The sequence below is a fragment of the Vigna umbellata genome, chromosome 4 (genome assembly GCF_029865625.1).
Source record: "Vigna umbellata cultivar VRB3 chromosome 4, Vumbellata_1.0, whole genome shotgun sequence".
NCBI classification, from domain to species: Eukaryota; Viridiplantae; Streptophyta; class Magnoliopsida; order Fabales; family Fabaceae; genus Vigna; species Vigna umbellata.
The window spans coordinates 19,999,188-20,069,020 of NC_142168.1; the positions used below are offsets into that span (position 1 = coordinate 19,999,188).

Sequence of the window (69,833 nt, forward strand, 5' to 3'; positions counted from 1 at the left end):
AAGAGTTGTTAATGAAGAGAGAGAAGACAGCCATTTTGCACCATTAACTGTTAGATCAAAATTGCCACCGAGTCTAAGAGAATGCAAGAGAGGAAGATTTCCAACCTTGAAAGGGATTGCTCCAGACAGTAATGTAAACCCAAAATTAAGATACTTCAACTGTGAGAGTTTTCCTAGCTGATAAGGAATTTCTCCTTGAAGATAATAATTGTCACTTAGATCTAAATATTGTAAACTTGCAAGTTTCCCTAGTTGAGAAGGGATTGCTCCAGCGAGAGAATTTCCTTTCAGATCAAGATACTGCAACTTTGACAGATTTCCCAGTTCATAAGGAATCCTCCCATAAAAATAAACATTTGATAGATTGAGATATCTTAATTTTTTGAAGGAGCCCATGTGCTGAGGAAGATGCGTTCTACTATAATCAAAATTATTGCTAAGATCCAAATATTCCATGTTTGTTAAGTCAATCAATGAAGTAAGACTGATTGAACCTGTCAAAAAATGAATTTTGGAACCACGAAGATCGAGAATTCGTACGTCACCTGTTTCATTGTGGCATTGAATGCCGCTCCATTTGCAGCAGTCTCTGTTACTGTCATCATCCCTCCATGTGGACAGCATGCCAGAACGATCTGTGAGACCTTGTTTGAAGTTGAGAAGTGACTCTCTCTCCCTCTCTATGCACTTCACATGTGATGACGACATGAATGCATGAATGCGCACTTGAGTATGTAAAACGAGCATTGATAATGCAAACAATACTTTTAGTAAGAAAGACGCCATTACAGTTTTCCAGATATGAACTTTCTTCTACGCTGTGAACTTTGATAAGTGAAAGAACAAAAGCACTATAAATGATGATTTGTAATGTGATGACTATCCAGCAATTTAACAGTCTGTACACAATTGTTCGTAAGACTTCATTTCCGTCTTTGTTGACTACTCCAAGTCAAATAAGGAAGAATGTTTCGAAACGTAAAACTAGCTAAATGGAAATAAAATGAAAGGAAACTATAACTTTTATATATATAAACTTGATATGTTTGATTAATTCTGATACATGTGATATTTATACTGATATTAATCCTACATTAATATATTATTGATTTGACATGATAATTTTTATTAATGATTTAAACACAATTACAAAAAATATTAAATTATTAAAAATTGACAAATTAAAATAAACATAAAAAAATCAAAATAAAATAGACAAAAATAAAAACTAAAATTATATATATATATATATATATATATATATATATATTATATTTAGAAAGTCTAGGTGAGTTATAATATCAAGATTCAACATAAACAGGTCCAGTTTCAAGGCTAAAATAATTTATAGAAGTATTTAGATATTGATGGATATATATTTGATCTGAATTATTTGATATTCACGAATACTCCGTTTTATTAAAATATTTTAAATGTTTTAAGTGACCATTTTAATGCATTGAAAAAGCAAAGCATAAACAAAAAAGCACCTAAACTCCTTTTAAATTATTATGATTAGAGACGAGAACTAACAGATTGTATGCTAGAACTAGTATTCCACGGCAGATATTTTTTGTAAAGGTTTAATACCTTTTTTGTCCCTCGAAAGGGGCCAATGTTCAATTCGGTCCTATCTTTTTTTAGAAGTTCAATGTGGTCCCAATTTTTGTAAAAAGTGTGCAATTAAGTCCTTTTTGGAAACGGCGTTGAGTTTTTAACGGAGCAGCTGACAGGGTGGACTGAAGTTAGCTACGTGGCTGTGTGTGGGTAATACGTGGCTGTGAGAGGGTGATACGTGGCTGTGAGAGGGTAAATGTGATAATATTACTAAGGTTAAGAAATCAGAAGTTAGGGTTTGAGGAGTTGCAGAGAAATTGGTGTTTGAGATACGAATGGCTTCTTCTGAAGGGTGTTCGTCGTGTTCGAGAAGTTGGGGCAAAGGATCTTCTCGGTGGTCCCATGGTTGTGGTGTGAGAGGAGGTGGGATAATCCCTACTTGTTACTGTGGTGAGGTGTTTGCAGTGTCTAATAATTCATCTTCTACCTTGTCTTGTTCAACTTCGAAATTCAATGGTTGTGCATCGAGCTTCTTGAACAAAACGCCAGCGAATAATACACAGACGAAAAGTCTGGTGTTTCTATCGCCGTCGTCTTTGCCGTTTTCTACCCCCAAAAGTGCATCTGCGTCTGCATCTGCATCTCCGGCTGATAATAGCGACACCACCAATTAAATAATTGGTGATTTTTCTATGACCAACTACTGTATTTTATTCTTGGATTATTGATGTAATTAATTAAGATATGCTAAGTAAAATTCAGCACAAAACACGTAAATAAATTATGAACATATTTACTCCTTTTTTGTTTTATATTTTTTGGATGAAATATACTTTATGAAACTAAACCAGAAGCTACTGCATTTGATATTGACTTGTATGAATAAGTCAGTAACTGTGGGTTCCCGATTGGATGCATGCTTTTGCTTTTCAATTGGGGAAAATTAACGTTCTATTTGGAATTTATTATTTAAGTTGTTTTGATTCATGTTTTGATGGGGATGCATAAGTTTAGAAGTTATTGTAGTGTAACTTCTTTATCAAACATAAACCCTAACCTGATTTGTGGTTTCCAATTTCAGTTTCAGATTTGCAGTATCCAATTCGCGCTTCAGATTTCAACACACTTCCTCCACGATGATAAATCCCAAATTACCAATTTCTCTGTAACTCCTCAAACCCTAACTTCTGATTTCTTAACCTCAGTAATATTATCACATTTACCCTCTCACAACCACGTATCACCCTCTCACAGCCACGTATTACCCACACACAGCCACGTAGCTAATTTCAGTCCACCCTGTCAGCTGCTCCGTTAAAAACTCAACGCCGTTTCCAAAAAGGACTTGATTGCACACTTTTTACAAAAGTTGGGACCACATTGAACTTCTAAAAAAAGGTAGGACCGATTTGAACATTGACCCCCTTTCGAGGGACCAAAAGAGGTATTAAACCTTTTGTAAATGTTATTTTTACGTTTTCCAAATTTTATTTTTGTACGCAATGGTTATTTTTATTTCTTTACAGTCACAAACTTAATTAGTTTGTGGCGTTTTCCTTTGCAAAACCCTATTTGAAAGTTTGGATAAAGAGAATACTTACACAATCAGAAATAAAGAGCTTCGTGGACAACTTCGTATACTAATGGGATATTAATCAAGGCTGACAATAGAAGTTTTATTCACTTGTAAATCTGGTTATTTCTACGCTTAATTACTAATTTAATTTTTATTTTGGTTGAAAATTTTCAACTCGATGTTCTTAATTTTTTGTTTGAATTGGGTTTCAATTTTTAAAAAAGTATTGTATCTCAATTTTTGAAAGAGTGTTTTATTTAAGGGTGATTTTCCCCAACCTTCTTCACCACCATCTTGTCACGATAAATGAAAGTTAGTCCGTTTACAATCATCAGACTCCTACCCACCCTTCTGACACTGCAAAGAGCTATTAGAAAGAATGGTAAGATATCATTTTTCTTATAATGTTAATATTGTCATTATACATATTAGATGTTATTTTAAATAATAATGTTTTTTTCTTATGTTACAGGTTATCCTTGGTTGAGTAGAAGCCAATTCACTCCAAAAAGTCGTTAGGATATCCTTGCTACAACAATTGGACGACCAGAGCATCCTGGAAGAGTGCATATTGTTGGAATCGGCGTTGGCATTCGACATTATTTTGGGGGCTCCTCGAATGCGAGGACTTTACCACTCCCACATTGTTTGATGAAGAAAGGCTGACGTAGGTCACTAAGAAGGTTAGGGAGTATATATATGATGAAGTCACTTCTAAGTGACTGAAAGGGTATACGTCAGTTCCAACAACAATTTGATAGTTATAGCATCCGTCTGCAAGCATCTCCTCATATTGTGCTTCCCACAAGTAAAATTAATAATAATTTTATGCAAACTTATGAAATTCATTATGTTTTCTTTATATAAGCTAACATTGGGTGTAACATGTAGAAACGGTAAAGGTAGTTGTTCAACTTCAGTCGTCCCAAGGGACGCATGGACTACACTCGTCCATTCAGCTATATGTTTTGGAAGGTACCGAGAAGACACTAGTGGCTCGTGGAAAAGTGTTTGAGGCAGTCATTATTATACATGGTATGGAGATATCGGATGATGAGTCAAGGTCACGGTAGTTTCTTGTGCCTATAAAGGAGATATTTACTATGGCACAGGGATTTCAATTTTTTGTCGCTTGACTTAGACTATTGGTGGGTTCTATTTCTGACCCCCCCCCCCCCCCCCCCCTCCCCAAGTATGGACTCCCATTAAACACTTCTCAATTTTGAGCTTTACATGTTATTGATGTTTAGACTTAAATATTTTTCCATGTTACAAGAGACGCTTGAAAAGGAAATTCCTACACACAAGAAGGTTTATTTATCTGAGGACGACCCTTTTGGTGCATTACACCAGCTTATTAACATCATTGCAGATGAGTCAATGACGGCTACGAGGGATCTACTGTATTTGATAGAGACTCTGACATCCCACTGTATTTGCATTGAGGAAATACAAATTGAACATTACCCTTATTTAGTTGTGGATGATGTAAGTTTAGGAACCATTCTTTATATAAAATTGATTTATGTAGGTACTTATATGAAATAATATTTTTGTTTTTAGGAATATGTTTGGTGTCAGTAACAATTTGGGGTTCAATGATGTTTGTGGGTTCATTGACCCCCAACTCACTCATGAAGGCAATAAATTTGGTGACATCCAACAATACGTCACCAACTGCTTTGGACGGGGCAAGAAGATATATTTTGTCCTTTATTTTGTTGGGTAAGTGTAGTTTGTTAACTTGAAAGTTTCATTTGTGATTTTAAGACTTAACAATTTAGTTATTATCTATTTCCAGTGACATTGGCAGCTACTTGCGGTTTCTCTACCGGATAACGTTGTTGCGTGGTTTTGCTCATTACATAAGTCTCCTTTCAAAATCTCAATTAAGTAGTAGATTAGTAAGAACCTTAATGTTATGAACTTTATTTGTTATATAAGTGTTTCTTTTTTTCATAATTCATTTGCAGTGCATATGATGTTAGGGAAATCAAGTGCTAATGTTAAACAGCTTGGACAGTTGGCCCTCAAGGTTCGATATTTTGGTCCATACTTTCTTATAATTTTTTATTCCAACTATGTTTACTAATTAATTATTATTGTCATGATATATTGTAGTTTAATAGACAAACTGACTCATATGAGCGCGATTATTATGTAATGAATTGGATGACGACAACTATTTGTTCCTATATTACAAGTGGCTGAGAAACGATAATATTTTCATTTAGTAAAAAAAACTTGTCCATCGTTTGAAAATCATATATATTAATTGAATTCACTGTGTTATATGAAAAGATTCAAGACTCTTGTTCCACTTTCCAACATGTCCATTAATTTCATAAGGAAGACCCTTGCAAAATATATCATATATTTGTACAATAGTATGTAGTTGTTAGGTTATAATATTATATATATTAGAATATGGGAAAATTGACTTTCTATATATATGGTTATAACTCTTTACTTTATTGAAAAATATATTTTAGTATGTATTTGTGATGTACGTATTTTATATATTATGCAGGTGTTTATGTGATTTTTGTGATGTAGGATGTCACAGAAACAAAACCACATCTAAAAAAGAGAATAGATCTTAGACAACGATTATAGTAAAAATCGATGCAGAAAATGGTATATGGCATCGATTTTAGCTTAAACCAAGGTCATAAACCTTTACATTAAACAAATATTTTAAATAAAATTGGACATATGGCAGCGCATCTAGGAACCAAAGTAGAATAGGGTCTATGGTAGTAGTTGTTGTTGAAATCGCTAGCATAAACCCAAAATTATTTCATTCTTTTTAAGTTTTTTCTCTTTACTGCTTCGATTTTCTTATAACCGAAGCAAAATCTTCAACTTTTGGCTTTGATTTTGAACCAAGGCTAAAAGCCTTCTTTTTTTACTTCGCCTTAATATGCTTCGGTTTTAAAATCGCTGCCATAAGTCCAAAATAATCATTGTCGTATCATTTCGCTACACTAGTGCTCGTGTTTGCTTACCTTATCGGGATGGGAACGTGGCTCACTGTTTGCTACCGAGCTATCTTGCCGACCTTGGGATACAATACATATGTCTTAAACAAATTCGAGACATGACTCACTGTTTGTCACATTAGGAAAAAATCAATGGCAATGACCAATGAGGATTAAATACGTGACCTTCTAAAAGAAGAGAAACGAAAATTAATCAAATTTTGAAAAAGAGATGAAAACTAAAAAGAGGTGATAATTTAAGGACCAACAGCATATTTAAGCCAAATTAAAATCATTCCAAATTTCAAAAATTATGAAAGCATATCTAAATTTATTTTGCAAGTTTGGCCGAAGTAAATATAATTTATGACATCAATAAAAAATTTTATTTTCAAATAAACTTAGTCATAGTTATGAATTTTATATCCAAAATTCATCAATTTATTTATTATTACATGAATAATTATTAAACTAAAAATAACACTGAAAATATGCAAAACATATCTATTTAGAAAAAATCTAAACAAACACATGTAAAACAGTAAATTAGTTATATTAGTTTTTAATAATAAAAGTTAAATTTTCTGAGTATAACAATTTTCTTAAGAAAAACACTGGAAAACATATAAGAGACTTTAAACTATATGTATACAAAATATGAAGACCTAGAAAATGACATTTTAGAACGAATGGTGGTGTAAAAATAGGAAAACTCGATTATTTTAATATTAAATGATTTTATTGTAAATAGTTTTGTTATAAACGAGTTTCATTATTTTAAAACACACCATCTCTCTAGAAATCCCTTTTCTAGAGTCTTCTATCTTCTCTCCAGGGTTCTTGTACCCTATTCATCTGTTTGAAGATTAGAGATTGCTTATGTAATCTTTGCAGTGAGATCTTCAAGTCTATCTAATCAGTATCTTAAATAGAGTAAGTTAATTTTCTACTCTTTCTCTACTTTCACATTCTTTAGTGCATGTGAGGTTTCTCTCTATTGAATGTATAATATGAGCCTTCCCTTCAGTGCTCTACTGCTCAATGGTTTTAATGGTATACCTTGATCATGTTTTCGTTGTTTGTAGGTGTTTTTTGGTCTCTTTGAGCTGAGAGAGTATAGTAGAGTTCTCTAGAGCTGGATTGAGCTCCTAAAAGATTAGGGAAGCTAATGTTTCTTACTAATTGTTAATTTCTATGTATGATTTATGATTATTTGGATGATAATATGATTTAATTGAAATTGTGATATATGTTATAGTATTTATAGTGTTTGCATGATGTTAGTTGATGGTATGTTGATGTAATGTTTGACCTAATGTGATTTTGATGATTATTGAATGTATGAATTGTATGTGATTAATAGGAAAATTTCTGAGATAGGGTTTTGATTTAGAAACCTGATATTTTAGGTCTGAATATATGTTATTTGAGACTTGTTAGAAGTATGAATTAGTTGAAATCTGATCTAGCACTAATGGACAATCCTTGTTAGTGTTTTGGATAGTTTTAAGTGCAAAATTTGAGGTTTGGAGTATTGAGATTTTGAATTAGTAGGTTTGTGCTAAAGGTGATGGTTTTTAATCTGTGTTTGAATATATTAGGACTTTTTCAAGTTGTTACGTTGTAGAAACTAGGTGTAGAAGGTCTAAATCCGAGTTTAGGCACTTTTCGTGTTGTCAAATGGTTGAGTGCACATAGTTTTGAGTCTAATAATTAAAGGAGTACTTTGCTTTAATTCTATGTGTGATTTTCCATCAATTATAGGGTGTAAGGAATCCATTTGATCATTAGAACAAAGCTCAAGTACATCAAAGGCTAGTTTCGAAGTTTATTGTTTGTTGTCACAGGGTTTGAGCACCCCCCTAATCCCCTTTTTTGCACTAGCTTTAAGCTTGAGCGCCCCTGGGCTCCCTTTTTCATTAAGAACTCGCTCGAGGACCCCTGAGCGCCCTCTAGACACCCCATTCCAGTGAGTTTGGAGCCTAGGCGCCCCTTTTTGGGGGTTTGAACGTCCCCTAGCCAATTTTTGCGTTTTAAGTCTTGGTGTGTCATGTGCTTTCTGATGCACTGTTTTTGTTTTCTTGATGAATGTGAAATGGTTTTATATGAGTTTTTATATGTTTAATGATATATATATATATATATATATATATATATATATATATATATATATATGATTATGTAGGATATTTAATGATGATGAATAAGTGATTGATAATCTATTTGATGAGAGTGAATCTCAATTTTTCTCAAGAAGACATCTTGGTTAAACAAGCCCACTTTGGGGTCTTGTAGACTTTAATATAGAGACTGAATATTGCAGATTCTCATTCATACTACCAAACAAATTAAGCAATCAACCTAAAATTTGCTAAAATCAAAACATCTAAACACTATAGCTAAGTATGATTATTATCTACTTAATAGGAACCTAACTCTAACACATAAAAGGAAAGAGACAACTTTAACACAATATCAAATTCAGAATCACCATGTTAAAAACAATGTTTAGAAACTTAAATGTAATAAAATGCTAAAAACTTAAAATCAATGTTTAGAAATCATAACAAGAAACAAAGATATGAACTCGTAATGTAAAATAAGCAAAATGAAAGTGCTAGAATAGTAAACGCAAATGCAGGAAATGTAAATGGAACTAATGAAAAAATAAGGTTGTAAACTAAATCAAAATTGGAATTCTCATTGCAAGAACATGAAAATGGAAATACAAGATACCAGAGTTTCTCAGAATCCCACTACCTGTCACCCAATGGAAATGATCCAAGAACTCCAATGAAGCAAAGATTATATCTACTTCTACGAAAGCTTAAAGTCTAAACGAAAGCATGAAACTGAGAAATAGAAAACCTAGTCTATGTAGCGTCTGTCACCCACTACCCGTATTTACACTTTACAAGACTTCCCCTTATATAGGGAAAGTCAGAAACCGAAAAAGAAAGAAAGGGGAAAAGAGGGAGGAATCACAAACTAACTTTGGAAGCTTCTCGAGTTCCTCTTCTCTAACTAACTCTAAATTGCTTTGCTTCCAACTCAGCACGCTTCATCGGACCGATCATTATCCTAGCCGATTAGTTCTTGGGTCTGCTTCCTTTGGGCCTTGGAGCTTCCGGTTTGACCCATGGAGCTTGCGTCAAAGCTTCTCTTCTTTTGCTCTTGATGAACCCTAAGTCGAGGGTTGAGAGAATTTGGGGAAAGAAGCCCTCTCTATTGCATGAATGAAGCATGAAGTAGCAAACCCCTATCTGCTTTGCCTCAATGCAGTATGAAACTACGTTTCATTAAACCACCAAAAGGGCTTCAGTCCATGCCTAAACATTGCCCCAATATCAGGGGTGTTGCTCCCTCCACCACCACCCTATACTTCCTCCATCTCCCCACATTATTTTAAATACAATTATATCCTTAAGTTAAAAAGATTTTTACTTTTACCCTATTTTAAATAATTTGAAACCCTAATTTTACTTTCCCAGCACCCACCCACGAAACTCTCTTCCCCTTTCCCCATTTTCGTTTCACCTCCCCACCTCCCGCACTTCCATTCCTTTTTCTTCCCAGTTTTTTTTTTGGTTTGAAAGCTTCCATTGCCACCGTGGTGTGAAGGAGTGTCGCCGCCGTGGTGTGGAGGAACATCGAGGAACGTCCAAAGCATCAACCAGCGTGAGGAAGTATACATCAATGGAGGTGACATCCTTCAACGGATGTCCCCTAATAAAACAAACTCTAAAGTAAAAAACGTAACGGGGGGTGACATCTTCAACGGATGTCAACATCCGTTTAAGGTAAAACGGATGTCGACATCCGTTTTTCCTTAAACGGATGTTAACATCCGTTGAAGGATGTTGATATCCGTTGAAGGATGTTGACATCCGTTGAAGGATGTCACCTCCGTTTAAAGGTTTTATTTCAAGGTTTATTCGACTACGAGGAAGCACTCCACGCACTGCACCACTCCACGCACTGCACCACGAGAGGGAGACTGCTTGATAATTCTTTCCACCACCACCAACCTTTGCAACTTTTAGTATCTCACAACGACGAGAGAAAGAGAGGAAGAAATATAATGTTAAAATGAAAGAAAAGTATTTTACTCATGTACGGGACTAGAATAGGTTATTAATGAAATAGGTTGTGAATGGGTAAAATTAAAAAATAATAACCCTAAAAATAAAATTTTACTGAGGGACAAAATAGTAAAGGGGAGGTGGAGGGAGAAAGGTGTGGTGGTGGAGGGAGCAACACCCCAATATCAGTCTTATAGAGTTTCCTTTCCTCTCTACTCAAAACGCGCAGCGTCATTAAGCTTCAGCCCAAAACGTTGCACTTCCAGCTCCATAGTGGACCATCTCAATTCAGCCTAGATATCATTAGCCATTACCAGCCCAAGTCTTATTTTGACCAAATTAAAAGCCTATAAAAGAAAAAAGAAGTTTTTATTTATTTTTCTTAATATTTTTACTAAAAGGGAAAATACTTATTTATGTAACTAAAAAGGAAAAATTAACATTATTTCTATCAAAAACCTATTTTTATCCTATTTATACTATTCTATCTTAATTCTAGAAAATTAAAAGCTAATGAGGGTGCCCACTCATGCTCATCTTGTTAAAGCCTTTATTTAGAATTCGTTAAAGCCTTTAAGAAAAATTCCTTCCTCGAAGATAAGGTGTTTGAAGACTAGGACTTTTGAGTTCAAAGGATGGATTAAAATGTTGGAGTTCATAAGTAATGTTTTCTATATGGGAGTTTTCAAGAACAAAGTCAAGAAAATCAGATATAATAAAAAGAACTGAGTTTAAAGGTCAGAATAAAAGGAGTTTTTTTGTAAGCATTAGTATGGTAAGGTTTGAGAAATCAACTTAGTTTTGGATACCAATAATGTCAGAGGTTAAAAGAAGTGGAGGTGTTGGTGTGCACTGGCATGGCAATGTTTGAGGAGGCAACATGGTTCGATACATCAGCGATTTTGAGATTTGAAGAAGATGAGTAGTGAAAAGTTTAAGGTTAAATCTAAGAAATAAATAAGAATTTTGAAGTGGGCCAAGGGGAAACAATCTTTATAAAAAAAAGAATAAGGTTAAGAAGAGGTTAAGAAGTAGTTGTGTAGGGCCGAGTTTCTAATTTTAAAGAAAATAAAGTCTTTGAGAAAAATGAAGTATTGTAAGGGTCTTAAGTTAAGTATCTAATCATAAAGAGATGGTTATCAACAAGTAGATATTGTAGACTCAAGTTTAGAATGATGTTCTAAGAATAATGGTTCTTATAGAAGAAAGGTTTGACCATGGGCTAAGATAAAAAATTTCAAGTAACAAAGGAAGAAGCACATCAAAGTGTTAATTTTGTAAGTAAAGGTAAGTCTAGAGAATTAAGAGCATTGTGAATGAGAAAAGGAGAAGAAAGGTCTTGAAATAGATAAAAAGGGGGTGTCTACAATATAAGTTACTGAAGTGGTTATCTAGAATGGTCAAGGAGTTTAGGTTGGTAGAGATGTTCAGAGATATGAAGTTGCAGGTTGTCTTAGAGTAAATTTTCATCGGGTGTAGTTATGTGGTGGTGTTGAGTGATCAGTTGAGTTTAATCAAAAGAGAAGTAGTTGTTGGATGTTGTGTTACAGAATACAGTGAGTTTGTGGGTTCGGATCAGGTTAGAGAAATAGTGTTGCGGGTTAATGGTACTCTATGGTTCAAAGGTTCATATGAAGGGTTTGTGTTCTTGAGGTTAAGAGTTGAAAAGGTAAATTCTTGAAGAAAGTTTGAGGGTAAGTTGATAAGGTTTGTTGTGGTAGTGGTTCCATGAAGATTTCTAAGTTATGTGGCATTTGACGAGGTGATCAAAGTGCTTAAATTGGAGGTTTATGTGGAGTAAATTCTTAGCAGGTTGAAGCTTAACCTTATGAGATAATAGGTCGTCTATATGTCTTGTTCTAATGGATTTTGATCTTTCAAAAGTATTTCTACTTTTAAGGGAAAGAAAACAATGGTGGTACATTAAGTGGGGATTAAACAAAAGATGAGAATTGGTGTTATGGGAATCTAGGATGTCTGATAAACACTAGTGAAGAAGAGACGATGTTGTTCTTTCATAAGTTTGGGGTGTGATCACAAGGGAGGTTTGGTTGTTTTCAAATCGTTCTCTAGTGGTTTATGGTCTTCTAGAGAAGTTTCATGTTTCAAGAAGGAAGGTCAGTGGTTATACATCAATTGTGGATCAAGTTAGAAAGTGAAGAAAAAGGGTTGTGAGAACCAAAAGAGTTTAACATGGATATGTGAAGAAGAGAAGATCAGGTTTTGTGTGGTGTAAGGATTTTTGGTGCTGTTGAAACTGAGATAGTGGTAACAATTTCATTTTTTTTTATAATTCCTGTGGAAGGTGTGGAGTACAAGAGGCGGGTGATGGGTTGGTTGAAGAAGTAGCGGTTTGAACTCAGTGTAATCGTAAGAAAAACTACAAGTTTGATATTTCTCAAAAGAAAAGTATAGGACAGATTGAAACCGTTTAGTATAAGTCTGGGCTACTAGGAGTGGCTTTTAGCATGTCCATTTTCTAGGAATAGAAACAGTTTTAAGAAAACAGAATGACAAGGTTATCATAGAAGAGAATAATTCTCAGAGTTTTTGTAAGATCATAGAAGTTTTTAAGAAGGTTTTTCAAAGGTGTTAGTTATCAGGTTATAGTTGTTATGAAGAAAATGTCCTTCTCAATAAAAACGATTCATAAAGAAGTATGAGAATCAGAGTAGCGCAACAGATGATAGTGGGCACGTTCTTATCAATAAGTGGCATGTGTGAAGAGCTTTCATAATCATGGATTGGTGGTTTGTGAAGAGTGAACTTCTTTAAGAAGGTAGTGATGTTGTTCTTTGAGGATAGATTGGGAGTGTTCAATGCCTTCAAAAGTTAGAAATGAGATTATTAATGGGAAAATAGGTATGAGATAGAGAGGATAAAGTGAGTCTACAGTTTCAAGCTGTAGTGTCATATTTGAAGTGATAAAGAGTTATAGGACGCTGAATAGGGAAAGTGGGTCAAGGAGACAAAGAAAATTAACTGAGTTTTGGTTTCAAGTGAGGTTAGAATCTTGAGGTGAGGAAGTGTTAACTGTGATTAGAAACAAAATGAAGATTCAAGTTCTTGGTTTGGTATGGATTGAGTAAGAGTTGGTTTAAGACTAGGAAGAGTAGGGTCTGAGGTAAAGTTGTAAAAAGATTTCATTAGTATAGTTGAAAAACTATAACTAGTGACTTTCTCAAAATAGTAGAGAAAAGGCAGTTTGGACAATCTTAATTTGAAATGTATCATAAAATGGCCAGGTATTGATCAAGCTAGAGATTTCAAGTAGTGAAGGATATATATTTATGCGTGTTTACGAGCTAATGGGTCAAGAAATGAAAATGGATCCAATTGGTGGGTTAAAGAAGTGAAGATGGAGAGTTATACCTTAATAATGGGATAACCTAGTTGGAAACTATGTTACTCAATGAAGATAAGTAAAGCAATGTGGAATCATTAGAATGGGTGTGTTTAAAGGGATCAAGAGCATAACAATTGGTAGTTAAGTTTGAAGTCATGAGTAATCAAGTCAATTGTAGGGTGTTTCTTAGAGGAATCAAAAGAAGATCAAGGGAGATCAGTCAAAGGTTGATCTGAAGTCAAGGCTAGTGGAAGTTTTAGAAGAAATTCACAAGAGGCAGTGGAAGCACTAGTGCAGAAAGGGGTTTTAACGTCTCCCAATAGACGTCCGTCCACAAAAGCCCCAACGTATATAATTGACCGGTGGCATATTAGTAAATAAGTGGAACTGTAGACGTCCGTCCTGGGGCTAGCCGGACGTCTATAATGTTATGAACGTCCGTCCTTGGAGACGGACGTTTATAGGCTGAACAAAGTGAACACGTGTCAGCCCTTTGGACGTCCGTCCTTGGTCGCGACGGACGTTTATAATGTTCTGGACGTCCGTCCTGGGGGACGGACGTTTAATAGGCTGAACTAGTAAACACCTATCAGCTCTTTGAACGTCCGTCCTTGCCCGAGACGGACGTTTAAACTTGAGTGAACGTCCGTCCTAGGTGACGGACGTTTATTAGGCTGAACAGTGAAAATCCATGTGCAGGCTTTGAACGTCCGTCCCTGGCCGAGACGGACGTTTATACTTGAGTGAACGTCCGTCCTAAGTGACGGACGTTCATTTGGCTGAAAAGTGAAAATCCATGTGCAGGCTTTGAACGTCCGTCCCTGGCCGAGACGGACGTTTATACTTGAGTGAACGTCCGTCCTAAGTGACGGACGTTCATTTGGCTGAACAGTGAAAACCATTTGCAGGCTTTGAACGTCCGTCCCTGGCCGAGACGGACGTTTATACTCTAGCGAACGTCCGTCCTCGGAGACGGACGTTAAAAGGCTGAACGTTTATACCCATTGCAGCCCTTAGACGTCCGTCTCAGGGGGACGGACGTCTACGAGGCTGAACGTTTCAATTTCCCAAGTAGGGACCTTACACGCACGTTTTGGGAGGGCTCGGACGTCTATAATAAACACAGACGTCCGTGCCCCAATAACGGACGTTTAAGGTACTGACAGGGTGGTTGGATATTTAATTCTCTTCAGGCCCTCAACGTCAGTCCTAAGAGGGCACGGACGTCTATAATATTATAGACGTCCGAGCCCGTATAACGGACGTTTAATGTACTGACAGGGTGGTTGGATATTTAATTCTCTTCAGGTCCAGAGACGTCCCATATGCGGGGCCAGACGTTTATACTATTATAGACGTCCGGGCCCTCGTAGGACGGACGTTGAGGGCCTGCCATGGGGAGTTGAAACGTTCAATTTGTTCAATATAATAGACGTCAGCCCCCCAAAACGGACGTTTATCATATTAGAGACGTCGACGCAACCAAGCACTGACGTTTAAACCCACCCGCGAATATCATTTTTAAATCCTCAAAGACGTCACATTAGTGACGAACCGGACGTTTATACTATTATAGACGTCCGTCCACATCAGTGACCAGTTAACGTTTGGAAACGCACTGTTCATCGTCTTCCTCCGCAAAACGCTGCTGCGCCATTGATTTCCAGGTGAGTTTTCTCGTTTTTGGACCGTTTAAATTCATTTTCAATCCGATTACATTGCTCTGTGATGAAATACCTTTGATTTGAACCGATTAAAAATCGTTTTCGGTCCGTTTTTTTGCAGACTCTTGCGTGTTCTTGGAGGCTTCTTTGACTGTTTTTGGACTGCGTTTTAGGCCGTTCACTCCTCCGTTTTCATCATTTTCATTTCGAATCTACTTTTCAGGTTAGCTTGTTGGTTGAAATTTTTTTGTATGCATATAATTGAGTTTTGTGAATGCACGTTTTTTACTGTAAAATGTGACTGCGTAATTGGCTTTTGAATATATCTGTATTAGTTGTGTATTATATAAGTATCAAATCATTGAGTGACACTTAGTTCCCGTTTGAAATTTAAGACAAACGATTAATCTTTTAATCGTTTGTGTTAAATTTTGAATTGTCCGATTGGACAGTTTGAGAAAATTAATTTCCATAATTTGCAATTCCATGTCATTTGGAGTTTAAGGATAAGATTGATAAAATTTCGGTTCAGTACTTGTGTTGTTCTCCGGATGCATATTTGATTGTGGTCATCGTTGACTACTCTCATTTCGTGTATTTCGGAGACCAATGCGAAATGCTGCCGAAATCTTATCAATTTTATGATGTAGACTTCAATGCACGTGGCTGATATAATTATGAAAATTAGTTTTTTTGAATGGGTAGGGCCTAACCTTGTGAGAGTTAAAACACTTGAACTAATGATTTTACGAACATAGTATGGATCGAAGCTGGATGAAGGAACGTCGCATCAGTGAAGAGTATGAGAAGGGTGTTTCGAAGTTCTTGCAATACATTGAACAAAATGCTAAGTCCGTCAACGGGAAATATTTTTGTCCTTGTGTGCGTTGTCTTAATCAAATACGGCAAGACTTAGGCAATGCGCGTGACCATCTATTCATGTACGGCATAATGAGGACTTATACCGTTTGGACTTGGCATGGAGAACTACTGGAGCAGCAAACCACGTCACGAGGAACGGATTATGTGGAAGAATGGATGAGTGACCATTTAGAGGACATGATACGTGATGTCGGTGAAGAAAATTTTGTAAGGGCTAATTTGTATGATTCTCTTATTAATGATTCAGAGCAACCGTTGTTCCCAGGATGCTCGAACTTTACACGTCTGTCTTCAACTTTAAAATTATTTAGTTTAAAAGCAAGGAATGGATGGACCGATAAAAGTTTCACCGAGTTGTTGGAGTTGTTGAAGGAGATGCTTCCAGAAAATAATACTCTACCTATTCGTAATTACGAGGCCAAAAAAATTTTATGTCCAATGGGTCTTGAATATCGAAAGATACATGCTTGTCCTAATGATTGTGTTTTGTACACAAAGGAGTTTGCTTCGTTAAAGTATTGTCCAACATGTGGTTTATCCCGTTTTAAAAAGAAATCTGACAGAGTCACTGGTGATGAAGGTAATGATGGTGCACCTGCTAAGGTGATGTGGTATTTGCCTATAATACCTAGGTTCAAACGTATGTTCTCTGTTAAAGAAGATGCAAAGAACCTTAAATGGCACTCTGACGAAAGAAAGTGCGATAATCTTCTTCGACACCCTGCTGATTCTCCACAATGGAAAAAGATTGATGACAAATTTCCTGAATTTGGTGCAGATCCAAGAAACTTAAGGCTTGCACTTGCAACTGATGGTATGAATCCTTATGGAAACTTAAGTAGCAAACACAGTTCGTGGCCAGTTATGTTGATGATTTACAATCTTTCTCCTTCGTTGTGCATGAAGAGAAAATATGTGATGTTGTCCATGATGATATCGGGTCCTAGACAACCTGGAAATGACATTGATGTTTACTTAGCACCTTTAATTGATGATTTGAAATTGTTGTGGGAAGAAGGCATCGACGTGTTTGACTCACATGTTCAGGAACAGTTTCGTTTGCGTGCAATGTTGTTTTGCACTATAAATGATTTCCCAGCATATGGAAACTTGAGCGGTTATAGTGTTAAAGGTCATTTTGCATGTCCCATATGTGAAGAAAACACTAGTTACCTTCAGTTGAAGCATGGTCAGAAGACAGTATATACAAGACATCGAAAATTTCTTCCTCGTAATCATCCTTATCGTAGATTGAAAAAAGCATTTAATGGAAGTGTTGAGGATGAGGTTGTGTGCAGACCCCGGAATGGTGAAGAGGTGTACAACGAAGTGAAAAACATTGACATTGTGTTTGGAAAACATCATAAAAGTACCTATGCAAAGAACATCTGGAAGAAACGATCGATATTTTTTAAGCTTCCATATTGGTGTGAACTTGATGTTAGACATTGTATTGATGTGATGCACGTTGAAAAAAATGTTTGTGACAGTGTTATCGGAACTTTATTAAACGTCAAAGGGAAGACCAAAGACGGAATAAAAGCAAGACAAGATTTGGCTGACATGGGAATCCGATCTGAGTTACATCCACAGATAATAGGAAGACGCACCTATCTGCCCCCAGCCTGTCACACACTTTCCAAAAAAGAAAAACACAGTTTTTGTAACTGTTTAAGAAGTGTGAAGGTTCCGCAAGGTTATTCTTCAAACATTAGTAACCTTGTGTCTATGCAAGACTTAAAGCTAGTTGGTTTAAAGTCTCACGATTGTCATGTATTGATGCAACAGTTGTTACCAGTTCTTATTCGAGGTATATTACCTCCTTCTGTTAGGGGTATTCTGACACGTCTGAGTTTTTTCTTTAATGTCATTTGCAAGAAAGTTGTTGACCCTCGAGGTTTAGATGAATTGGAAAATGAGGGAATAAGACTACTATGTCAATTGGAGATGTATTTTCCACCTTCCTTTTTTGACATCATGGTACATTTGATTGTTCATCTAGTCAGAGAAATTCGAATATGTGGGCCGGTCTTCTTAAGGTGGATGTACCCAGTTGAAAGATACATGAAGATCTTAAAGGGATATGTCAAGAATCAGTATATACCAGAAGCTTCAATCATAGAGCGATACGTTGCAGAAGAAGCCATTGAATTTTGTTCAAGTTATATGCCATCTTGTGAACCCGTCGGTCTTCCCAAGAGCAAAAATGAAGGAAAATGTGAAGGTAAGGGTGTTCGAGGTGTGAGAATTCAAAGTGTTAGCAGAAAAGAAATTGACCAAGCTCATTTGTACGTCTTAAACAACACTGTTGATGTGATTCCTTACATTTCTGACCACGTTAATGAAATAAAGGCAGCAAACCCAAAAATGAGTGAAAAATGGCATCTTAATGAACATGTGAAAACCTTCTTGGGATGGTTTAAGAAAAAGATGTATGCGACTCCACATGTTTCTGAAACTTTATTGAGGTTATCTCGTGGGCCGAACACAGAGGTCATTACATATGGTGGGTACTATATAAACAATATTTCGTTTCAGACAAAGGTAGAAGATGACAAAAGCAGAGTTCAAAATAGTGGCGTCACACTACAAGCTGAGGCTGTGCACTTTGCTAGTTCTAAAGACAAAAATCCAATCACAGCATCCATCAGTTATTTTGGAATAATACAAGAAATATGGGAAGTTGATTACGTTACTTTTAGAATACCAGTTTTCAAGTGTAAATGGGTTGATATAAATTCTGGTGTCATGATGGATGACCTTGGTTTCACATTGGTAGACTTGAACAAGATGAATTACACTGATGAACCATTTATCATGGCTAGTCAAGCAAGACAAATATTCTACGTAAGTGATCCATCGAATAACAAATGGTCAGTGGTTTTAGAAGGTAGAAACATGCATGGACATGAGGATGACGATTCTCTTGATATACTTGAGACAACATCTGTTGCATGTAGACCCACTGAAGACCCAGTTGATGACGTTGCCGATGTAATGCAGGCAATTCGTAGTGATCACAACGAAGGCATTTGGGAAAAAACAATTAATTAATAGGTTAATATTTTCACTTTTATTGACTTTATATGTATGTTCATCATAATTGAATTATTACTAACGTTGTATAATTTTTCAGGTATGTCGGCCTCAGACTCAGGATCGGGAAAGAGTAGACGTGGACGAGGCGTCACCCGAGTGGCAGATGTGACATCCGGACGCGTGGATGGTCAGAGGAGGCATGTTGACATTGACCCCAGATCAGGTCATCCATCAGGGCCAAATGCTGATAGGTTTAGGAGTTATCTGGGCAAGTTAGCAAAAAGTCATGTCTCTATCCTTCATGCATGTTGGGATGACGTCCCAGAGGTCGACAAGAACCTCTTATGGCAAGATGTTCAGGTATGTTTATACTTCATGCAATTTGTGATATACTTATCTGTTATGTTTTCTTTTGGTAACAAGTTTTTGGTTTTAAACAGCAACATTTTGATATTCCAAACACAATGTAAATCAGAAAGAAAGTGTTATCGCATATAGCGATAAGATGGAGGGATTTCAAGACAAGGCTGACACGACTATATGTCTTTGGAGATAGACAACATGAAAATCCATCTCAGCATTATACCTTCACAGAGGAGGATTGGATGCAGTTTCGTGCATCTAGAGAGTCTGAGGAATGGAAGGTATGTTTCTTAAGATCGTCTTTCATTGAGTTTTTATGATTTTACACTTACTTATATACATGGTTTCACAGGATAAAAGGTTAGCCGCCCAAGAAAGACAAAGGTTAAACGACGCACCCCACTTGTTATCACGAGGTGGATATGCAAAATTGGAGAAGAAACTGAGAAAGTCTAGAGCCGATGCCTTGGGACTTGAGTCGCCGGACCTAGCACCTGCACCTGCTAGGTACGAGCTGTGGAAGGCTGCTCGGACTAAATCTGATGGGAACATGACATCTTCCTCAGCTGCCTTGATCTCACAGAGAATTGTAAGTTCAAATTATAATCAGTTATTTGATTGTGTATCTATCACAGCATGTCTTCTAAGTAACTTGGTTTTTTTATGTGCAGGATGAGTTGGTTGAGCAGCAGCCTCAGGGCACATTTGCTGGCCAAGGTAGGGACGACATTCTGACAACGGCCATTGGAAGGCCCAAGCACCCAGGACGTGTACGTGGAGTTCCTGGGGCGATTGGTCTTCGTGACTATTTTGGCCCTACATAGAAAACCCCCCAATCAATGAGTCAGGAGACACTGAGGCAGATGGATCTTCAATGGGAGGAAAGACTCAACCAAAGCATGAGATCAATGGAGCAACGATTCATGGAGCAGCTACAAGAACAAAAACAAATACAAAGAGCGCTTGAAGAAAAGCTGCATTCCATGACGCAAGGCAACATGGGGGTCGATGAAACTCCCACACCACCTCGTGTCAGCACTAAAGGATCATGCTCTGCTGTAGACCCCACTCAGTATAGCGGTCAATATGAGCTGTTGGTTGATGGGGATCCCCCACGCATTGTGGCTGTCGGACGAGTGCTTGAGGGAGGGGAGACCATTCATGGTGTTGCCATATTACCCCAGCACGTGCGTGTGACCATTGACGAGGTTCGGGATCCCCAGGCTCAGGTGCCTGTACCCACTCCAGAAATTAACTTTATGGGGGAGGCCATAGGATCATTTATTGCATGGCCTAGAGCATTGATCATGTCCCACATCGCTACTCCACAGGTATAATGTCTTTTAAAATAGTATTTCTATGTTTATTCTTCATATAATTGTTGACAAAGCTTTGACGTAAATTCTTATCTTCAGTTCACACGTCCTCAGAAGCAGCCAATTCATGATACAGTCATACATGAAGATGATGAGATGGCTGAAGCGGAGGATGATCCTCTATCAAAGTTAGTGACAAAATTACCCAGATTAAAGAAAGCATCATTAGAACTCTACTGGGATTTGAGGGTATTTGGTCTTCCCCCACATGTGCCAGTTTATATCACATTTTCTGATGCATTGGAGGTGATTGGGGGAGACAGGATGTTGAATATTTCCATCATTCAGCTGTGGTGCATGTAAGTTACTCAATTTGGTCTTTCATATTACTTTTATTTACATTTTTATATAGTTTCTAACAACTTAACTTTGTTGTTTTAGGTACATGGACACAATCGTTGTAGACCAAGGTCGGTCTTCCATGTACGGATTTGTTGAACCTCAGACCATTCAACCGTCTGGTAACACACTTCAAAACAGACAAGATTATTTGCAAACATGGATGGATGAGTCAAAAAGAGACGTATACCTTGTGCCATACATTGACGGGTAGGTGTTGTTATATGTGGTCAGTTTATTATTATAGTTTCGTTAATTAGTTGAATAACTATTTGTCCTTCGTGATAGGTCGCACTGGCAGCTGATGGTAATCCTTCCCAAACAATGTAAAATTATATTTTTTTGTTCGTTGCACAAGAGGATGAAAACTGAGTTGAGAACCATGCTTCAAGGGTAAGTGTTTCTCCAAAAATGACTTTCAATTTGATGTTCACCTTCAACTTTTATGTTAAAATAGTCATATTAATTATACTTTGTGTTTTCAATCTGTACAGAGTTATTGGTAAATCTCGTGGTCAACTGGTTCAAGTTTTGTATCCAAAGGTTGTAAGTCATTTAACGTTTCCTTTTCATTTATGTTATTGAATGATCTAAATTCTTAACTATTTAGTTTGTTATTTTAGTGTAACCACCAGGTAGATTCATGGGAATGTGGCTTCTATGTGATGTGTTGGATTAAGACCATCATTCGAGCAGTCATTACAGATGACTGGAATGAGGTAATGATGTATACCTTCAATAGATTACAAATCATATTCATCTACAACTATATATGAAACAATAATGAATCTTTGTTGAATTTTGCAGCGCTTCAAGACTACATCGCCTATTAATGAAGACACAATTAAACAGATAAGGCAGGAGTGGACCGCTTATCTTCTGCAAAGATGGAGTTAGGAATAGTTATATTTCTTGTTGAACATTGTTTAGTTTTTTAGTTTAAGTTTTATGTTGATAGTTTGGTAGTGGATTGAACTCCACATTAAGTAGAACTTTGTTTCTATAAAACGCATTTTTATATTATTGCAAAATTGTTCTGGGACATTTTTCTGCTTTTCAGGTGTGGTTTTATTGAAAAAATAAACTAATTTTTTAAAAAAAAAACGCCCAGTAGACGTCCGTTAGTGCACAGTCGGACGTCTACAGACGTCTGTCAGTGCACACACGGACGTCCACCCCCCAGCTCCTACCTAAAACATTTCAGCAAGGTAGACGTCAGGGGGGAGGAGGCGGACGTATATATAGACGTCCGTCCAGACACAACGGACGTTTATATAAGCGTCCGTCCAGACACAACGGACGTTCATGTAAACGTCCCTCCTGACACAACGGACGTTCATGTCGACGTCCGTCATGACACAACGGACGTTCATGTAGACGTCCGTGCTGACACAACGGACGTTCATGTCGACGTCCGTCATTACACAACGGACGTTCATGTAGACGTCCGTGCTGACACAACGGACGTTTACAGAGACGTCAGTCCTGCCACAACGGACGTCTGAGCGACGTCACCCACATAAACGTCGGGCGTACGGCAGACGTCAAAAGGCCAAAATATCGGACGTTAAAACCCCTTTCTGCACTAGTGAAGATAGATGGGTAGGTTTTCAGTTTGGTAGATGTTGTTTGGTCGATCATGTGGAAGAATGATCCTTCAAAACTAAGGTTTAGAGGGAGAATTTCTTTGGAGAATAATGGCTAGACCAATCTACACTAGTGAACATTAGAGTATTTTAACACAGAGGCAAGGTTTTCATGTTAGAGGTTAAGTTACGTGGTTATGATAGAGAAAATGAGGAGAATAGGTTTTTGATCTACTTGATTAGTGAACGAAAATTTTTCTTGTTGGGGAGAATATGAAGACCTAGAAAATGACATTTTAGAAATGGTGGTAGTGTAAAAATAAGGAGACTGAATTATTTTAATATTAAATGGTTTTATTATAAATAGTTTTGTTATAAACGAGTTTCATTATTTTAAAACACACAATCTCTCTTGAAACCACTTTTCTAGAGTCTTCTGCCTTCTCTCTAAGAGTTCTTGTACCCTATTCATCTATTTGATGATCAGAGACCGTCTGTGTGATCCTCACGGTGAGATCTTCAACTCTACCTAATCAGTTTCTCAAATAGAATAAGTCAGTTTTTTACTTTTTCTCTGATTTCATGTTCTTTAATACATGTAAGGTTTCTCTTTATCGCATGTATGATTTGAGCCTTTCTTCAATTCTCTATTGATCAATGGTTCTAATGGTGTACCCCAATCATGTTTTCGTTGTCTATAGGTGTTTTTTGGTCTCTTTGAACTGAGAGAGCAAAGTAGGGTTCTCTAGAAGCTGGTTTGAGCTTCTAAAAGGTAATGGAAAGTGTTTATTATTAACTGTTAATTTATAAGTATAATTTGTGATTATTTGGATGATAGTATGATTTAATTGAAATTGTGATATATGTTATAGTATTTATTGTGTTTGCATGATGTTAGTTTATGGTATGTTGATGTAATGTTTGTCGTGATGTGATTTTGATGATTATTGAATGTATGAATTGTATGTTATTAATTTGTATCTGATGATTGGAATTGGATGTTAGGGTAAGGAGTAAGGAGCTATCAAATACATAGGTTTTGTGGTTGAAAATAGAGGTTGTGATAGGCAAATTTGTGAGATAGGATTTTGATTTAGAAACTTTATGTTTCAGGTTTGAGTATATGTTATTTGAGACTTGATAGAAGTAGGAATTAGTTGAAATTTGACTTAGTACTAAGGGATAGTTCGTTATTGGTGTTTTGGATATTTTTAAATGTAAAATTTGAGGTTTGCAGTAGTGAGATTTTGAATTAGAAGGTCTGGGCTAAAGGTGATGGTTTTTAATTTGTGTTTGAGTCTATTAGGACTTGTTCAAGTTGTTAGGTTGTAAAAACAAGGTGTAGAAGGTGTAAATTCGAGTTTTGCACTTTTGGAGTTATCAAATGAATGAATGCACCTAGTTTTGAGTCTAATGATTAAAGGAGTACTTTTCTTTAATTTTAAATGTGACTTTCATCGATTATAGGGAGTAAGGAATGTATTTGATCATTAGAACAAAGCTCAAGTGCATCAAAGGCAAGTTTCGAAGTGTGTTGTTTGTTGTCATGGGACTTGAGTGCCCCCTAAGCTCCCTTTTTGCGCCCACTTTGGGCTTGAACGCCCCTTGAGTCCCTCTTTTTCCATGAAGAACTCGCTCGAGTGCCCTTGATCACCCTCAAAGCGCCACTGGGTTTTTAAGTCTTGGTTTTGTCCTGTGTTTTCTGATGAACTATTTTGGTTTCCTTGATGAATTTGAAATGGTTTTATATGAGTTTTGATATGTTATATGAAGTGCATGTGTGTGTGTGTGTGTGTATATATATATATATATATATATATATATATATATATGTAAATGTATGTGGGATATATGATAATGATGAATAAGTGATTAATAATGTGAATGGTATTGATGGACGTAATTCCATGATCTTTATGGAGGGGTTTCATAGTGGTGTCCTATAGTGTTGTTAGTATTGTCAGAGTTAAGCTGGGAGTTTATCCTGACGCTCTCAATAACTGCAATCTCAAGTAGAGATGAATGGTTATGTCGTGGAGAGTAGCAGGAAGTCCTAGTCTAGGGGCTTTACCTTGGCCAAAGACTTTTGTAAGGACTAACCTTGTGTGGTAGCTTGGATTGAGCCAACCGTATTACTACTATAAGTGCATGAACCATCATAATTTGACATTTATATTATATATCCGGATGATCAAGTCTAAGTATGTCGCAAGTTTAAGATGAATATTTATTTTGTTTGTGTAAAATAATGTATGATGTAATTTTATTTGATTAAGATGAATTGTTTTACCATTAGCTTACCCTTGTTTTTTGTTGTCTATCTATGTGTTGTTTTCTCTTTTGCGATGATCTCCTATATGGTGTGATCTTAGAGAAAGTTATTTTTAGTTCCTCAAGCGAGAGGTGAGAGTAAAACATATTGCAAGTCAAATAGTTCTACAAGTGTAGATCTTGTCTTTGTGGAAGCTTTAGTTTTATATAATTGTTCTATCATCATCTTTGTAACATTTTAGTTTTGTAGTATTATACTATTAAAATTGGATGTTAAACAGAAGAATGTAAGTATCATAATAATCTCACTTAAAAAATCTAAATAATCATCAAAATTAAAATAATTAAGCTTAATTGCTTACTTGGTCCCTATGTTAAGTGGTTTTTTTCAGTTTAGTACCGCGTTTTAAAAGTGCATACATTGGATTCCAAAATTGTAAAAAATGTATGAATCACGTCCCTTTCGTTAAATTGGTAGAAACGAAGTTAACTCCGTGCTGACGTGGCTATAAAATTAGTATTGTTTCTTCTCTCTCCTTTGCTTTTTCTGCCATATCCCAGCTTTTCTTCTCTCTTCTATATCTTTTTTATATCACACACTGCCAATTTACTTCTATAGTATTAAATAATTCAGTTTTTTTTAGGTAACCGGTCTAAGTTGCTTTTCTTCTTTTTCATGCTGTTAAAATATTTTAATTATATTTTCATTTATTTGTTACATTTTTCTTTTTTTTACATAAACCTTTTATTTTTATGTTCTACAATCGACATCAAGTACCTTCATTATATTACTTAGCTTTAAAAAAATTTAAAAACGATAATGAGATTATTGGTTCTCTTTTTCACTTTAAAAGATGTTATTTAAAATTTAAATTATTTTTTACATCATGCATGTGATTTAAAATTTAAATTATTTTTTACATCATGCAAGTGATAAATGCTAACCAAGACAAAAAAAAAAGTTATGAATTAAAACACAAAAACAATTTCATAATTAATTAAAATTTAAAACATTTAATAAAATATATTAAATACTAAATTAATATATTTAATGCATTGTTTAGTTTTTAATACAGTGATATCGAGTAAATGACATATTATAGAAAAGAGTTAATGGTGGTGATTACATGCTATTAGATTATTAAAAAAAAACGAACTTTCTTATCTTTTCTATTCTGATTATTCACTTGTTTAAATAAACTTCTTAATCTAATTTCGTGATATTACATATCAGATAAATTTAAATATTCTACACAAAAATTTGACATTAATATTAAAATTGCTATTTATTTTTATAAATTTTACAATTAACTTAAATGTTAATGTTTAAACTATTTTCCTTTGTAGGATAAAATGTTTAAAAAAAAGTTGTTTAAAGATGTAATTTGCAGAAGCAAAGTCACCTTATGGAAGACTTTATCATAGAACATCGTTTAATTTTTTTTAAAATTAACATTTACAAGCCACTATATTAAAAATGACTTAGCAAATATTAAATAAAAAATAAATTAAAAACTTTTAATTACTTTTCTTTATCCTTTGTCACTTTCATAATGGAATGATAAAAATACTGATGTAATAAGTACGGTAGATAAAATATGTGAATATTTAGTATTTATAAATAATAAATAATAGATATTTTAATATTTATTTATAAAGAAGTTTGATGTGAATATTATATTATTTTATTTTACATCCGTTAATGAAAAAATTAAATTTAAATTTTATTACACTATATTTAATTATAATTATAATTAAAACTAATGCATTTTTTATTTAAATTTTATTAAATTATATATTTTTTGGAAACTTTTTTAAATTGTATTTTAAAAATCTATACCAAAATTTAAATATCCATAAATATTCGTATGTTTTTTAAAATTTTATAGATAATTTTAATTTGGTATTCAACTATTAACATAATAAATCACAAATTGAATTTTTTTTCAAATCAAGTATTATCATACCTGACTCGAAAACTAAAATAAAATATACTAAGGATGTAACATTAATCATGACGAAATGTATTTAAGAAAGAAAAAGATTGACTTTATAAAATTAAAGTTAGTTTGTATAAAAGAGAGAGAAAAAGTTGGGATATGGCAGAAAATGCATATGAGAGAGAAGAAACAATACTGATTTCATAGCCATGTCACCACGGAATTAATTATGTTTCTGTCAATTTAAGGGAAGGGACGTGATTCATACATTTTTTACAAATTTGGGACTCAATATATATACTTTTAAAATCGGGTACTAATCTGAAAAAATCCACTTAACATAAAGACCAAGTAAGCAATTAAGTCAAATAATTACTTATAATAAAATAAATACTTATAAAAATAAATAAAAAAAATATTTAAAAACAAGATTACAAAAATTATTTATTTTTATAATTATTCTTTTGAATTTTTAATTAATTAATATTATTTTTACTTTAATAATCATTATAACAAAAATTTTATATTTTATTATTATAAAAGAAATATAAACATATATTAAGTGTAATATCTAGGAAAATAAGGGTTTTAAAAATAAAGTAGTTTTGAGATTTTGAGTTTTTGTTTGGAAATTAGTGTTCTTGAGTGTATATTTTTGTTAGAACATAATTGTTATGTTATTTCTTTATTTTTATATTTTTTCCTTGGGGAAGAAGGGTATTTTACCTTTATTTAATTGATGTAGAAATTAATTAAGGGGTGATTTGGTGTTTAGAAATCCTAGAAATTCTAAATCAAATAGAGAAAACAGAGGAAGATAGGAGATTGGCATTTTGGGAGAAGAAGAGAGAGAGACGGGAAAGTCTTAGTGTAAAGGAAGATTGGTGATGTTTTAGGATTGTAGATAAAGTCATATGATTGGCCAAGGTATGTGGAAGCTTACATTCGTTTGTTGATAGTTGTATGTTATATGTGTTCTTAATTATCCTCATTGGTAATCCTTGTTTTGATACATGTGCATATGATTATAATTATATGTGGTTATTGTTGGGTAAGAGTTTGTGTATGAATGAGCATGAGATTTATGTAATATTTGTGATGAGTTTTTCCTATGAATGTTTTGTTGGGTTATCCCAACAAAGGGTTTGATGCTAAGGGAGAACAAAGTTATGATGCTTGGGTGTTTTCATGCAAATATATGTTGTAAGGATTAGGTTATTGGGTTCCCTTCCTATGTGGAGAATAGGATAAATAATGTGGACCATTATGTCTCACTTTGTTTTAGTGGAGACGAGTGAGATTAGTAAGGCACATTAGAATCATTTGAAGAGAGGGAAAAGCCAAGTGAAAAAGGAAAAGAAGAAGTCATTCCCGCATATAATAAAACCTGCACTAGTGTTAATGAAGTTGTTCACCGTTGGATAGGATGATTTTTGGACAGTAGGTTCCAGACGTATGGTTCTTTATTCTGGCCGTTGGGATTGTCAATCAAAGATCTAGTTTGGGAGAAAACAACCTCGCATTAGAAGCTCTGTTTTGGAGAATTTCATGAAATATGCCCTGGTGTTTTCATCATTGTGAAGTTGTTTACCGTTGGATTGAGTTGATTTTTGGATAGTGGGTTCCAAACGTATGGTTTTTCATTCTAACTGTTCTGATTATTAATCAGATATCTAGTTTGGAAGAAAATAGCCTCACATCAGCAACTCTATTTTAGAAGTTTTTCATTTTCTTGGTTCTCATTTGTAAGCATTATGCTTAGTTAGTGTGGCTGGTTGAAAATCCTATTTGGTGTTTTTATCGGAGACTCTTTTGTACCCTATTATTGGGGTATAACATGTTAATGATTGGATCTAGATGATTCAAGTGATGTACATGTGTTTGAGTATGTTTACATGTGCATGTGATGCTTGAATGCATGTATGATGTGTTAACTACGTTTCCACGTGATCTAGGATTGATGTATGTATGTTTGAATGCTTGAATAATGTCTAGGATGTGTTTCGATTCAGCAATAATCGATTATCATTAGTTATAATTGATTATCTAAGCATTGGTTTTCAGTATGGTTTTAGGAATAATCGATTATCTGGGATGATAATCGATTATACCTTCCTTCGTGATGTTTATGGGTAAATTTCACTGAGACAATCGATTATCTTAAGTGAAAATCGATTATCACAATGCTTTTTAGTAAAAAATGACAAATTTGATGAAGAATGGATGTGAACCAAGCCTAAGGAGCTATGGAACATGATGACAATTAGAGATTGAGGTTAGTGGTTATGTTTAGGATCAGTTTGACTTGTGGTTGAGAGTGGAGCATGAGTGAGTGTTGGGATATCTGATTGATGAGCATGAGAGTTGATGATAAGTCTACTTGTTGTACCTCGTAAATCTTGGTTCTATTTGCGGATATGTGTTTCCTTTTGCCTTGTGTGCATTGGAAGGAGATAATCTATAGGAGAGATTACATATGTCCTGTAGCGGAGGCTATAGGTGGGCTCTAGGAACAACTACAATTCGTGAGGTAGGGTATAAGAGTGAGATGGATTTTTTTCACTATGATATTATGGTATGGTGATGCTCATGGTGTTGTTCATGACTGTGATAGTCATGATGGTGGTGTATCTATGATGATGATCATGGTACTTGAGATACTCCATGTTATATTATGTGGATAGTGGTGTAACTATAATAGTTATGGTAAGTAGTTAGCATGAGTGCTAATGAGTGGATAGACCAAGGGTCTATGTATGAGATGTTAGTGATGATATCAAGGGTTAGAGATGTTATTGTGTGTTTGATTATGGTTATTATAATTAGAAGATATGTATCTTGTTGTGTGTTTGATTATTGTTGATATAATTAGTATGTGTCTATCTTGTTCTTATGGTTGTTTTATTAGTAGCTTACCCAATACATGTTTGTGTTTGTGAATGAAATTATCGACGATGATCGTATAATGTGTTATACATGAGCAAATAATATTATCAATATTCTAGAGATGTGATTGACTCGAGAGAAGATGGGAATAACTTTAGGATTTATTTAAAGCTATTTTGTGTTACAAGTTAAGATTTCATTTGTTATTTTATTACTTGAAATAATATAATTGGATAAGATTTTGTTTAAGTATATTTTCATTTCCGTGCTATAATAAATTATGAATTTTATCGACTTTTAATAACATCTTTATAAGAAATCGATATGTTGCATTAAGCACGTAAATTTCCATTTACACAATAATTATGGAAAATCTACAAAATACTGAAGTAATTTGGTGAAATATGCTTCATGGTAATTCTCTAATTTTACTTGTTCACTTCGTGTGATTGTATATTTCATCCCTAAATCGGTAACGATGACATTACTTTATTTTCTTAAATTAAATATTAGACTAAAAATAATTATAATTTCGTTTATATTCGTATTCATATTCATAGTGCTGTACTTGAACTAGAAAATCAAATCATTATAATAAATATAAAAGATTTAAACACTCAAATTTTTAATTGATATAATTAAAATTAAAAATAATTGAATTTATGATAGATTTAAACTTTAAATACAACATTTTTATTTTTGAAATATTAAATAATGATAATATAAAATAAAGATCACGTCAATTCAAACCATGACAAAATCGACTGATTAAAAATTAAACAATTTTTGCAGAGATAAATTGGTTAAAATAATTAAAATTCCATCATCACTTGATGGTAGATTGAATTGAGGAATATAAAAGTTATAGCCACTCAAATATACAATATATATTTGATTAAGAGTAATTTGATTTTTTTATTTTACTATTACGTACATATAAAAGAAATAAAGATATTTTATAACTTTTTGATGTGATATTTGAATAATTTTTTCTTTTAATAAAATAATACCTTATTTATTTATTTAATAAAATAAATAAATGAGTAACTTTATTTTTATTTTAAAATAATTAAAATTTATTTGAAATAATGTTATTCTTACAAAATTATATATATATATATATATATATATATATATATATATATTAAATTATATTATTTTTCTATTTTTTAATTAACTACTCATTAAAATTATAAAATCATGTATTTATTTTAATATAATCAAAATGTAAATATACATATGCTATTTTATCTAATCTAATAAAATTTTTGTTTTCTGAATTTCCGTTAGCTCATTTATATACAATTTTAAAAGGATCTTTTAAATATATTCTAGGTTCGTTTACAAATAATATGTATCCAAGCATTTGTAAAAAAAACAGAACATACAGTATCTTAAGTTTGGTTATTGAATCAAATTTTCTAAGTAAATGCCAAATTAATTTAATAAAATTTTGATTTTCCGATTTTAAACTAGCTCCCTTTTAATAATAAAATGTTATATTTAATTAATAAAATAAAAGATAAAAAAAGGCAAATAAAATAGTACTGTTTAAGATTGTTAAATGATGGTGTAATACAATATTTTAATAATAAAATATTATATTTAATTAATAACAAGATATAAATAATTGTAAAATAAAATATTAATATTTAAGATTGTTAAATGAGAGTATAAAATAAGTAACAAGGTTCTTTTTCATTTTCTAATAATCCTAATAATTTCACTGTTTTTCAAAATTCTCAACTCTTCTAAACCACTGTGCACAAGAATGACGGCTTAACTTTCCTTTTCACTTCCCAGTTTCTTCTCTTCGAATTTTGGCGCCTTGCAAATCCTGAACGCGTTGCTTCTTCTTGATACTCTCTGTTATTGCCCTCTGATTCCACTCTTTCTGCAATATTCTTCGCATCGTCGTTCTTGAAAAATTGATAACATGGTTAGTTTGTTTTTTCATTTATTTCTTTTCGTACTTTTATTTTCCCCTTGGTTTTTCCCATCCTTTTGCTTGTGCGCTCATAGACTTTTTATTACTGTGTCGGCTTTGAAAAATTGCTTTTGTGGGTGTGTAGTTTTGAATTTCCATGCTACATGGTTTGATAGGTGTTTGGTGTGTGGTAGAATTCCTTCAAATTTTTTCTTTTATGGGAAAATAGTTAATGTTACCCCATTTTGTGGGGGCTTGGAGGACATATAATGAACGAAAGAACAGAGGAAGGGCGTGAAAGAGATGGAATTGACAATTGATTTATTAAAAATGTAGACAGGATTTGGCAGAAAAAGGGTGTGGAAATGGGATGGAAGAGGACAATATATGATATAGCTTTGTTTTAACAATTTCTTGTGTCGTTCTTGTTTTTGTTTTTTTTTCTTTTCAAGACATTTTAAAAATTTGTTCACAACTGTGGAGATCAATTTGATATATTTGTAGAATTAGCACTGTGCTTTGTGATGTCATGTGTAGTTTGTTAAGTGGACACTGATAAATTGTATATTGTTATATGAGCCTAGTGTTTATAGGAAGCCGTTTTGTTGAGTAGCCATTATAGCGGCACTATAGAGCCATTACATCGAGGAAGTCCTTGATCCACCATTGCTATTGTGTTCACTATTGCAGCTGCTATGGTATCGTGGTTGTCGCATGCATCCTGCGTGTTATCTCTATTAAAAATGTTTATGCATTTTTATTTTTATTTGCATACAACATAAATGTTATACATATATAGTTGATGTATATATTTTATATTTCAACCGCTAAGAGACTTCTTGTTATATAAATGTTATACATATATATTTTATACATATATATTTTCATGATCCACAATCGATAACATTGCTAAGATGCAAGGCTGGTGTAAATATTTGTCTCATCTTGGGCTGGGTGGGCATAGCCAAAGCACTTTTTTTGGACAGTATGAGATAAATATTGGTGGTTAAATATTGGGTTAACTATGTTTTTAGTTTCTAAACTTAAATGTGAAATTGGAATTCTTTCCTATCTCAAACTTAGATACATTTTGATCCTCAAACTTTAAAAATGAATGGATATAATCCTTTTAACTTAACAATGTTAATTTTTTTACATGTTAAATGATGTTCCATGTTGACATTTGAGTTGCTTATACCATTTGACACGTTCCAGTTCAAATGTCAATCTGAAACATTGTTTAACACGTAAAAAAGGTTAAAATTGGGTTAAAAGAACCATTCATGGGAGAGAGAAAAGTGACGAATTTCAATTTGTATCCAAGTTTAAGAACTAAAAATATATTTAACCTTTGAATATTTGAATTTTTTTTAATAAAAAATGACCGAGGAGGTTTGTGCTTTGGAGATTGTTGTTTTCCTTGCAAAATTGGCCCTTCATAACACTATGAGGAAGAGGATTACTATGGTGGGTGTAGAGGAACATATCAAGAGTTTTAGTTTGGTAGCAACTGTTCTATAAACACTTGTCTAGAGCATTTTAAATTTGTTATGAAGCATTTTAAATTTGTTAGAATTTTCACAATTTCTGAATGCCGTATCAACCATGTCTAGAGTTTTACATTCATAGCAGATTAGTCAGGGAGGAGCATTTTGTTTGGAGAGTTGACGGGTGTATGATGTCTAGTTAGAAGTTATATTTGGTTTGGCTTAGGATGTGTATATTTTTTTAATTGTGACATTTGCTGAATTTTAGAACCACTTGTTTATGATGTATGAGAGGCTAGAAACATGTATATTGTTGGGTAATTAACATTGATAAGCCTGGACAGTTTTTTCCGTCTCGATAGAAATAGTGAAGTGATTGTGCTACCACGTGTTTCATTTTATAAAATTTATGCAACACCAAATTTATCTAAAGTGATATAAATAAACATGTTGGTAAATTTTACAGTGTTATTGTTGGGACCCCAATTAAGGCGATTATGATAATTTTTTTCAACCTTTTTTCTTATTGAAACTGAATGTTTTCAAAACTGAGATTTGGTTGAAAGTCTAATATGTTCTGTTTGATTTAGTCTGGTTGAGTTGTTGGATTGGTCCAATGGTTCAACGGCTTGATCCTTATTGCAAGCAACTCCAGGTGATGATGTAATTAGTGTGTTCTGTCTGGCTACTAAATTTGTGGTGATGTTAGGAATCTGGGTAAGAAACCTAACTCTCTACCTTACTCGCACACTTCAGTAAAACTCACAACAAGAAATGGTAATGAAACAAACTGTATTCATATCAAAGAATCAAGAATACAACTGGAAAAGAATCCAGGAGCTTAACCTCCTTCACTAGGTCTGAACTGGTCTACAATTCAAAGGTCAAAACTGTCTACTGAAAACAATAACAGAGGTCCTTTTATAAAGACCCTTTTCCCGCCCCACTTAATTGTTTAGCAGTTAAGTACTCTTTGTCACTTTTCTCCTCTCATATACCTTCCATGTCCTAACATTACTCCCTCCCTGAGAATCAACCTTGTCCCCAAGGTTGAAATCAGGAAACTGATCTTGCATCACCATTCGATCCTCCCAAGTTGCACTATCCACCCCTGCTTGCCATTCAACTAGAACCTGCTCCCGCCTGTCCTTCCCTTGCTGTTGGATCCTTCTATCCAATACCTTGGTTGGCCAGCAAGATGGCCCCTCCATTTGCAAATCCGCTGGCTGAAAAAGCCGATAGCTCCATTCGTTGTGGCTCCACTTCGACCTCTTCCCCTTCGACATCCCCTTGTTCATCTTTCGCCAATAGCACCACCCATAAACTTCTCTCAGGGCACTGGTGCCTCGGGCTAAAAGGCCCCCCACATCGAAAACACCTCCCTTCTTCTTTGCGTTTCAGAAACTCAGGGAAGGGCAGGTTTCTTGAACTCCGTCCTCGGTTATCAATTCCTCCGTGAGTTCCGCCTCTCACTGGACCGCTTCCTGTTGCGCTGTCACGTCTTACTAACCCGATGCTCTCGATCGGGGTCGTTCTTCCCGGATTGCTCCTCGGCTGTTCGGTTCTTACCACCACCGCTCCTCCTGTCGTTTGCCCCCATGATGGGGGATTCTTGGATGCCGTCCAACCCATCAAACCTAACCCGCGTAGGGCCTCCTCAACTTCTCGCGTTAGTTTCATCGCCATCATCAAATTACGTGGGTTGTGTGGTCTAATTTGGCATCATAATTCCTCCCGTAGGCTCGCCAGAAAGTATCCCAGCAGCTGGTCATTCGAGAACACCTTCGTCTGCCCAGCCAGTGCTTCAAATTCTCTCATGTATTCTTCCACGATTGTTGTTTGCCTGATCGCCGCCATCCTCTCAAAATGCCACCTCGGTGGCGACTCTCAAACCGAATCAACAACGCTTCCTTGAGTCCCTCCCACGACCGATCGGTCGCCTTATCCTTCCAGAACTTAAACCAATGACCGACGCTTCCTTCCATGCTAATATGGGCCAGTTCGATCTTCTCAGCCTCCCCCACCTTCTGTATCTCAAAGAATTTTTCGGCCTTGTTAATCCAATTCAAAGGATCGGGTCCTTCAAAAGTGGGTAACTCCACCCTTCGCCTCCAATTGGGTTGGTTCTCTGAACGCTCCCCATCTCTTTCTCCATCTACGTCGTCGCGCCGGTCCCTCCGATTGTCCTTGACTGAACTTTGGATTCCATCAGCTTTCTCATCGGCGGGTTTGGTGCATGCACCCATCAACCTCATAAGTTCTTAGAGGTCTTTGCGCATCGCTTTGGATTCTTGTCTATTTACCGCTAATTCCGCCTTCATCCCATCTACGGCCATCTCCACATGCTCCATTTGTCCCTCAACGACATTCATTCTTCCCTCCATCGTTCGCGCTCTCCCCCAAACAGATCTGGCAGGTCGGACCACTTTGTTAGGAATTTGGGTAATAAACCTAACTCTCTACCTCACTCACACACTTCAGTAAAACTCACAACAAGAAATGGTAATGAAACTAACTGTATTCACATCAAAGAATCAGGAATACAAACTGGGAAAAGAATCCAGGAGCTTAACCTCCTTCACCAGGTCTGAACCGGTCTACAATTCAAAGGTCAAAACTGTCTACTGAAAACAATAAAAGAGGTCCTTTTATAAAGACCCTTTTCTCGCCCCACTTAACTGTTTAGTAGTTAAGTACTCTTCCTCACTTTTCTCCTCTCATATACCTTCCATGTCCTAACAGGTGACCTAAGAATGTTTGTGTATTGTCTCTAATTTTCATAATTTCATACTTGAATGCTTTAGCAAATATCAATATAACTGCTTTATGTTTGAATGTTTATTTGCAGAATGGGAGGTTTCCATATGGAAATAACTCGAACGATATATCATTTAGAGATTGGGGTCAGAGCCAGTTTAACTACTATGGTCAAGTTCCTCATCATGGTAGGGATTTCCACCATGGTGGTGGTACATATGTACCTCGTAATGGTTGGGATTTGCACTCTGCTGGTGGTAAATATGTGCCTCATCATACTCCTGAACCAACTATTCCTGCTCTTGGACCATTACACCGGCCACAACCAAGGCTAAATTGTAAAATTTGTGATGTTAAGTTGTCTGGTTACAAAAGTATTGAAGAACATAATCTTGGAAAGAAACATCAAAGAATGTTGAAGCTACGCGAGGAAACTGATACACGAAGAATATCAAATGGGCAGATTCCAAATTCTCAAGTGGATTTAGCAGGTCAACCTAAGAGAATTCTGAAATCTGGGGAAAATGGATGCGCAAAAATAAAAGTGATTTCTGAAGCTACTGCTGCCAAGCATAAGAATTATGTGCGGAAAGATAAAGGGGTTACTCCTGAAGTTCCGGCTGATGGGAAACCTAGGAATAATACTAGCACACAGGGTGCGGTTAAACCTGAAGTTCCAGCCCATGGGAAACCCAGGGATGACACAAGTGCACAGAGTTATAATTTCAAACGTAAGATCGATGGAGCCAAATCTGGTAAATACATGAAGACAAATGATGGAGCAAGAAGGCCCATGGAATCATCAAAACTTGATACTAATTCTCGGTCAGCTTCTGTAATATCTCCCATCCAAATTCCTGTATCTGCACCGCACCCATCTGTGACATCTCCTGTGATTACCTCATTACCTGTAGAGGGATCAAGTTTCAAATTTGTACATCAGCGTATCTTAACTCTTCAAACACAAGTATGGGAAGGTAATGAGATTCCAAATCCTACTGTAGAAACAAGAAATCATCCACATGCGGCTTCGTCTTCAAATATTAACACCCAACCTAAAGCTTTGTCTTCTGATTCGGCAGAAAAAGTAATAGAATCATCAAAAATGGGATACTGTAAAATTTGTGAGGTTCATCTACTGCCCCCTTTCAGAACAAAGAATTTAGAAATACATAACAAAGGAAAGAGACATCAAAGAATGTTGAGAGATCAAAGAGAGTTGAAACTACAACAGAGATTAGGGAGTTCAAATGGGAAAATTTCAAATTCTCATAAGAATTTAGTAGTTCAATCTAAGACAGTTCAGATAACTGAAATAAAACAGCACACGTTAACAAATATGAGTTCTGAGGCTAGTATTTCGGAGCGGAAGAGCAGAAGAGCCAAAACAGGTAAACACATAAAGAAGAACAATGGGTTAAGAAGACCCATGGAATCATCAAAAGTCAATATCAATTCCCAATTAAAATCTGTAGAATTTCCTGTACAAAACTCAGTACCAGCATTAGCAGCGCTGCCTGGGCCTGTGGCATCTCACATAATTGCACCAACACTTTCAGTGGAGTCAAGTCTTGAGCCACAAGTTCAACACATTTCATCATTGAAGGCACCTGTATTAGAGGGCAATGAGCATTATGAGATTAAATATCGAAATTTAGAAGTGACTGATCAATCACATGCCCCTGCAGATTCTAATATTAAAATCCAAGCTGAAGATATGGGTTCTGATTCTGCCACAATGGCAATAGTACCATCAGAAGGGTTTATGACATCTCAGGTATTTGCACCATCCCTGGACGTGGCATCTAATTTTGAACCTCAAACTCAACATGTTTTACAGACATCTGTGTTAGGAAGCAAAGAACTTCCAGAGATTGATAATCTCACTTTGAAAACAAATTATCAGCGATCAACAGCAGCAAGATCAAGTTCTGAACCTCAAATTGAACATGATTTACATATTGAAACAGAATCTCAGTCATCAGAACGCACAAGTGATTCTGAGAGCCAAAATTGTGTTGATGAGAAAAACAATCAGCTGGTGCCATCAGTTCTAGCAGAGTTCAATTCTCCTTCATGTCATCATGCTATCAGCCACTCTGCGGATGGATGTTCTAATCATGAACAAAAGATGGATATTGTCATGCATCAGTCAGGGACCACTCAGCAGTCTCAGGTTTTCTCTATGTGAAACGTGGTGTTAGTGAACTAAGTTATGAGCATTACTATTACTGTAACAAGATGGTTATGCGTGACCTGCCCATTATGATTAATTTAGACTTGTTGAATGATCTGCCCGGGGGGGGATAAAATCCTCCATTAGACTTTCTACAGATCTAATTATACCAAGTATATAAGATTTTGTAAGGTTTAGTGTAACCTTTAGCTGTCACAAGAACATATATTAGAGTGTTCAGATAGTATAAAGTACATAACACTTAGAATATTTGTTATCAAAACCTCTGGATGGTTTACCTGTGGTTGGGTTGGGTTTTAAGGATTAGACCTTTTAAGGTTTCAACTCTCATCTTCATAAAATGACATAAATTACAATTCTTTTTATCATGTTATTTATGAAGAATATCGATGCACTAGATGTGGCAAGTTTTATAACTCTGATTATCATTTTGAGATAATCTTTTCTGTTAACACAAAAACCAACTAGTTTCTGCTTGCATGCATTTGTTCCAGTAATTTGTGGTGAAAGTGTTTCTTTTCAAATTTACATTTGCTTTTGTAAAACATCATTGAAGTAAATTCTGTACAAATTTTGTTGCAGTTGGCTGTTTGTCTAAATTGTGGCGATGTAGGCTTTCAAGAGACACTTGTCTTTTGCAAGAAGTGTCAGGTTTATGCCATTCATAGGTACTTTTATGTCAAAATGTACTTTTAGCAATCTTTATTGTTGTGCTTGACTCGGATGTTGTGACTTCTGATGTCCCAGAGGGACATTCTTAAATTTTTTGTCAACAGTAAGGAGGGAGTATTCCCATTTTAGGTGCTGAGTCCATAGAATATTGAAGTGATGCACATGCATGGTATTTTTATCTTGAACCTGTGTCAAAATGCATGTGGTATATTGTATGATACAATTGTATTAATATCATGAACTTCCTTTCAAGCCCCGGAAGCTTTTATTTTGTATGTACTTGAAGTTATAGTTTTACGTTCGTAAATACATATATATTGACATTATACTTCTCAACACCCTTTTCAGGTATTGTTTAGATGGGCCCGTGATTTTTACCGCTGATGTTAATTGGTTTTGTGATTGTGAGCCCGAGGTAGTAGATACATCTGCAAAAAATGTCTCTCTAAACTCAGCAAATATTTCATCTCAAAATAGCAGTGAGAGAGTAAAGAACAAGCAAGGGCTACAAAATATGGAAGCTAAAACAATGGCGCTGTTATCTGACAATCATAGCTTGTCTCATCATGGGCTGTCTCAATGCAGTAACAACACTGAAAAGGAAGAGTTTGGGAAAGAGTGTCAACCAGCTCCAAAAGATGAAGCTAATAATACTGAGGGGTCTATGATTCTGACTGTTCCACATCCTATTGCAGATCCAGTCTGGAGGTAAGAAATTTGTTTTTTACCCTTTTAGAAGCGGATAGTTTTTCTAGCTTCTATGATGAACCGTTGTCTAAAGTTAAATTTCTGGCCAATAGGGGAAGTCTGCGCCTCTCCTGCCCTAGTATTCATACGGTTCTTGGGCTTTTAGCCCATATGTCCACTTTAGCATGTTCCAAAGTTTTGGAGGAGACAAAACTTTTCCCTGATGTTCTTTGCCCAGACTTGCTCTCAAGAACTGCGGTGTGGCCGAAGTCCTTCATGAATTGTGGTCCAAATGATGATAGCATTGCTCTTTATTTCTTTCCTGACACTGAAAGGTGATTTTAAAGATAAACTAACATGATCTCATTCTTCTCTCTTTAATTCAGTATTAACTATTAAATCTGTCATACTTTTACAGTGTTGAGAGGTCCTATGACAAGCTGGTTGATCACATGATGTCCGGTGACTTCGCCATAAGAGCTGTGGTTGAAAATGCAGATCTTCTAATTTTTCCTTCCGTGTTACTCCCTATCCAATGCCGAAGTGAGTCATTTATATTTCATAGAACTCTTTTCAATGGCAAAGTCCAAATTTATTGTTCGTAAAACGAAATTGTATAGTGATTTTATTGAATTTCTTGTTTTACAGGATTTCAAGAAAAATACTACTTGTGGGGGGTCTTCAGAGCAAAAAAAAACTTCACACAATACAAATGATGCGGTGTGTGGAGAGGTTACCAGTGGGCACTAGCCCTTAACTCTTCAGAAACCGAGTCTGCCAAAGACTTTGAGGACTTCTGCTAGTTCATGTTCTGTCAATCATTGATTCAGTGTCTATACCCATCGATTTATTGATGCGAATTAGTACATTTTGATAGTTAGTACCTGTTTCTTTGCTCTGTTTGATAGAACTGGTGTTTTAGATTTTAGTTATTAGCCGTTGGCCCATAACAAAGTTATAAGGGCTATCTGTATAAGTTTTTCTTAATTTGGTATATAAATGTATGTCGATCACATTGAAATCTATGAGGAAGCCACCTTCGGGACGGAATGGTTGGGAAACTTAACTGATTAGTAAATGGTAATTAACTTTAATGTCAACTGACTTTGTGGTAAAGTGTAATTGGTTACAATTGGATTGTAATTAGGCCATTGTTAATCAAATGTTAATTTTAAAATTTGTAAATATAAGTTTGAGATAAAGAAATGATAATTTCAAAATTTGTAAATATAAGTTTGAGACAAGGAAACAAGAAATTTATATTTATGGTAAACACTGTCGACGATAAGTTAACTTCAATATGGGAGTATATTTTTGTAGATATCATTTGTAGTTAAATACAACTTTTGGATCTTTGGACAACTTATTTGATTTTGGAAGGTTGACATCAATCTTTCGTCCCAAAACAATAAATAATAAAAATAATAGAAATAATTTAATTTTAAATAACAAGCATTATTACAATTTGAAGAAAAATTAAAAAGACGTCTTATATTTATTATCTCATCTATCCATCTCATCTTACATTATTAATATTCACTAATAGCAGACAAACAAAATACAAAAAGTTATGGCAAAAACTTGTTTCTTCCATATGCAAAACATTAATAATAAAACTACCATGTGGTTATTTTCTTACAAAATTGTAATCGAGAAATTCGTTAAATAATTCAACATTTTGTGACATTGATGAGCTTAAGATTATATTAATTTCAATTTTGAAAATTTTCATTGAGCTTATGCTCTAGTCACATTTAATTAGAGGTGTCAAGTTTATCAAGGTCTATTGATCAATCTTAACCTATCCTTGAAAACTCTCTTTTAGGAGGCTCCTTCAAGTGGAGGCAAAAAGAAAAAAAAAATTCCAATTTCCAAAGTCTCTCTCAAGTGAGTTATGGTGAGGCTTAAGGTGAGTTTGATCTTATTACAAAATTTTAATTAATTCTCATAAACAACAACATTTATGTCTACGTATAAAATTATATATTTTATTATATAGTTTAATATGTTGTCTTTTTATTATATTTAAATAATATTTTTATATTATACTTATTATTATATTATTAAATAAAATACATAATATATAATTTAATACAGTTATTGACTATAATTTATTAATTAATTTTATCAATTTCTTAAAGAAGAAAACTTATAGCATTTAATAAAATAGTACATATTGTGATAAAATTCTAAACATGACAAAAAAAGATGGAATCAAAATGTGAGAATATTAGATTAATTTTAATAAAATTTACACTATAGTTTTTATAATTACTAAATAATATATATATATATATATATATATATATATATATATATCATTAAAGAAAAATAAATAATTGATAGAATTTAAGTATAAATTTAAGTCATAGATTAAAAAAAACAATATATAATAAAAAAATTTGTAAACTTATTATTCATAAATTCATTATTTTAAACTTTCAAATTGAGATGTCTTATTTAATTTTAATTTAAATCTAGATTAATTTTTTGTATAACAAAATTAAATGATTATTTTATATACTTTAAAAATATGTTTAGTCATTTAAGAAAAATTAAATATGTTTAGCGAGTCAATGATTTCAAGTTAGTGTGTAATTTTCCTACATAAACAAGCAACCAAATATATTGAAATCTCTTACAAAATCTATATTAGTCTTATGAAAATGTTTATATATAACTCATTGACAAATTAAGAATACTTAGATTTGCAACAAATTAAAAGTTGGTTTCATTTTTTCTTGTATTCAAAATGAATATTTTATTCTAAAAAGAAGACCAATGGGTTGGTCTTGATCCATAAGACTTTTATAAATATTTTGATCTCATGGACTTTTGTAAATATTTTGACCTCATAAGCTTTCTAATTGGAGACTTTTTGGTTTTATGATTTTTTCTAGTCCCAACGGACTTGTGTTAGAATCAAGCTATATAAGATGTATCAAATTGACAAGTCTATATTTAACTATTTATAAGCAATTAAGGTATTTGGATCATAAGTTTTACTATTGTAGACTTAAGATTTTTTATGGATGATATTAAGTTAGTACACAAAGTTGTTCAGAAAGAAAATAAATCTTTTAAATCAATATATAGATAATCATGAGACGTATCATTTGCTAAGTAGAATAAATTTTAATGTTCGTAAAAAAAAAATAAGAACTAAAATCAATACTTTCAAAAGTACAGAATCACACGGTATCAAAATTTCGATCTACGAATCGAACATTTCCAATTTAATACTTCAAGAAAGAAAAACATATTTATCAAGAAAAAAAAACTAAACATAACCACAACAATGTCTCATAATATAATCATATAGAGTGACATTGACTTCTCTAATCAACAAAATATTAAATTAATTTCAAATGTCTTTAATTGCTCAAAAATTTATTTCATCCAATTGCTTATATTCTCATCAAATTATCAAATTATTATTAATTTCCTATGAAAGTGAATTTTGTTGAAAAGATAAAGTCTACATCTATATCAAGTACAATATTTTTAACAAATATTCGTACTAAATATGAAACCTTAACTTCTATACATCTCAAAAAACAATTTTATTTGATTTATGTTAGTATTAATTCATACATACTTAAATTGTAATTTATTAGTCACCATGTTAATAGAAAATAAAATGTCATACTAAATAAGCAAACCAAACGAAAACGTAAAAGTTCTCGATTATAATAATTAAATTCTTTGACAAATAAATTATAACTTATTTTAATAAAATATATTATTTGTTTAGTATGTTGTTTTACTGTAAAATCTCAATTAATACATTATTATAAAATTTATACAAACTAATCAGAGTCAGTCTTGACTTCAAATCTAATAACTTTAAACCCTTTTAATTTGACTTTTCCAACAAGTATTAGACAAGGATTTTAAGCATATATAATTATCCACTTTTTTTGGGCTGAAATATTGCAAATTTGAAACAACTTTAATATAATTATGGGTCATAGTAATAAAAATATAGTAGGGTTTTTACCTCTGCCTCGAAGAGTTTTTTCTTGCATCTCCAATCCTTTAAAAATATACTATACAATTTATATTACAAATAACTACTTTCTTTAGTGGATGATGCTTTGACAACACGACTCAGTATGAGTCATGTTTACTCTAATTGATGAATGATAATTTAAAATTTATAAATTGAGAATCTTATTGCTCTATTAATTTTAATATTATTGTCCTTTTAAGAGAAATTTATTTATTTATTTCCGATGTGATTGATTTCCTAATTTTCTACCATGTAAAGTAAGTTAGAAAAATGAGAAAACAACAAAAATCCATGTCAACATTGATGAATACATGACTATTACTATGTTTTATAAATTTTTAGTAACTTGCGGTTTCATAAATGAATTAATATATACTTCTAAAATTAATTTAAATTAAATTAAATTGATATGAATATGTATAATTCTTTAGTGTTTTAAATTTAATTTAATTTAATTCTTTGGTGTTTTAAATAAATATGTTTTTAACATAAATATGTTTTTATTAAGTAAATAAATTGAGATAGAAATCATGCCTAAATATTAATTTAGTCTCAATTTTTATTAAGTTTATTCAATTTTAGTCATAATTTTCTTTTTTAATTTAGTCTCAGTTTTTATCAATTTTACTCAATTTAATTATTTTTATAATGCCATTTAAATAATGAACGGATATTAAACAATGTCGATTACATGTTACTTCATAATTTTTTAATTTATTTATTTATTTTAAAAAAAAAATCATTTGCAAAGTCAATATATCGTGTTAGGAGTAAATGTAAGACCCATGAAAAATATTTACTTTAATAGTAACAATTTTATTATTAGTAGTAATAAATGTTTTTGTGAATGGAAAATATAATAAGTTTATAAAATATGGAAATTTAAATAAGAAATTTTGGTAGCTTAATTGGTAGAAAATTTTGCATTCATATTTGAAATCATTATTAAGGAATCCATTATGAATCCATTATGTAAGTGGTGAATCCATTATGTAAGTGGTGAATCCATTATGTAAATGGTGAATCCATTATGTAAGTGGTGAAATTAAAATAATAAATAATATAAAAAAAATGATGGATAGTAAAATTTTGGACTATAAATAGCAAGCATGGGGGAATGCTAAAACTTGCACCAAAAATTTAGAAAAATTTTGAGAGAAGAGAGTTAGAGGAAATTCTAGTTGCAAAGGGGAAATTCTGGAAGTTTTCGGAGAACGATTTCTAAGCACGGGATTAAGTCTGGAATTGAGGTAGGGGAGCTAATCCTTCTTATATATGATTTTTATCCATGTTATGATGATGAATATGAGTTATGAACATGTTAAAATTTTGGTAATGGTAGTTATCTATTCACTTGTATAAATGTAGTTTTCATGATTATAATTTTCTTATTTTCGAATTACTATGGTAAAACTTTTCTTTTAATTATTTTGACCGTTGGATTTAGCTAAAATTTTAATATATGAATCCTAAGACCTATTTCTTCACTTTGACAGTTCGGATTTATAATTAGAAGTCTGTACTTGGAGAAATAAATCCTGCATGTTTGAGTAAATTAATTACCCCTGTAGTTCTGTTACTGCGTCCTCTCGATAAAATATATATTATGACTTATTGGACCGTTAGATCAACCTGAAAATTTTATATATGATTCCTAAAATATATTACTACATCTTGACCGTTCAGATTTGTAATTAGAGGTCTGTGCTTAGAGGAATTAGTTCCGCATTTTTAGTATAACCGAAAACCACTTAAAATTCTGCACCTGAGTTACCTCGGTAAAACCTCAATATCTATTTAGTTAACCGTTGGATCAATCTGAAATTTTAATATGTAGTTTATAACACATAGGGAATTAGTTTGACCGTTCAGATTTGAAATTGGCGTTACAGATTTAGAGATATTAATTTCGTATCTTCTCAGGGTAAATATTGCTAATTTCCGTTTTTGGACCATTTATACAAAAATTATGAATTCTACCTTATTAACCGTTGGATTGGACTAAAACTTTTACTACATGATCTAAACATGTTGTTAATTAGTTTTATGGGTTCAGATATTTAATTAATGATATGAGTGAAGAGTAATGTTATTACGAAATAGTAAATTTATTTGAATTGAGTAAAAATCTTGAATAATTATATTCTTAAATTGTATGTGTAGTTGAATTTTGAAGAGTGGAATGTTTGGAATGCATAGTATGATGTGATTTATGTAGGAAGTATGTGAGTGTATGAGAGATGTTGGATTCACTGTGATAATATGATGGTATCTGATTATTCATGTCTTGGGTTAAGTTTCAAAGTGACAGTATGGTTCATTGACGTAGTTCCATGATCCTCAAGGAGAGGATACATGGTGGTGATCTGGGGGTGTATAGAATGATTACATGGTAGCTTAGTTTTGGGGGTCATCCTGAAACTCCAATGGTCTTTCTTCTCATGTAGAGAGGATTGAACCATGTGGTGAGGAGTAATAGGAGGTCCTAGTCTTGGGTGCTTCCAGTATGATCCAAGGTGAGTGATGACGGATTAACCTCGTGAGTGTGGTTGGGCGGTAGTGCCCAAGTTTCATTAAGCCACCACGAGTGCAAGACCCGCCATAGCTCGGTAATCATTCTAGTCCGGACGAGTTGGGTTATAAAGTAACAAGTCTTGTGATGTCATTTTACCATGTGTATCAAAGTAATGGATGAGTATGTATGATGTGATTGTTGTATGATGGTATGAGTATGTTTGACATAATTATTATATGAGGTTTGCATGCATGTTTCATAAATGATTGGTTGCATGTTAGCTCACCCTACTTTTTTGTGTTTGTGTTTGGGTATGTGCGATGATCGTATAATTCATTATACGGGAGCAGATGAAGGAATGTCGTCTCATTCAATGCCAAGGAAGGGAGGGATAGAATAACTCAAGTTATAGTTTTATAGCTTAAATCTGAACCCAAAACATGTAATGTTAATATATAGGAATTATGAATTATCAATGTGACATATTTGGGATGTTACAGTAAAAATCAGTGTCAATGTTTTATATTTAAATTAGTCTTTATATTTATTTTTATTCAATTCAGTCATAATTTTTTTTTTAAATAGAACAATTTTGTTCTCTCCAAATTAAAATCAAATTTAATTTTTAGATAAATATTATACTAATATTTTTATTAAAATGTATATTTTTATTAAATACTTTTAATTTAAAGTTAGAATTGGTTCAAAATTTGAATAAAAAGTTAAAAGTTTGAGGACACGGTTCATCAATACTGTTGGATATATTAGTTTAGTCAAATGACCACTATATAATCACATTTTGATTTAGTAGTTTTCATTTTCGTATTCTTCCATTCACATTTGACTATATCCACTCTTTGAATTCATTTTTTGAAAATATATAATGCAATCCCTCTGTATCTATTTGTATTCTTGTTTTTTTATTTGAATATAAAAATAATAGGTGAAACTAAAATAACATATTTCTAATACGAAACATGATCTAAAATATATTTAAAATTGTTTAGATTAAAAGTTTTCTAAGTGAATTTCTTGAATTGGTTCACTACTAAAATAATCCATAATAAATTTTCAATCATAAGAAAAAGTCATCTCCAAATTCTAAGCTTTATTTTCTTTCCCATCTCCCCTGTTCATTAAAATGATTATCTTATTTAATAGTGCAAAACTATTAAATAAGACATTATATAACTGATAATTCATGATAGTTAAAGCAAAACATAAAACTAGACTATCATATTTATTCAAAATAACTGTACTAGCATATAAGATGTTTTATATCTACAGCTTAGGTACTAAAAATGGATAATAGGTGTTACAAAGTTTTTCATAAGATAGAAGCAAAACATAGCTCCTAAGATCCTATATCTATACAACTATATCACCTTCTTTCTGAGATAGTTCAAGACCCGTTTCTTCATCTACTCACACTAGTAAAGTTGAATATTGTAAAAAAGAATAGCAAACACAAACACAAATAACAGAGAGGGTAAGCTAATACAAAAGAAATATGCATGCAACAAGCTAACAAATTTCATAAAAAGCTATATAATTCAAATAGTCAGTGTGAAATAAAACATATAATTAAAGACTCTTATAAACTCAATGATCCCAATACATACATTAATATCATATTCACTAGAGACATGCATTTATGGTGGTCTCAAGTTCTCTCCAGAGTCATTGTCAACAAATTTCACCTTACCACACACAAGGTTCACGTCTTTAAAATTCCTTAGACTAGAACCTCTTACTACCGTCATTACATAACTCAATATGAGTATGAATAATTATTAGAATATGAAGATATTTCCTTGTTTGAGCACATATATCGATCAATACATACACTACACAACAATTAGAAGTTCTCCATGAAATTCCTTTCTTGAAACCAATTCACACTTTACTTCATCTTTGTTAACTATTATCACATATAAAATCCATTATAGACATCATACATTATCATACATGTATTAATCATCAACAATTCGATTGTCACGTTCAAAACAATAAGCAAATGCAGTTTGAAAACCCCCCGATGCCAAAAATCCCGCTCAGTAGAATACTAAGAGAGGTGCTCCTAGAAGAATCTCAACCAACACTAGCTTCAATGTCCAACGGATCCCATGGATACCGAACGAGGACACCTATGGAGCTACGAGGATTTAATTTGGATTTACGGCGTCCATCGACCCTAAGCGACACCCTACAACACCAAGTCAATGAGCTCTTCGACTTTTGTGTTACCTAGTAAGAAAAACCATCGCCCAACGACAACCAAATAAGAGAACCCACTGTCTGAGTTGTGCTCAATGCTATTAGTGGCACCCGACGATGTATCAGTGCACATAATCTCCCATTTGACTTTTAATTGAGTAATTGGACGCCTCTTGAATAAATCCTCACTTAATAAACTTACAATTACTTAAAATGTCATACTCTTAAGTCAAGTCCAGCCAGATTACTTGATTAAAAAACTCTGCAGAGACATATTAAAATGTCATACTCTTAAGTCAAGTCCAGCCAGACAACGTTGGAAAATCTCATTCTTTCAACATTGTAATATAGTATACATTGCTATAACATATTAATCAAGCACTATCATTTCAAGTCAAGTTAAATGTAGCTATATAAAATCAACCAAATAATTCCACTTAAAAACAAATATAATTAGCTTTCCTAACTTGTAAGACAACTCAATAATTCTAAAAGCACGAAAACGCCTCTAACTTCACACAATGTTCTATCTATACATAAAAACATCACAAGAACAATCACGACATACCATTATGTCATTGATTAGTAGATACTTAGATAGATAACTTAAAGAGCACATGCACACAAGAAAAGCCCACTTGTAAGACTAAATCAGATTAAACAAAGACATAATATAGAAAACTTACTTATTCATGGAAAAACTTATTAGGTAGAACTCAATAGCTCGTCGCGAGGATCACTTCATGAGTATTTGATCTTTCAAAAGATTAACAAGAAGTAACAACAAGAAGAGAGAATTCAATTTTTTTTTACAAAACTGATTTATAGAGGTAAAGTGTTTTAAAATAATAAAATTCTTTATAAAATTTCTATTTTTATTTAACATTTTAATATTAAAATAATTAATTCTTATTATTATTTTAAAGACATTATTATATCTAAGATACCATTTTATAAATCTACAATCTTAAACAATGAGTTCAAAATTAAACACAATAAAATATATGATTTAAATAAAATAATCATAATTCATATACAACTTTTTTTTCACACAACTTTGAGAATTATTCCACATATAATATTCATTAAATCAAAGTGTCGTTGGAACATACTACTCTCGTTGAGAAAAAAAATTATAGACCTTTTAATCATAAAAGTTCATATATTACATTACTTACAAACAACAGAGATTATAACAAACAAAAACAAAATACGTTTTTTTTTTATAAATTAATACTTTTTTTTGATAAAAAATTCTTTAAATAGACTTACTAGAACATTATTTCTCCGGACCTAAATAAGAAGAATTTTCTAATTTTTTTTATTAGTTTGTTTTGCAAAAACGGGAAGGAAAAATATAAAAAGTTAAAATTAAAATAAAAATTATGGAAAAGTAATTTAAAATATATAATTGAAAATATAGAGATAAAAAAATTTATTACCTAAAAGATGGAATAAAATTAAATTAAAATTATTATTGTTTTAATATAATTTAAAATTAACTTTGCTATTATTAATTTTTGAAAAATAAAAATTTTTTTACTGATAATATTTATGATAATAATAATAGCAACAATGATAATAATACTGTAAATCTAAAATTTTGCAATACAATATATTAGAGTTATATTATTTAAAGAAAGTTAATATTTTTATTATTTCAATATATATATACACATATAATACTAGGGTTAAATATGTTTTTCGTCCATGAAGTATAACTGATTTTTGGTTTTAGTCCCTACTCAAAACTTTGATGGCATTTAGTCCTCATTGTATTGAAACATGTAATATTAGTCCTTAAAAATGGACGGCGTCAAGTTTTTGTTGATCTGGCAAACGGCGAGGTCAGATCTTCTGCGAGCTTCTGTCTTAAGTATCTGCCACGTTGCATTTTTAATTAATGGAATGAGATTAAGTCATTGACACGTGTGTGGATGATTGAAATCGAGCGTTTTTCGTGAACCATGGCTGTCCTTTTGTTTTGTTTGGAGAAGAGGTGTTGTTTGCATCACCGTGATGGATCCTTTTGTTTTGTTTGGTTGTTTTTTCTTTTCGGGGAAACTTACGCTGCTTTTCGGTTTGGGGAAGGCAAGAGAAGGTTGCTTGGGTGACCCAGCAGCAGCAGCCACAAGTTCAGAACAGAGTACGTGATTTGCGTGATATTGGGTATGACTATGAAGCCATGAACTACATATGCGCCTTGCCTCATTCTGTATGGCGCCGTCCTCTTCAAGCGAAGCCCCAGAATCAGCAGATTTCGCATTTCGGATCAGGGTCACGACCCGATTTGCAAGCTAGATCTGGCGCTGTTAACAAAAAGGGTTGCGCTGGAACAGGGGTTTTCCCTTCATCAGAACACCCAAACCCTAAATCCCCAATACTTATATTCACACGCAGAACACCAAAACAATACGTATCATCTTACCTCCTCAACAAGACAAACTCCAACCTTCAACTAAGATTACGAAGAAAAAATGCAACGTGACAGATACTTAAGACAGAAGGTGACAGAGGACCTGGCCTCGCTGTTTGCCAGATCAACAAAAACTTGACGCTGTCTATTTTTAAGGACTAATATTACATGTTTCAATACAATGAGGACTAAATGCCATCAAAGTTTTGAATAGGGACTAAAACCAAAAATCAGTTATACTTCAGGGACGAAAAACATATTTAACCTATAATACTATAATAAATTATATATATATATATATATATATATATATATATATATATATTACATACTTTCTATTCTTTCTTGTAATGGTTAGACTTGTTATGTAATTCTTTCACATTTTCAATATACATTTTTTTACTTATTACAATCTATATACAATAATGTTTTAATGATATATGTCAATTAAATATTTTGTACATCTTACATTTGAATATTTTTATTTTTTTAATATTTTTATTTATTCTATATTTTTATTTATATAAAAATGTTTAACTCTCAGTGTTCAATAACACACCTTTCATTTATTAGGTAATATAAAAAATTATCTTAAAATGTCCACTAGGTTCATATTTGAAATATTTTCTTAGATATTTAAGGTAATTTTTATTTTATCATATCCTTAATTATACATTTAATTTTCTTTCTACAATTTCATTTAATGGTCTATCAAATTCTTTCTAGAACACACATTTGATCATTTTTTAAATAGTTTTTATTTGTTATTTATTTTTATAATATAGAATATTGTTTTGATATTATTTTTTTAATTATTTTTATTTCTTAATTCATTTTCATAAGTAATTTGCATAAATAAATTATATTTACTATAATATAATAATTTAATATAATTACCGTGAATCTTTTTTATCACCATCTAATATATATTGAAGTTTAAAAGATGATAGATTTATGTCAATTTCAATTATTATTAGTTTAATCTTTCTTTTTTTTTTGTGATATTGATCAAGTGTTGTATTATAATTTGTTTTAGTGTATGAAAAAAGAAATTTTATTATAATTTAAAAATTGAAGCAAAGAAACATTTAAAATATTTGTTAATTTGAATATTTGTTTTCTTTTTATATTTTATTTAAAATATTTTTAAATTTTATCAACTATATTTCATTAACATTTGCAAATTTAATAAATGTTTTAGTTATATTAAACTTTATTTGGTAAATGTATACAATTATAATTTATTTTAAATATTTGATATTGAAAAAAGAATAATATACTTTTATTTTGATATTGAATATTTGATAATATTATTTTTTTTATCAAAATATTTTATTTTTAAAGAAAATAATTAATTAATATTGAAATAGTAAGAAAGTAGAAGTATAAGTATATATCCGTTACTTGGTGGTAACGAGGATGAAACAAAAATTTATAGAACAATTAGATCTTTTTCGGTTATTCAACTAAAAATCTAGAAAGGGTAACGTGAGAGAGAAGATAAAAAAGTTTGTATATATGTTTAGTAAGTGTGTTTGAAACTATGATATTGTAAAAACCCTTTAAAAAGAAACCTTCTATATATAGACAGAGATTGTTGGGATTTTTTTTTTTTTAAATCATTGACTGTTCTACCTGTTTTTTCTTACTCTTTTCTTATTAGTCATCTAACTGATCTTTGCAGGCTTTTTCTATATTTTTTTTTTTTTTCATGTTTACTCTTATTGATAAATCATAATTCAAAATTTAGAAATTGAGATTCTTATTGCGATAATAATTTTAATGTTATTTTCTTTTTAAGAAAAATTTATTTGTTTATTTCCGATGTGATTGATTTCCTAATTTTCTATCTTTTAAAGTAAGTTAGAAAAATGAGAAAACAACAAAATCCATGTCAACATTGATGAATACATGACATGGTATTACTTTGTTTTGTATATTTGTAGTAACCTACGGTTTCATAAATGAATTAATATATACTCCAAAAATTAATTTAAATTAAGTTTAATTTACTTCTTTGGAGTTTTAAATAAATATCTTTTTGTTTAAATAAATAAATCTAGATAAAAATTAGGCCTAAATATTAATTTGGTTTCAAACTTCGTTGAGTTTATTTAATTTAATCATTTCTTCGTTTCGATTTTTATAAATTTTGTTCAAGTATTTCGTGTCCAAAAAGCAATATTATTGTTTTATATTCAGTTTTTTTATTCGTTATTTTTTTTCAATTTTATTTTAATTTTTTAAATAGAATAATTCTATCCTCTCTAAATTTAAATCAAATTTAATTTATATATTGAAATCAAATTTAATTTTTATATAAATGTTAAAATAATACTTTTTAAAAAATTTACATTTCTATTAAGTTTTTTTTAAGATTAGAGATGATTTAAAATTATAACGAAAATTTTAAGAATAAGAACTAATATCATTTATTTAAAATTTTAAGGGGTTAAAAATCACATAAAATAATAATCTTACTTCTTAATTTTTAATCTCTTAGAATTTTAAATATCACATGTAACTTTTAACCTTTTGAAGTTTTAAAATTAATCCTCATATTTAAAACTTTAATTCAAATTTTAAATAAACTCAAACTAAATTAAGAATATTTAATAAAGAGGTTAACTTAAATAAAAATATTAGTATAACATTTATCTAAAAATTAAATTTGTTGAGAATGATAAAATTATTCTATTTTTTTTAAATAATAGAATCAAAGTGAAAAAAAAATCAAAACTAAAATAAATATGAAACATTGATCTAGTCAATAACACGTATTATAATTTGATATTGAATATTTTTTAAATTAAAATGATGAAAAAATCTACGAACTAACATATGTCAAAATCTATTAATTATTTAAATGAAATTAATAAAATATTTCAAATTAAATAAAATTAATAAAAATTAAAATCAAATTAAATAAATTAAAATTATATTAAATAAAATGAATAAAAGTAAAAACTAAAATTAGTATTTATGCATAAAAATTACAAATATGTATAAATATATATTATAAGAAAAAATTTATTTAATGATGCTCCGGAGACGTGCTAAATATGTCGTGTTCACTCTTCTAATAGAATTCAAAATTTAGAATTTGAAACTCTCGTTCTCATTACTATTCAACTTTTAATAATATTTTCTCTGTCTTAAGTCTCTTTTTAATTAAAATTTATTTACTTCTGATGTGATTGATTTCCATAGTTTCCACTTTGTAAAGTAAGTTAGAAAATTGAGAAAAGACTAAACATGTCAACAACAATCAATAATAATATAAGCATAGACGAATATTTATATAGTATAATATATATATATATATATATATATATATATATATATATATTCTTAAGGTTATATTAAATTGACTTTAGTTTAAATTTTTGTACTGAATAGATTTTTTATAGAAAAAATAGACATCTCATATACTTTTTCGTGAAGTAAATAAATTATAGAAAAAAAACTATAAAATTGTGTGAACATTAGCCGGGTCAAAATATGTTGGCCACTTACTAAATGTGTCATATTTACTCTTATATAGGCATTCTTAATATTAATTTTCCTTTTTTTCTATATTGTTTTTTTAAATTATACATCAATATTTTGAAGTGAATTTGTTTTTATTGATCTCCATAGTTTTTTCTTTTATTTATTTATTTTGCTCGAAGTTATGAAACAGTAAACATAAATGTCAACATCAATCATATAATATTTTTTTTATATTTTGTTAATTCATATCAAAATAAGTTGCATTAATACGTCAATGAATATATATATATATATATATATATATATATATATATATATTATAGAAATTAAATTAATTTCAGATTAATTCAATTCTTTGTTTGTTTTAAATAAAATGACATTTCAAAAATTTTATGGTAACTTATATTAAACTAATCTTCCTTAATTTTATCTTTCTCTTTATCTGCTCCGTTTAATCACGATCTCTTTCACTCATCAAATTTAATTTTAATATTCAAAAAATGTAAACTATTTGAAATCATTTTATATGACAATTTAGATTGTTTGTTCTAAATCAATACAATGAAAAATATTTGTTTATTGCAAATTTTAGTTAGATCAAAATAAATAATTGTATGTAATGCGTATACTATAGATCTAATTAATATAAAAAAAAACTAAATGTTAAAGTATTATAAAAGTAAGTTGAAGCAGTCAACTGTGCTAAAACAATAATTACTTTCCATATCTTTGAACTCTGTTTTTTCTATTATTTCTTTAATTTTATGAAATCAATTTTCGAGACCATCTCTCTTTTACTGATCTTTAGAAAGCCACCACCCGTCCGTACAATTATGGATATAAATGAAGCCATGGAAGCCATGGAGCATTATAAACATCACAGGTCAAAGAGAAAAGAACTGAAAAACTATAATGAGATTTTATTTTCTGAAAACATTTTATATTGTTGTCTTGCTTTCTTTGCTTGCCTCAGGAAGTACTGTGACATTGAAAAACTCAAGCGAAAATGGTGAAGCAAATTGCATAGAGAGGGAGAGGCAAGCACTCCTCAGCTTCAAAGAAGGTCTCATAGATGACTTTGGCATGCTGTCCACTTGGACCAATCATCACAATACTACAGATTGCTGCAAATGGAAACGCATTCAATGCAACCATCGTACTGCTCATGTAGTTCGGCTTGATCTTCATGGAAACAGCAATTACTGGTTGAGAGGTGAAATCAATGTCACTTCATTGATCCGCTTGCAATATATTGAACATCTAGATCTCAGCCATAATTTGTTTTTTGGGATTTACATCCCAGACTTCATGGGCTTGGCCAACTTAAGATACCTCGGTCTCTCCAATTCTGACTTTGCGGGGAGGATTCCTTCCAAAATTGGTAATCTTTCACAACTACGCTATCTAAATCTTAGGGACAATTATCTTTGGGGAGAAATTCCTATTCAAATTGGGAATCTCAAACTGTTACAGTATCTCGATCTTGGAGGCTTTTTTCTTTCCGGAAAAATCCCATCTCAAATTGTGAATCTCAGCAAGCTACAATATCTCAGTCTTGGATGTAATTATGGAAGGAATATGGTACACAATGTTTCAAATTCTCTTTCCGGAGCAATCCCTTTTCACATTGGGAATCTTCCATTTTTGCATACTCTTCGGCTGGGTGGCAATTTTGATATAAAATCTAAGGATGCACAGTGGTTATCTTCTCTCCATTCCTTGACCGTTCTTGAACTCACTTCATTGCATAATCTTGGCTCCTCTCGCCAGTGGCTACAAACTATCAGTAAGATCCTTCAAAACTTAAGGGAGCTGAGGCTAGTTGATTGTAATCTTGTAGATAATGATATTCAATCTTTGTTTCACTCTCATTCTTCCAACTACTCCCTTTCTCTTGCTCTTCTAGACCTCTCTTCTAATATGTTGACATCATCAACACTTCAACTCCTGTTTAACATTAGCCTTCATCTTCGAGAGCTTTATCTTCCTCAAAATAGTATTTCTTTGTCACCTTCTCTGTGTCTAAATTTTCCATCTCTTAAGATCCTTGACCTCTCTTATGTTAGACTAGCATCATCAATGTTTCTAGGTAATTTTAATATCAGCTCCAAACTGCAAGAGCTTCATCTACGAAGCAGCGGTCTTATAGATAGCAGTTTCCTTATTTCATCTACTTCCACAATGAATTCTTTGTCCTCTCTTCTCCACATTGATCTCTCCAATAACTTGTTGAGATCATACTCTATATTTCACTGGCTTTCTAATTTCACTACCAATCTTCGTACACTTCACCTTGATTATAATTTCTTGGAAGGTTCCATTCCAGATGAATTTGGGAAATCGATGAACTCTCTTGAATATCTTTATCTCTCTAATAACAAACTACAAGGAAAGGTTCCATCTTTATTTGGGAGCATGTGCAGGTTACAGGTATTAGACCTCTCATATAACAAGTTGAATGGTGAATTTCCGAGCTTCATTCAAAACTCTTCATGGTGCAGTAGACACATATTTAAGAGATTGGAGTTATCTTATAACCAAATTACTGGCAAGATACCCGAGAGCATCAGACTACTATCTGAGTTGGAGACTTTATTGTTAGATGGGAATTCTTTAGAAGGTGATGTCACTGAATCTCATCTTTCTAATTTTTCCAAATTATATTTGTTATCACTCTCATACAATTCGTTGTCTCTAAAATTTGTCTCTAGTTGGATTCCCCCTTTTCGATTAACTTACTTGGCTCTAGCTTCTTGCAAGCTAGGTAAGGCTTTTCCAAACTGGCTCCAAACTCAAAGTTCGTTAATCATTCTTGATATATCTGATAGTGGTATAAGTGATTTCGTGCCAGAATGGTTTTGGAATAAGTTGCAGACTATATACGAGTTGAATATGTCTCACAATAATCTCGTTGGTTCAATTCCTAATATACAATTGAAGCTTCCTTCCAGACCATCAATAAATTTAAATTCAAATAAATTTGAGGGAAAAGTTCCATTATTTTTTCTACAGGCTTCCGAGCTGTTACTCTCTTCAAATAATTTTTCAGATTTATTTTCATTCTTATGTGGAAACGTCACAGCTGCAAACTTGGCCACTTTAGATTTATCAGATAATCAAATAAAGGGGCAACTTCCAGATTGTTGGAAATCTGTAGATCGATTATTGTTTCTTGATTTAAGCAACAACAAATTGACAGGAAAGATTTCTATATCCATGGGCAGCCTTGTTAAATTGGAAGCTTTGGTTTTACGAAACAATAGTTTAATGGGTGAATTGCCTTCCTCTTTGAAGAATTGCAACAACTTAATTATGCTGGATGTGAGTGAGAATATGTTGTGTGGTCCAATACCATCATGGCTTGGAGAAAGCATGCAGCAACTGATAATCTTAATCATGCGAGGGAATCACTTCTCTGAAAATCTTACCCTTCCTCTATGTTATTTGAAACGTATTCAATTGTTTGATCTTTCAAGAAATAACTTATCAGGAGGAATTCCAACTTGCTTAAATAATTTTACTGCATTTTCTGGAAGCAACATCAACAAAATTGAAACTGAGAATCGTGTGCATTGGTACAATAATACTTACTATGAAATTTATAGCATTTCCAGTTATAGTTATTATACGTTTCGCATAACATGGATGTGGAAAGGTGTGGAACGCAACTTCGCAAATCCCGAATTGACTCTTCATAGCATTGATCTCTCGTGCAACAATTTAACAGGTACAATGCCTAGAGAGATTACATATATGCTCGGATTAGTTTCTTTGAATTTATCAAGAAACAGTTTTAGTGGAGAAATTCCTTCCGAGATTGGAAATTTACGTTCACTTGAATCCCTTGACTTATCAAGAAATCAATTCCATGGGAGAATTCCTTCTTCAATTTCTCAAATAGATTTTCTGGAAAAATTAGACTTGTCCCACAACTCTCTTTCTGGAAGAATCCCATTGGGAAGACACATGGATACATTTGATGGGTCTTGTTTTGAAAGAAATATTGATCTTTGTGGTGAACAACTTAACAAGAGTTGTGCTGGAAATCAGACAACAGTAAAGTCTCAAGAGGCAGCAGTCCATGGAGAAGGTTTTCTTTCCTATGAGGCATTGTACATGAGCTTGGGGATAGGATATTTCGTAGGCTTTTGGGGCTTATTAGGGCCATTGCTACTTTGCAAACCATGGAGAATTGCTTACTTGAGATTCTTGAACAGACTGATAGACTGTCTATTTCTAATGGTTGAAGTGAACATAGCAAAATGCCAAAAGTAACTAAAAGACTAAGAGGTACACAATTCTAACAACTTCTTTCTTTGAATTTCATCGTATTTATTTCTCTCCTTCGATTAAGTAAATCAGTAACTAGTTTTAACATTGAAATGCAAAATGCCTTTCTTAAAACAAATGTACACGTTGACTTGGTATGAATGTAATTGTTAGAATTTGCTTATTTAGTTCTTTATCCTTGGTAATAGTAGATTCAAAAGTACTTCAATTAGTATGTGTCTCTTTCTCTCACAAACACATTGGATTTCATCAATCTAATTAGACATTGATTATATCCTATTTTCCTATTCATGGCTTTGCTAACGGTAGTCTCTTTTCCAGGAAACAAATGTTTTTGCTAGCGTAAAGAAATTGTAGACAGTGTGCTCTGTTTTTAGAATTTTTCTTGTTTTCAGATGAATTATGCTTAGACCATTTTAAAATGCTCAAATGTTATACACGTTTTTGTACTCTAGGGAGTTTCTATATTTTTGTTTTAATTTAGTTGACCACTTAAATTTGGTCTTCCATTTTTTTTTCATCGTTACTAACTTTGTCTTATGAATTTTAGCACAGAATTTGCACTTGAAATCGATTTTCTTCAAGACTCCATTCTGAAATGAAAGCGTTATAGATTGCTCGAAGTGCAAGAAGTGCAAGATTAGAAGGTTGAAGTTTCTAATGTAAAATACTTGTAAAATCACTTTATGATGATGCTTAATGATTAGATAGTCATAATTGTATAATCTATTTGTAATTTTATTCTTAAGTTAATATGAATATCTTTAGCTTTTGCATTCTATCTTGAAAATGAGGCTTGGTTGTAGCAATAGTTTGTACTTTAGCATCCATCGTGTATCATCTTAATAACTATTTCATATATAGAAATTGAATATATATGCATAATGACATTTACACATCTAACCTCTGATCACACTAGTAAAAAAAAGTGCAATTTAACGCGCCATATACGCTTCGGTTAAGTAAAACTCGAAGCGTAAAAAACTATATACCTCGGTTATATCTAGACCCGAGGTAGAATGGTGATATTGCCTCGGTTAAAAGAAGACCTGAAATCTATACGGTGATATTGCCTCGGTTAAATAAGACCCGAAACCTATATCTGCACACTTTTTCTCTGAAAAGACCCTATTGCCTCGGGTTGACAGACGACCGTTGCCTATTCATGTTCTGATTTTTTAATCTGCACATTTGTACATTTGCACAGCCACTGCTTCTTTCTCGGGCTCTCTCTCTTCCCCTCCGCGCTCTCCCTCTTCCCCTCCGCGCTCTCCCTCTTCCCCTCCGCTGTAGCCTCCGCCGCTGCTGCCGCCGCTGCCTCCTCCAGATCCACCGCTCCAGATCGCCAAGCCCAAATCGCCAAGCCGCTCCAGATCCGCTTCAGATCCGCTCCACAACGTCACCGCCGCTGCCTCCCCGCTGCGTCCATAATGTCACCACCGCTGCCTCCCCGCTGCGTCCACAACGTCACTGCCACTGCCGCCATCGTCGCGTGGTCTTCCTGCTGCCGCTGCCTCCCCGTTGGGTTCTTGCTGCACCGCCGTGGCACGTTGTCTCTGTTGCCGCAGTTGCTCCCACGCTCCCACGGTCCTGGTCATCGCAGCAGTGGTCCTGTGGCTTGGTAAGTGAAATTTTTTTGGATCTTGTCTTGGTGTTCTTTTTGGATCCAGAGACTTGGAAACACCATTTTGGATCTGTCAATCTCGTTCTTGATCTTCTAACATGCATATTTTTGTTGTTCAATTTTTCAGTTATGGACTCTTGGACCACAAAGGAGGGGGAACATAGATTCATCATCAAGCTTTGATCATGTTCTGAATTGGGTTTTTTGGTCTCTTTTGCAGATGAAACATGTTACAAAAATAATGAGGGTTCTGTTTATGCTTCTGTGATTGGTTTCGAAACGGTGGAAGAGTGTAGCAGGATTAATAAAAAAAAAAACTTACGACATCGGTTACAAATGAAACGAGGCGTAATCGTATCCTTTACGTAACGGTTCATAACCGAGGCATAAAATGTACACTTTTTACCTCGTTTGAGTATGCACCGGTTGTAGAACCGGTGCCTATAAAGAAAAGCAACCGGTGCCATTTAGTCTTACTGCACTAGTGTCATAAAATAAGAAAATTTCTACTACTATTATTATTACCTCATTTGCATGATTAGGTATAGGTCGCTCCCTAATTGTCTTTACCTTATCTCCATCCACACTTATTCCTTCTTAACTTCCTACAAATTTCAAAATCACACTAGATTTAAGACAAATTGAAAATATTTCGAGATTATCATACAATTTATTTTTCTCATAAAACATTGAGGAAGACAAATTATCAATATCACTAGTGCAGCAAAGGGAAACGACTGCGGTTGTTTTTTAATATACGTCGCGGTTTTAGAACAGCGACATATACGGGCGAGGTAAAAAGTTTGAGACTTTAGGCCGCGGTTACAACCGCGGTAATAACCTGGGGATGTAAATCAAATTCATCACTTGACTCTAAGCTAGAATCACTTACTTGGCTTCCTGCATCTTCTAAGTCTGTCATTAAGCACAAATTTGCTTCTTCATCCGAATCGTTTGAGCATGAAGAACTAGGAACATTCTCTTCCCAAGCTATGTAAGCTTTCTTCTTCTTTGAAAACTTTCTTTCTTTCTTTTCTTCACTTTTCCTATTCTTAGGACAGTCAGTCTTCACATGTCCCCTTTCTCCACATCCATAACATTTAACGCTTGATGGAGATCCTTGATTATCTTTCCTTTCTCCACGGTATTTGTCTTTTCCCTTTGCTTTCATGAATTTGACAAACTTCTTAATCATAAGACTCATGTTTTCCTCATCGTCATCGGAATCATCGTCCTCAATTCTTTTAGAACTTTTTCCTTTTGAGATTTCAGACTTGAAGGCAAGCATCTTTCTTTTGCCTTGATCCTCTTCTCCAGTTAATCTTCTCAGCTCAAGCTCATGCTCACGAAGCTTTCCAAAGAGAATCACCATTGACATCTGAGTGACGTTTTGAGACTCCGAGATGGCAGTCACCTTTGGTTGCCAAGACCTATCTAATGATTCCAATATTTTCACCTTCAATTCATCAGTGTCAAAAGTCTTACCCAAACCTGTCAGGTGGTTCACAATGTGAGTGAAACGCTTCTGAACATCAGATATTATTTCTCCAGGTTGCATTCTGAACATCTCATACTCCTGGATGAGTCTGTTCTTCCTTACACGTTTCACGTCGTCTGTACCCTCATGTGTGACTTTGAGGACCTCCCACATCTCATGTGTTGTCTTACACACTGAAATTCTATAAAATTCATCAAGTACTACAGCAGATGAAATAATATTACGAGCCTTAATATCAAATTGGGCCCTTCTATTTTCCTCAGGAGTCCAGTTAAAGTATGATTTTTCTTCTTCTACACCATCAACAGTTCTTTTAGGAATTAGCACAGCTTCCTAGATGCCTCTATCAACAGACCCCATAAAAATTTTCATTCTGACTTTCCAGAAGGCATAGTTATCACCAGTAAAAAGAGGAGGTCTGTTGATGGATGCACCCTCAGCATATACTTGATTTTGATGACCGGCCATTTTCGCAAAAGTTTGAAAAAATATCAAAGCAAGCTCTGATACCAATTGTCGACACAATTGGCACCGATATAGAGTCGCATAGCGGAATAAAATATTCGGAAAGCGTGTTACAGTCACAAATCAAGTTTCGATGGTCCGTTTTAGAAAATCAATTTTCTTAGAGAAAATTTATCAAACAGTTGATGTGCATAAAATAGTAAAGAGTGTAGGGAATAGAAAAATTGACACAATGGATTTTTATCCTGGTTCGATTCAAAAGAATCTACGTCCAGTTGTTAATCACTATAAAAAGTGGTTAACGTTTTCACTAAAATCAGTTTCACAAATTTACAATAAGAGTGAATAAAAACAGAAAGATAAAACCTTCCTTCGACGAACGAACCAAAAGGGTGCTTCCTTCGACCAACGAACTGGAAGCAAGCAATCTACACTTTCCTTCGACTGACGAACCGGAACAGTGTAGAACCAGTCTTCCTTCGACCAACGAACTGGAACAGTGCAGAACCAATCTTCCTTCGACCAACGAACTAGAAGAACAACAACGTTACCAACTCGAAGAAAAACGCTCCGACCTTTGACCCACAAAGCGTGAGCTTCTCCTTTTCACGAGACTAGGCAGTGCAACGAACTAGCTTTTGGAACTTCCTCATATCACACTGTATTCTCAAAAGCTCAGAGTTTTCTTCTAAGAGTTTTGGAACAACCTTATATAGTCAACTAGTCTGAGTTCGTATAGATGGATTTTAACTGCCACAGATAATCGATTACTGTTAGTAATAATCGATTATTTGAGTCCGTTACAGGGTTTTTCAAGAGTGATAATCGATTATCCTGAGGAATAATCGATTATTCTAAAGACTTTGGCAATTCTCATCAGAACCAGTGATAATTGATTATTTGGAGTAATAATCGATTATTCCAGAGCAATAAGGTTTTTCAAAAAAGCTCAGAATAATCGATTATAGCTTCTAATAATCGATTAAATGCGTAACAGTTCTGGAAATACGAATTTTTCTAAGTATTACATGTTCAAAGTCTTTCCTAATACATTTATAATCTACAAATTGCTTTTAAAACAATTATAACAGTCTATCTTCTTGCAGCATCATCAAATCATTTATCTTCAAATATACCAATGCTTCTCATTGGTAACATATACCTTCGGATATAATTTCAAAAATGCCATCACGGAATATAATGCTTCGGGTTCTGGTTAACCGATGCATAATGTGCGCGGTAATAGATCAATTTTTTACTAGTGTATGTTCATCGGAATACTATCACAATAGACTACAACAAATTCTTAAATAAAGGAACATAAAATATAGTTCATTAAAATTGTTGGATATATTAGTTAAGTCAAATGACATCATTAACCACTATATAAACCACTATATAATCACATTTTGTTTTCGTAGTTTCATTTATCATCTTCTTCCATTCACATTTGACTATATCCACTGTTTTGAAATCAATTTTGAAAATATATAATGTAGGCTTAATATCCTATTTTGTCCCCAGTTTCGCTCGACAATGTCAAATTAGGCCATCCTTTAAAACGTGCGTCAATTACGTCCTTACTTAATAAAATTTATATCAATGAAATTCCTTCCATTAAATCCGTACAAACGGAGTTAATAGAAGAGAGAGAAAAATAATTAACGCCGTTTGTACGGATTTAACGGAAGAGATTTCATTGATATAAATTTATTAAGTAGGGACGTAATTGACACACGTTATAAAGGATAGACTAATTTGACATTGTCCAGCGAAACTGGAGACAAAATAGGGTATTAAGCCTATAATGTAATATTCCTATGTATTTATTTATATTCTTGTTTTTTTATATGAATATCAAAATAATAGGTGAAACTAAAATAACATATTTCTAATACGAAACATGATCTAAAATATATTTAAAATTGTTTAAATTAAAAGTTATGTAAGTGAAATTTCTTGAATGTTCCACTACTAAAATAATCTATAACAAATTTTCAATCCTAAGAAAAAGTCATCTCCAAATTCTAAGCTTTATTTTCTTTTCCATCTCCCACATAATTCATTGAAATGATTATCATATTTAATAGTATAAAACTATTAAATAAGACATTATTTAACTGAGAATCCATAAATAATTAAAGCAAAACATAAAACTACATTTTTAGAGTTATTCAAAATAATCATACTAGTATATAAGATGTTTTTAATCTATAATTTAAGGAACTAAAATTTGATAATAAGTGCTACAAAGTTTTTCAAAGGATAGAAGTGAAACATAGCTCCTAAGATCTTATATCTATACAATTGTATCACCTTCTTCTTAAGATAACTCAAGACCTATTTCTTCATATGCTCACACTCATAAATATAATCATTGCAAAAGAAGAAAAACAAACACAAGAAAGGATAAACTAATTTACAAAAAAAACATTCATATAGTAAGCAAACAAATTTCATACCAAAGTCATATAATTCAGATAGTCAATGTGAAATAAAACATATAATTAACGGCTCTTATAAACTAAATTATCCATATACATTCATTGATATCATATTCACTATAGACATGGACTTATGGTGGTCTTTAATACTATGCAGAGTCATTGTTAATGAATTTCAACTTACCATACCAAGGTGGATCCCTTTTGCATCTTAGACTAAGGAAAAGCTCCTAGACTAGGACCTCTTGCTACTCTCACCATATAATCCAATTATACTTTATATAAGTGCGAATGGTTATTAGAGTGTTAAGATATTTCCTTGCTTGAATACATACATCACTACATATTTTTCTTCCACAACTCAAGCGGAGAATATGGTGCCTAAGCTATGTGAGGAAAACTTCACCATGAAGCAATTTGAAACATCAAATTTTGGAGCTCAACCATGGAGGAAACCCACCATTGGAGAAAGCTTTGTGGTTGAACAATAAGAAAAAGTCTAAGATATAAGGAAACCCACCATGGAAGGAAAGCTCTCAAGAATGGCCACCTTGTTTAGAGCTGCAACCAAGATCCAAAACTCTATAAATTAAGGGGTAGAACCCCCTGTTTGAAGATCCATAACTCCATATACAAATTTCTAACTTCTCTCTAGAGTCCCTCTATGTCACTTCACTTGTAATAATTCTTAGATTAGAGGAACCTAGGGAATGGACACTAGCCCCTAATATTAATTTTTTGAATCATCATGAGTTGTTGAACTTCCTATTGTTGGGATTGGACGTAACACTCTGAACTTTTGTACTAGTACTATTTTATTTGTTTTGTATAAGTTTTTGTTCGAATGCTAGTGATTCAATTTGCATTTAACATGTGATGAACTATGAATCATCCATTGCATGAATAACTTAAGTTAGACGAAAGCTAATTCATCTTATAGATTTAATTGAGTCATCTAATGTTGTTATGTGACAAACATGCACTTATATGCTTTAACTAGTGATAAAGTATTATTCAAATTAATGCAAAGAGTTCATTCATCAAGAGTGAATAAATCATAATGAATTCGAATATCTTTAGGTCTTAGGCTGCAAACAAAGGTCTAGGATTACATTAGAGTACTTCTAGGAACAATGAATAAAACTTATTAATTCAATGGCAAAATAACCACACTTAAGAACAAAGTTGTGAAATATGATCCCAACATGCTTTATTATATTGAATTATCTATTTTACTTTGGAGTTTTTGATCATCATATTTTACAATCAAACTTTTTAATTACAAATCCAAATAACATCATGAGTTTTGGTAAAAGTTTATCAAATCCCTATGGATATTTTGATCACTAATCCCTGCTTTTATGTGCTTAAAGTATTTGGAAGAAGTATATGCATCAAATGAAGGCTCTGGAAACCGAGGAAAGCAAGAAAAGCAACAAAAATGAAGAACCAGAATTCTCCTGAAGCTAGCCCGGGCTCCCCTGGTCTATGGGGGCTTGAGCGCCAGTGCATCTTGAGGGTGACTAACTCGAACACGGTCAAGTCCTGAGAACTGTTGGCCGCGAATTGTCGAATAAATAACTGCTTTAATCCGGCGAAATTTTCTATGGAATTGGGAGGCAGGGTATTGAACCATTCGAGGGCCTCGTCCTCCAAAGATAATGAGAACGCCCGGCACCAGATGGCGTCGTTGCCCGTTCTGAACGCCATCGCGTTCGAGAAGGTTTTGATGTGGGCCTCAAGATCGGTGGTCCCATCATACATTTTAAATTGCGGCGCGATGAACTGTTCAGAAATTTGAACGTCCATTATGTTTTGGGTGAAAGGGAGTAATAGCGTGGAGGAAGGCTCCGGCTTGACCACCATCCGCCTATCCTCGGCCGCGCTCTCCGCGTGCACTGATTTGGCCTTACTACCTTCGGCCTTACTTCCTTCGGCCTCAGTACCAGTCGGCCTCCAGGTCTCGTCGCGTCTGGTATTTTGTTCCGAACGTTCCTCCGTAGCGGCCTTCCCCTTCTCCTTCGCCCGCTCGTCTCCGTCCTTCCTGGCAATCTCCCGGCTTATCCTGGCCTCACAGTCGGCTTTCACCGCCGCCAGCTCATCTTCATGACGCTGTTGCATCTCGTCCATCTTTTGTTGTAGAACTCTGATCATCTCAATCGGGTCGTCCATGCTCATGTTTCTCGTGGTCACCATTGGGTTTTTAAAATCACACGGCCCCACGGTGGGCGCCAAATGTTTCGGATGTGAGGGGCAGTGCTGGTCCCACGTTTCCACGTCACTCGCTTCTCGTCTTCCGTACGCTGAATCTTCTGTGTCCACCTCTCAGTTCGCCGGTGGGAGACCTGCAAAAGATTCTCCGATGCCAAAGTCAGTTGAGAGCTAAGGCGTTTTTCTCAGACAGTAATGAATGTGCAGTAAATGCAACCTATTTACCACTCATCCTGGATCTGTATTTATAATTTTCGCTATGGGCTTGGGATTAGTGAAAAGTTAATCACGGCCCAATTCAGCCCAATAGCTTTTAAACCCTACTTACCTTAAACTCAGATGAATAACAACGCGACCGGGCGCCCTCGCGTGTCTTATTCTCAAGACCGGCCGGTCCTAACGGGCATCCGCTTGGGTGGCCGGCTTTGGGGTAAGCCTTGAATATGGGCGGATGGGTGTCCACCCTGCCACAACCTTTCACAAGTGAGTAATTACGGGTACATGGGCGTCTGCCCTTCACCACGTAACCCTTCCCAATCAGTAAGTAAAAGGGTAGTTTTCAGGGTCTCGTATGGTAATGTGGGCGGCCGGTACGATGACGCGGCTGTGCTTCCGTACGGCGTCCAGTCCCCGCTGGTACAATTACTATTGTGTTCAAAGCCGGAAATATCGGATTGATAAGCCAGCTCGCCGGCCGACTGATTCCGGGTTATCAACGACGTCCTCTTTGGCTCTCAACTGGGAACTTCTGTGGTGGCGGCGAACGGTGAACACTGCCATTGCATATTTGGCTGAACCACGAGAATCACGAATGAAGTGATGACATGACAACTGAAATAGAGACTATAACACGTTATGAACGGAGGCTGATGAAATCGTACGAATCAGAATGACACTAGTGAAGATATATATTAAATAATGTTGCGAAAACTTGTAACTAAGAATATATATTATTTTGTAATTCTAGTAAAGACAAAGATTACAATAAGTAGTAATAAATGTCGCAACATAACAGTATATTTGTCCTTTTCTCGTGTTAGTTATTTGTTTTATTATATATATATATTAAATGCACTAGGATGTGAAATGTTGTTGGATTCTGTGCTAAGGTCTTTTTTATGTGGATTTTGAACTTGTATGGTATCATATGGTGAAGCAACACTTTCGCATCTTTGATATCTTAACTTGCATTTTGTTTTGGTCTATTTAATGTTTGTTCACAATGAAAAGACAGACAATGACACATTTTTGTTTTTTATCTCAAGTTCTTCATGGTCGCTCCTTGCTCCATTCCTAACGCCTTGGTATTACTCAGGCCTTCTTCTTCTTCCATTGTTAAGACATTTCCCATTATGTTACCCATCCTGTGCACACCCGTAACATCCTAATTCTGCATTCCATTGTTCAAAATACACTCTCATTTCTACATTTGAATAATTTTATTTTATTTTTATGTCACAAATAAGCTCTGATTGCTTCTAGAATCGAATTCTATCGATAAAGAATATATTTCAATTAAGTATTGAAATCTAAAGCCTCCCTTTTTTATCTTACTTAATATATTTTGATTAGATAATCGAAATATAACTCAAAAAAAATGTGAAATTCCTTTCTGGTGATCTTATATTAAATATCATAAAACAAATGCCGATAAAACAACTTTTATGATTTTTGTTTTATAAATTCTTACGATCACTAGTTTTTTAGACTCACATTTAGTGGTGAATCTTATATTTTACATGAGCCAAGGTTAATAATATAAATTTTTAAGAATATCAAATAAATAAAATATATCAAAATTAAACTAAATTATTTTTATTTATATATTAATTTATAAATATGTAAAAAAAATGTAAGGTCAAAGTCTCTCTTAACCTACACAAAACTCCTACTCACGTTGATTTAATTAAATAAAAAAATGTCTTTGTTTATGAGCTACCAGTTTATTACACAGTTTAAATTACACAATTTAAAGAATACATTTTTTGAATAAGGTTTTAAAAGAGTAATTATTTTTCTCTAGTGAAAATAATTAAAAAAGCCGTCAAAGAAGATAATAATAATCCAAATTTCTTGTCTAAATTTGTGCAGAAAAATTAACTTAAGATTTTACATCAATTATCTTATAATTTTTTCTCAAAAATGACAAGACAATTCATGATGTACCTATATGTTTCGGTTGAATCAGTTGTCCTTCCTTGTTTGGCTATCTTTTGATCGTCTAATTCTCTCCGAGAACGTAATACACTGCAATAGGTTGTTGACCTGTAGAAAACAGTCTGACACTTAAGTTAGATATGTTTCACAAAGAGGTCTCTATTTTATTAGGATATATTAAGGTTATTTTACCTGAACATCAATCATATATTTAGGGCTTATGGTAGTCAAACACATTGATTAACCATTAACGCAGTATAGTTTTAGGCAATCAAACCCAATAATCAATTCTTAATACCATATATTTGTAAAGCGTAAGGCAATCTGACCCGTTAACACTTGTTAATATACTTGCTAACTGCCCATAAATGACTGTTAACTCCGATCGATATATTTCATGTAGTACATAAGTCCCCCAAGGCCAAGCAAACTATTTATTGAAAGATGTGCGCAAGGATTATTATGAGCTTAAGAGAGGTCGCTCACGTTGTATTTAGGGAGTCTATTTTCGATGCGCTTTAAGTTTTCATTCATCTCTGCACTGAGCAGTGGACTCTAGGAGTTCTCTTTGGAATCTTTCCCTTAGGTTGAGAGGGAAACGCTAGGAGTTATTTGGAACTTTTTCTTAGATTGAGCTGTAGACGCTAGGAGTTCTCTTTGGAACTTTTTCCTAGGTTGAGTAGTAGACGCTTATAGTTCTTTTTGGAACTTTTTTCCTGTGCAAGATATTTTCACTCACAAAAATATGCGTTAAAAAAATAAAGCAAATGATTCAATATTTTATAATTTATTTTTATAATGAAGAACTATTAGAACCTAACAATGTTTCCTAGGTTGAGTAGTAGACGCTAGGAGTTCTCTTTGAAATTTTTTCCTA

General features: G+C 33.3%; 2 protein-coding genes, 1 long non-coding RNA gene and 1 pseudogene across 5 annotated transcripts in view; 3 read left to right on the plus strand and 1 right to left on the minus strand.

The window, feature by feature from the left end:
* The window catches only part of LOC124831779 (receptor-like protein EIX2), a 4,070-nt gene extending 3,231 nt beyond the window's left edge, over window positions 1–839 (minus strand). The window contains exon 1 of the mRNA XM_047305858.2: window positions 1–839. This exon is cut by the window's left edge and continues 2,511 nt beyond it. Coding sequence (XP_047161814.1) covers window positions 1–786 — 786 coding nt within the window. The 5' untranslated portion in view covers window positions 787–839.
* A 19,481-nt stretch (window positions 840–20,320) lies between these two features.
* On the plus strand, window positions 20,321–21,560 carry LOC148199479 (uncharacterized). Its single transcript, XR_015785617.1, has 3 exons — window positions 20,321–21,165; window positions 21,248–21,415; window positions 21,494–21,560. It is a non-coding gene; the product is annotated as an uncharacterized LOC148199479 (long non-coding RNA).
* A 10,063-nt stretch (window positions 21,561–31,623) lies between these two features.
* Window positions 31,624–40,660, plus strand: LOC124831781 (uncharacterized; annotated as a pseudogene). Its single transcript, XR_015785509.1, has 7 exons — window positions 31,624–31,827; window positions 36,151–38,235; window positions 38,839–38,924; window positions 39,277–39,636; window positions 39,729–39,950; window positions 40,034–40,158; window positions 40,264–40,660. The product of XR_015785509.1 is annotated as an uncharacterized LOC124831781 (transcript).
* Window positions 40,661–55,160: 14,500 nt separating this feature from the next.
* Window positions 55,161–59,336, plus strand: LOC148199480 (receptor-like protein EIX2). 2 transcript variants are annotated; one of them, XM_088111367.1, is made up of 2 exons: window positions 55,161–58,557; window positions 59,108–59,336. In XM_088111367.1, the coding sequence occupies exon 1, from the start codon at window positions 55,180–55,182 to the stop codon at window positions 58,540–58,542; it is 3,363 nt and encodes a 1,120-aa protein (XP_087967493.1). In that variant the 5' UTR covers window positions 55,161–55,179; the 3' UTR covers window positions 58,543–58,557; window positions 59,108–59,336. The 2 variants fall into 2 exon arrangements, with proteins under 2 accessions (XP_087967493.1, XP_087967495.1); XM_088111369.1 differs by having other exon boundaries at window positions 59,113–59,336.
* Window positions 59,337–69,833: the final 10,497 nt, after the last annotated feature.

What these genes read in the sequence shown, in the direction of transcription:
- LOC148199480 (XM_088111367.1), top strand. Translation starts at nt 55,180, where the DNA reads ATGAGATTTTATTTTCTGAAAACATTTTATATTGTTGTCTTGCTTTCT.